General features: G+C 43.4%; 1 protein-coding gene and 1 long non-coding RNA gene across 3 annotated transcripts; one reads left to right on the top strand and one right to left on the bottom strand.

Annotated features, from left to right (window-relative positions):
• Window positions 1-34,715: 34,715 nt before the first annotated feature.
• FIB4 (Plastid-lipid associated protein PAP / fibrillin family protein) lies at window positions 34,716-36,171 on the bottom strand. The gene is made up of 4 exons (XM_048699104.2): window positions 35,773-36,171; window positions 35,438-35,677; window positions 35,209-35,335; window positions 34,716-35,128 (listed from the first exon to the last, which is right to left on the bottom strand). Exons 1-4 carry the CDS (start codon window positions 36,013-36,015, stop codon window positions 34,911-34,913), a joined length of 828 nt encoding a protein of 275 aa, XP_048555061.1. The 5' UTR covers window positions 36,016-36,171; the 3' UTR covers window positions 34,716-34,910.
• A 4,209-nt stretch (window positions 36,172-40,380) lies between these two features.
• LOC125541140 (uncharacterized) lies at window positions 40,381-51,397 on the top strand. 2 transcript variants are annotated; one of them, XR_015615850.1, is made up of 4 exons: window positions 40,381-40,784; window positions 42,101-42,175; window positions 48,566-48,727; window positions 51,102-51,397. It is a non-coding gene; the product is annotated as an uncharacterized LOC125541140 (long non-coding RNA). The 2 variants fall into 2 exon arrangements; XR_015615849.1 differs by lacking the exon at window positions 48,566-48,727 and having other exon boundaries at window positions 40,385-40,784.
• Window positions 51,398-72,089: the final 20,692 nt, after the last annotated feature.

The raw sequence follows: 72,089 nt of genomic DNA, 5'->3' as shown, positions 1-72,089 counted from the left end.
GTCTTCCGAACCCGTAGGGTCTACACACTTAAGGTTCGGTGACGCTAGGGTTGTAGGGATATGTATATGCAGTAACCCGAATATTGTTCGGAGTCCCGGATGAGATCCCGGACGCCACGAGGAGTTCCGGAATGGTCCGGAGGTAAAGAATTATATATGGGAAGTGCTATTTCGGCCATCGGGACAAGTTTCGGGGTCACCGGTATTGTACCGGGACCACCGAAAGGGTCCCGGGGGTCCACCGGGTGGGGCCACCTATCCCGGAGGGCCCCATGGGCTGAAGTGGGAAGGGATCCAGCCCAAAGTGGGCTGGGGCGCCACTTCCCCTAGGGCCCATGCGCCTAGGGTGGGGGAAACCCTAAAGGGGGCGCCCCCTTGCTTGGGGGGCAAGCCCCCCACCCCTTGGCCCCCGCCCCCCTAGGAGATTGCATCTCCTAGGGCCGGCGCCCCCCTAGGCCCCCTATGTATAGTGGGGGGAAGGGAGGGCCTCTCCCCTATGCCATTGGTGCCTCCCTCTCCCTCTCCAACACCTCCTCCTTCTCCATAGAGCTTGGCGAAGCCCTGCCGGAGTACTGCAGCTCCATCACCACCACGTCGTCGTGCTGCTGCTGGAGCCATCTTCCTCAACCTCTCCTTCCCCCTTGCTGGATCAAGAAGGAGGAGACGTTACGCTGACCGTACGTGTGTTGAACACGGAGGTGCCGTCCGTTCGGCGCTAGGATCTCCCGTGATTTGGATCACGTCGAGTACGACTCCCTCATCCCCGTTCTTTGAACGCTTCCGCTCGCGATCTACAAGGTACGTAGATGCATCCAACCACTCGTTGCTAGATGAACTCATCTTGGTGAAACCGTAGGAAATTTTTTTGTTTTCTGCAACGTTCCCCAACACCGTCTTACATTTGTGAAGAGAGACATTGTTTGTTACCTCGCGGCTGGATATAGTCTTCATAAATATCACCCACCGAGAATAGATGCTATTGGTAAGGTAGTACCATATTTTATACTTGTGTCCGTTGATGGTGTAGTAGCATCAGCATCACAAAGTCTCTTGGATAAAGGAGTTTGCTGAAGCACATTGATATCATTGTGAGAGCCAAACATGCCAAAGAAAACATGTCAAATTCACAAGTTCTTCAATGCCACTACTTTAAATATGACAATGTTCTTTTTGGTGTGACATTAATACTACTTGCGTAAATCTTATGATCAGTTCTTTCATTGTGAATGCACGCAATCGACTTGACAAAGCATATCGGGGATCCACTTGATGGTCTCTGGTACAAACACTTTCACCATGATGCATGCAAATTTCACCTTTGTCCACAGACATGCTGTCTCTCCCATCTGGATTTCAACATCGATGGCTTTTGCGGCTTTATCATAAGCGAGATCCTGAGAGCAGTTGTGCAATTTTGCAGATGAGAGAAGAAAAGTTATTCACAACAATCTTTCCTCAGCTTGAAGTAGTCATCAACCTCCTCCACGACATTCACTACGCGTACGACCAAACTCTGCTCATCCGGTAGCGACACCGAAAAAACCCTTCATCATGGTATGTTAGGTACCGTGTGAAGTTGTCCTTGTAGAGAAGCTTTGCACGAGTGATCCTATCTCAAGGAATAACTATCCTGCCGTTTATCGAACCCTTGACGTTCAGGACATTCTCCTATTGCTTCTCCAATTCATCATGGATGCTCATCATCATTCCAACATTTTTGTCGTCCGAATCTGACAAATCGATGAACCCTTTATATATAAATTATACAAGGTCCTTGTTCCTATACTCATCAGACGAATCCATTGTTTGCCTACAAATGAGCAAAATAAAAAAATTACTCAGACATTTCATCGACCACATAGAGTGCGAGGTGTATGCCGAGAGGAGTTGGACGTATCAGGGCAGCGTCTGGTGGTGAAATGGATGACGGTGTTGTCGGTTGGGGATGACGACGCAGCTAGGGTGGCGGCGGAGCTATGGTAGCGGTTGTGTGGACGAGGCAGAAAAGAAGAGAGGAATAGGGCAAGTTGGGCTAGGTTAGGGGTGACTTGAAGAGATTTGAGATAGATCCCTCCTGTCAATACAACGTGGCGGACACTCCTGAGCATCCCTGTATCCAATCCGCCACAGATATGGGTTCGAGGGGTGCCGGACAGCCCAAACTTATGTTGTCGGTTTAAGGCGTCCGATTGGGCAGCAATTTTGTCACCGGTAGTGAATAGGTCGTCTGCCAGGACGTATTAGGGAGGGGGGGTTTGAGGGGTATAGTTGTAGATGCTCTTGTGTATTAGGCGATGAGAGAAGTTGCGGGGCCTCCTTATATAGGATTAGTCATCAAAACCTTAATCACCACATCCCCTCTCTCCCACTTCACACCTTGGAACGTGAGTAATAGATGGTTCCTTGCCATCAAAGTTAAATCCATTTGTGAAAATTCCAAATTTTCCACATAGTCTTGCTTCCAAATTATCCACACAATGCATGCATAAACTTTTAACCGTAGTCCGTGCAAAAATAAGGCTGTGAAATTTAGGAGATACTCATATAATGCTAACATTGTTGATAGAAATTGCAATTGTAGGCATTAGCTTTTCAATGTGTTATGCTCCACACTTATACACGATGTGTGTGTGTATTCATTTTCAACGTTTTTAACTCTTTGTTTCAATATGTAAGAAACATACTCACATATATATTCTTTTGCAATTTCTACCAGCTGATATGATTTTTACCTCAAACATCATGAACTTATATGATTGTTGCCAGACTTTCTGTCGTGATGCAGTTCAGTAAACTTGCAGCTGAAGTGCTGCCTTAATTTTCATCAAATTACTTCCCTGGCTGCTAAGCCTTGCATTATTTGGATTATTATAATGGTGGACTCATTGATGCATTGGTGCCCTGTATTACTCTAGCATAGACCATGTGTATGTGCAAATCTATGAATCTGATACGCCCCGCTGGTTGGTTCAGCTTACTCTCTGCTCATGTGTATTGTTGGATGTGTGAAACCGTTGTTATATCCCACATGTAATTAAAGGTTATGATATTCCTTACAGAAGGAGGGAAATCACACATAAAAAATTGGTTCAAGCATAAAATGTATTCATACACAAAAAAATCATAGATGAAACATAAAATTTGCATAAATTCACATATTTGCATGAACTTGGGGTTCTCTAAATCATGCATAGGGTTGCCTTCACCTCCATTCTCCACAATCATGGTGTTCAAGATTACACAACATGTCATCAGCTGGCAAAGTGTTAGTTTTCACATTGTTGGAGTTACATGAAACAAGCTGACTTTGAAGCACTTAGAATACCCTTTCCACATTGTACCATCTTACATTTGTGAAGAGAGACATTGTTTGTTACCTTGCGGTTGGATAAAGTCTTCATAAATATCGCCCACCGAGAATAGATGCTATTGGTAAGGTAGTACCATATTTTATACTTGTGTCCGTTGATGGTGTAGTAGCATCACCATCACAAAGTCTCTTGAATAAAGGAGATTGCTGAAGCACATTGATATCATTGTTAGAGCCAAACATGCCAAAGAAAACATGTCAAATTCACAAGTTCTTCAATGCCACTACTTTAAGTATGACAATGTTCTTTTTGGTGTGACCTTAATACTACTTGCGTAAACCTTTCGATCAGTTCTTTCATTGTGAATGCACGCAATCGACTTGACAAAGCATACCGGGGATCCACTTGATGCTCTCTGGTACAAACACTTTCACCATGATGCATGCAAATTTCGCCTTCGTCCACAGACATGTTGTCTCTGCCATCTGGATTTCAACATCTATGGCATTTGCGGCTTTATCATAAGCGAGCATCCTGAGAGCAGTTGTGCAATTTTGCAGAGGAGAGAAGAAAATTTGTTCACAATAATCTTTCCTCAGCTTGAAGTAGTCATCAACCTCCTCCACGACATTCATTACGCGTACGAACAAACTCTGCTCATCCGGTAGCGACGCCGAAAAAACCCTTCATCATGGTATGTTAGGTCCGGTGTGAAGTTGTCCTTGTAGAGAATCTTTACACTAGTGATCCTATCTCAGGGAACAACTATCCTGCCGTTTATCGAACCCTTGAAGTTCAGGACATTCTCCTATTGCTTCTCCAATTCATTATGGATGCTCATCATCATTCCAACATTTTTGTCGTTCAAATCTGACAAATCGATGAACCCTTTATATATAAATTATACAAGGTCCTTGTTCCAATACTCATCAGACGAATCCATTGTTTGCCTACAAATGAGCAAAATAAAAAAATTACTCGGACATTTCATCGACCACATAGAGTGCGAGGTGTATGCCGGGAGGAGTTGGACGTATCAGGGCAGCGTCCAGTGGCGACATGGATGACGGTGTTGTCGGTTGGGGCTGACGACGGAGCTAGGGTGGCGGCGGAGCTATGGTAGCGGTTGTGTGGACGAGGCAGAAAATAAGAGAGGAATAGGGCAAGTTGGGCTAGGTTAGGGGTGACCTGAAGAGATTTGAGATAGATCCCTCCTGTGAGAACAACATGGCGGACACGCCCGAGCGTCCCTGTATCCAATCCACCACAGATATGGGTTGGAGGGGTGCCAGACAGCCCAAACTTATGTTGACGGTTTAAGGTGTCCGGTTGGGCGGCAATTTTGTCACCGGCAGTGAATAGGTCGTCTGCCAGGACGTATTAGGGAGGTGGGATTCTGAGGGGTATAGTTGTAGAAGCTCTTATGTATTAGGCGATGAGAGAAGTTGTGGGGCCTCCTTATATAGAATTAGTCATCAAAACCTTAATCACCACATCCCCTATCTCCCACTTCACACCTTGGAACGTGAGTAATAGATGGTTCCTTGCCTTCAAAGTTAAATCCATTTGTGAAAATTCCAAACTTTCCACATAGTCCTGCTTCCAAATTATCCACACAACACATGCATAAACTTTTAACCGTAGTCCATGCAAAAATGAGGCTGTGAAATTTAGGAGATACCCACATAATGCTAACATTGTTGAGAGAAATTGCAATTGAAGTCATTGGCTTTTCAATGTGTTATGCTCCACACTTATACACGACGTGTGTGCGTGTGTGTGTATTCATTTTCAACGTTTTTAACTCTTGGTTTCAATATGTAAGAAACATACTCACATATATATTCTTTTGCAATTTCTACCAGCTGATATGATTTTTACCTCAAACATCATGAACTTATATGATTGTTGCCAGACTTTCTGTCGTGATGCAGTTCAGTAAACTTGCAGCTGAAGTGTTGCCTTAATTTTCGTCAAATTACTTCCCTGGCTGCTAAGCCTTGCGTTATTTGGATTATTATAATGGTGGACTCATTGATGCATTGGTGCCCTGTATTACTCTAGCATAGACCATGTGTATGTGCAAATCTATGAATCTGATACGCCCCGCTGGTTGGTTCAGCTTACTCTCTGTTCATGTGTATTGTTGGATGTGTGAAACCGTTGTTATATCCCACATGTAATTAAAGGTTATGATATTCCTTACAGAAGGAGGGAAATCACACATAAAAAATTGGTTCAAGCATAAAATGTATTCATACACAAAAAAATCATAGATGAAACATAAAATTTGCATAAATTCACATATTTGCATGAACTTGGGGTTCTCTAAATCATGCATAGGGTTGCCTTCGCCTGCATTCTCCACAATCATGGTGTTCAAGATTACACAACATGTCATCAGCTGGCAAAGTGCTAGTTTTCACATTGTTGGAGTTACATGAAACAAGCTGACTTTGAAGCACTTAGAATACCCTTTCCACATCGTACCGTCTTACATTTGTGAAGAGAGACATTGTTTGTTACCTCGCGGCTGGATATAGTCTTCATAAATATCACCCACCGAGAATAGATGCTATTGGTAAGGTAGTACCATATTTTATACTTGTGTCTATTGATGGTGTAGTAGCATCACCATCACAAAGTCTCTTGGATAAAGGAGATTGCTGAAGCACATTCATATCATTGTGAGAGCCAAACGTGCCAAAGAAAACATGTCAAATTCACAAGTTCTTCAATGCCACTACTTTAAATATGACAATGTTCTTTTTGGTGTGACCTTAATACTACTTGCGTAAACCTTTCGATCAGTTCTTTCATTGTGAATGCACGCAATCGACTTGACAAAGCATATCGGGGATCCACTTGATGGTCTCGGGTACAAACACTTTCACCATGATGCATGCAAATTTCACCTTTGTCCGCAGACATGTTGTCTCTCCCATCTGGATTTCAACATCGATGGCTTTTGCGGCTTTATCATAAGCGAGCATCCTAAGAGCAGTTGTGCAATTTTGCAGATGAGAGAAGAAAAGTTGTTCACAACAATCTTTCCTCAGCTTGAAGTAGTCATCAACCTCCTCCACGACATTCACTACACGTACGAACAAACTCTGCTCATCCGGTAGCGACGCCGAAAAAACCCTTCATCATGGTATGTTAGGTCCGGTGTGAAGTTGTCCTTGTAGAGAATCTTTACACCAGTGATCCTATCTCAAGGAACAACTATCCTGCCGTTTATCGATCCCTTGAAGTTCAGGACATTCTCCTATTGCTTCTCCAATTCATCATGGATGCTCATCATCATTCCAACATTTTTGTCGTCTGAATCTGACAAATCGATGAACCTTTTATATATAAATTATACAAGGTCCTTGTTCCAATACTCATCAGACGAATCCATTGTTTGCCTATAAATGAGCAAAATAAAAAAATTACTCGGACATTTCATCGACAACATAGAGTGTGAGGTGTATGCCGGGAGGAGTTGGACCTATCAGGGCAGCGTCCGGTGGCGACATGGATGACGGTGTTGTTGGTTGGGGATGACGACGAAGCTAGGGTGGCGGCGGAGCTATGGTAGCGGTTGTGTGGATGATACGTCTCCAACGTATCTATAATTTTTGATTGCTCCATGCTATTATATTATCTATTTTGGATGTTTATGGGCTTTATTTTACACTTTTATATCATTTTTGGGACTAACCTACTAATCGGAGGCCCAGCCCAAATTGCTGTTTTTTGTGCCTATTTTAGGGTTTCGAAGAAAAGGAATATCAAACAGAGTCCAAATGGAATGAAACCTTCGGGAATGTGATTTTTTCGACAAACGTGATCCACGAGACTTGGAGTGGCCGTCAAGAAACAAGGGAGGAAGGCACGAGGCAGGGGGCGCGCCTACCCCCCTGGGCGCGCCCTCCACCCTCGTGGGCCCTCCGTTGCTCCACCGACGTACTTCTTCCTCCTATATATATATCCCCGTACCCTCCAAACATCCAGGAGCACCACGAAAACCTAATTCCACCGCCGCAACCTTCTGTACTCGAGAGATCCCATCTCGGGGCCTTTTCCGGAGCTCCATCGGAGGGGGCATTGATCACGGAGGGCCTCTACATCAACTCCATGGCCTCTCCGGTGATGTGTGAGTAGTTTACTTCAGACCTACGGGTCCATAGTTATTAGCTAGATGGCTTCTTCTCCCTCTTTGGATCTCAATACAAAGTTCTCCTCGATCTTCTTGGAGATCTATTCGATGTAATCTTCTTTTGCGGTGTGTTTGTCGAGATCCGATGAATTGTGGGTTTATGATCCAGATTATCTATGAACAATATATGATTCTCCTCTGAATTCTTTTATGTATGATTGGTTTATCTTTGCAAGTCTCTTCGAATTATCAGTTTGGTTTGGCCTACTAGATTGATCTTTCTTGCAATGGGAGAAGTGCTTAGCTTTGGGTTCAATCTTGCGGTGTTCGATCCCAGTGACAGAAAGGGAACCGATACGTATTGTATTGTTGCCATCGAGGATAAAAAGATGGGGTTTATATCATATTGCATGAGTTTATCCCTCTACATAATGTCATCTTCCTTAAAGCATTACTCTGTTCTCTTGAACTTAATACTCTAGATGCATGTTGGATAGCGGTCAATGTGTGGAGTAATAGTAGTAGATGCAGGCATGAGTCGGTCTACTTGTTTCGGACGTGATGCCTATATACATGATCATACCTAGATATTCTCATAACTATGCTCAATTCTATCAATTGCTCGATAGTAATTCGTTTACCCACCGTAATACTTATGCTCTTGAGAGAAGCCACTAGTGAAACCTATGCCCCCGGGTCTATCTTCCATCATATTAATCTTCCAATACTTAGTTATTTCCTTTGCCATTTATTTTACTTTGTATCTTTATTTCTCTTTATCATAAAAATACCAAAAATATTATCTTATCATATCTATCAGATCTCACTCTCGTAAGTGACCGAGAAGGGCTTGACAACCCCTTTATCGCGTCGGTTGCGAGGTTCTTATTTGTTTGTGTAGGTGCGTGGGACTTGAGCGTGATCTCCTACTGGATTGATACCTTGGTTCTCAAAAACTGAGGGAAATACTTACGCTACTTTACTGCATCGCCCTTTCCTCTTCAAGGGAAAACCAACGCAGTGCTCAAGAGGTAGCAAGAAGGATTTCTGGCGCCGTTGCCGGGGAGATTCGCGCTAAGTCAAGTCAAGATTTGACTCCCACAACGAGTCATTTCTGGCGCCATTACCAAGTCAAAATATACCAAGTACCCATAACAAACTCTTATCCCTCGCATTACATTATTTGCCATTTGCCTCTCGTTTTCCTCTCCCCCACTTCACCCTTGCCATTTTATTCGCCCTCTCTTCCTCTCTCCCTCTCTCTCTGTTCCCCTTCTCTTTTTATATTTGCCTCGTTTGCCCGTTCCTTGTTTTCTTCTGTGTTGGATTGCTTGCCTTGTCACTATGGCTCGTCCTTTATCTAGTCCTTTGTCTCCCGAGAATGAAGTTCTTAATTTTAAACAAATGGAGGGAGAAAATCTAAAAGATGCTTGGTACAGAATTTGCAATACTCAAAATAAATCTACTAGGAAGCAATCTACTTCCGTTCTTCTTCGCAATTTTTATGTAGGCATCACTCCTTGGAATATATTCTTGATACCATTACCGGAGGAAATTTTTTGGGTAGCCATACTTTTGATTCTTATAATGCTATGATAGACTTGTTTGGCCCACCACCTCTTTTGGTTAATGGAACTATGTTAACTTTGGAACATGTGATGCAAAGGCTTGAAATTATTGAGAATAAAGTTGCTACTGTAGAGTTGATTGAGAATTTGGATAAAAATATCCACAACCAAATTACCCAATATAGATCTAAAGTGGGAGTTACCTTGAATTTTTTTAAGGAAAAGGAACCCATAGTTAAAGAAAGAATAGATCAAGATTCTACTAGAATCAATAAACTTGAGGGAATTATCACCAACTTGGGATCCACCTTTTCTTCCGTTAGAAATACTCCGAATCCTCCTACTAAAATTTCCAAGCTTGTTTATGTTCCTAAAAATAAGGGTGAATCCTCTAGTAAGAAAACTGAGGATTTAAAATCAATAAGTGTTCATCCTAATCTTTTTGCTATCATTAAGGAACCGTTTGCTACAAATGATTTTCTTGATTTTGTGCCTAGGAGTTTGATAATTAATAAAAGGAAGAAACACATAAGAATTATAGGTGTCTCATTGAATAATTGCCTACCAAAGATGGCAATACCTAGATCTATCTTCACTTTTATGCCTAGCTAGGGGCGTTAAACGATAGCGCTTGTTGGGAGGCAACCCAATTTTATTTTTATTACTTGCTTTTTGCTCCTGTTTAGTAATAAATAATTTACATAGCCTCTGTTTTGGTTGTGTTTTTTGTGTTTAATTAGTATTTGTGCCAAGTAGAACCGTTGGGAAGACTTGGGGAAAGTCTTTTTGATCTTGCTGTAGAAAACTGAAACTTTAGTGCTCACGAGAATTGCTGCCATTTTTATTTGGAAGGTTATATTTAGTTAATTCTTTTTGTAGATGATTAATAGATAAATTCCTCACGTCCAGCAATTTATTTTAGAATTTTTGGGGTTCCAGAACTTGCGTTAGCTACAGATTACTACAGACTGTTCTGTTTTTGACAGATTCTGTTTTCCTTGTGTTGTTTGCTTATTTTGATGAATCTATGGCTAGTAAAAGAGTTTATAAACCATAGAGAAGTTGGAATACAGTAGGTTTAACACCAATATAAATAAAGAATGAGTTCATTACAGTACCTTGAAGTGGTGTTTTGTTTTCTTTCGCTAACGGAGCACACGAGATTTTCTATTTTGAGTTTTGTGTTGTGAAGTTTTCAAGTTTTGGGTAAAGATTTGATGGATTATGGAACAAAGAGTGGCAAGAGCCTAATCTTGGGGATTCCCATGGCACCCCAAGGTAAAATTCAAGGACACCAAAAAGCCTAAGCTTGGGGATGCCCCGGAAGGCATCCCCTCTTTCGTCTTCGTCTATCGGTAACTTTACTTGGAGCTATATTTTTATTCACCACATGATATGTGTTTTGCTTGGAGCGTCTTGTATGATTTGAGTCTTTGCTATTTAGTTTACCACAATCATCCTTTCTGTACACACCTTTTGAGAGAGACTCACATGAATTGAAATTTATTAGAATACTCTATGTGCTTCACTTATATCTTTTGAGCTATATAGTTTTTGATCTAGTGCTTCACTTATATGTTTTAGAGCATGGTGGTGGATTTGTTTTATAGAAACTATTGTTCTCTCATGCTTCACTTATATTATTTTGAGAGTCCTATAGAACAACATGGCAATAATAAAAACTTTCAGATAAGTGCATTGAATACTATGAGAAGTTTGATACTTGATAATTGTTTTGAGATATGGAGATGGTGATATTAGAGTCATGCTAGTTGAGTAGTTGTGAATTTGAGAAGTACTTGTGTTGAATCTTGTGATTCTCGTAGCATGCACGTATGGTGAACCGTTATGTGATGAAGTCAGAGCATGATTTATTTATTGATTGTCTTCCTTATGAGTGGCGGTCGGGGACGAGTGATGGTCTTTTCCTACCAATCTATCCCCCTAGGAGCATGCGCGTAATACTTTGCTTTGATAACTTGTAGATTTTTGCAATAAGTATGTGAGTTCTTTATGACTAATGTTGAGTCCATGGATTATACGCACTCTCACCCATCCACCATTGCTAGCCTCTCTAGTATCGCGCAACTTTCGCCTGTACCATAAACTCACCATATACCTTCCTCAAAACAGTCACCATACCTACCTATTATGGCATTTCCATAGCCATTCCGAGATATATTGCCATGCAACATTCCACATTTCCGTTATTATGACACGCTTCATCATTGTCATATTGCTTGCATGATCATGTAGTTGACATCGTATTTGTGGCAAAGCCACCGTTCATAATTCTTTCATACATGTCACTCATGCATCATTGCACATCCTGGTACACCGCCAGAGGCATACACATAGAGTCATATTTTGTTCTAAGTATTGAGTTGTAATTCTTGAGTTGTAAGTAAATAAAGTGTGATGATCATCATTATTAGAGCATTGTCCCAAGTGAGGAAAGGATGATGGGGACTATGATTCCCCCACAAGTCAGGATGAGACTCCGGACGAAAAATAAAAAGAATAAAAAAAAGAGAAAAGAGGCCAAAAAGAAAAAAAAGAGAAAGAAGGCCCAAATAAAAAAATGAGAGAAAAAGAGAGAAGGGACAATGTTACTATCCTTTTTCCACACTTGTGCTTCAAAGTAGCACCATGTTCTTCATATAGAGAGTCTCCTATGATATCACTTTCATATACTAGTGGGAATTTTTCATTATAGAACTTGGCTTGTATATTCCAATGACGGGCTTCCTCAAAATGCCCTAGGTCTTCATGAGCAAGCAAGTTGGATGCACACCCACTTAGTTTCTTTTGTTGAGCTTTCATACACTTATAGCTCTAGTGCATTCGTTGCATGGCAATCCCTACTCACTCACATTGATATCTATTAATGGGCATCTCCATAGCCCGTTGATACGCCTGGTCGATGTGAGACTATCTTCTCCTTTTTTGTCTCCTCCACAACCACCATTCTATTCCACCATAGTGCTATATCCATGGCTCATGCTCATATATTGCTTGAAGATTCAAAAAGTTTGAGAACATCAAAAGTATGAAACAATTGCTTGGCTTGTCATCGGGGTTGTGCATGATTTAAATATTTTGTGTGGTGAAGATAGAGCATAGCCATACTATATGATTTTGTAGGGATAACTTTCTTTGGCCATGTTATTTTGAGAAGACATAATTGCTTAGTTAGTATGCTTGAAGTATTATTATTTTTATGTCAATATTAAACTTTTATCTTGAATCTTATGGATCTGAACATTCATGCCACAATAAAGAAAAATTACATTGAGAAATATGTTAGAAAGAATTCCACATCAAAAATTCTTCTTTTATCATTTACCGACTCGAGGACGAGCAGGAATTAAGCTTGGGGATGCTTGATACGTCTCCAACGTATCTATAATTTTTGATTGCTCCATGCTATTATATTATCTATTTTGGATGTTAATGGGATTTATTTTACACTTTTATATCATTTTTGGGACTAACCTACTAGGCGGAGGCCCAGCCCAAATTGTTGTTTTTTTGCCTATTTTAGGGTTTCGAAGAAAAGGAATATCAAACGGAGTCCAAACGGAATGAAACCTTCGGGAATGTGATTTTCTCAACAAACGTGATCCAGGAGACTTGGAGTGGCCGTCAAGAAACAAGGGAGGAAGGCACGAGGCAGGGGGGCGTGCCTACCCCCCTGGGCGCGCCCTCCACGCTCATGGGCCCTCTGTTGCTCCACTGACGTACTTCTTCCTCCTATATATATATATATCCACGTACCCCCCAAACATTCAGGAGCACCACGAAAACCTAATTCCACCGCCGCAACCTTCTGTACTCGAGAGATCCCATCTCAGGGCCTTTTCCGGAGCTCCACCAGAGGGGGGCATTGATCACGGAGGGCCTCTACATCAACTCCATGGCCTCTCCGGTGATGTGTGAGTAGTTTACTTCAGATCTACGGGTCCATAGTTATTAGCTAGATGGCTTCTTCTCTCTCTTTGGATCTCAATACAAAGTTCTCCGCGATCTTCTTGGAGATCTATTCGGTGTAATCTTCTTTTGCTGTGTGTTTGTCGAGATCCAATGAATTGTGGGTTTATGATCCAGATTATCTATGAAAAATATTTGATTCTCCTCTGAATTCTTTTATGTATGATTGGTTTATCTTTGCAAGTCTCTTCGAATTATCAGTTTGGTTTGGCCTACTAGATTGATCTTTCTTGCAATGGGAGAAGTGCTTAGCTTTGGGTTCAATCTTGCGGTGTTCGATCCCAGTGGCAGAAAGGGAACCGATACGTATTGTATTGTTGCCATCGAGGATAAAAATATGGGGTTTATATCATATTGCATGAGTTTATCCCTCTACATCATGTCATCTTCCTTAAAGCATTACTCTGTTCTCTTGGACATAATACTCTACATGCATGCCGGATAGCGGTCGATGTGTGGAGTAATAGTAGTAGATGCACGCAGGAGTCGATCTACTTGTTTCGGACGTGATGCCTATATACATGATCATACCTAGATATTCTCATAACTATGCTCAATTCTATCAATTGCTCGACAGTAATTTGTTTACCCACCGTAATACTTATGCTCTTGAGAGAAGCCACTAGTGAAACCTATGGCCCCCGGGTCTATCTTCCATCATATTAATCTTCCAATACTTAGTTATTTCCTTTGCCGTTTATTTTACTTTGCATCTTTACTTCTCTTTATCATAAAAATACCAAAAATATTATCTTATCATATCTATCAGATCTCACTCTCATAAGTGACCGAGAAGGGCTTGACAACCCCTTTATCGCGTTGGTTGCAAGGTTCTTATTTGTTTGTGTAGGTGCGTGGGACTTGAGCATGATCTCCTACTGGATTGATACCTTGGTTCTCAAAAACTGAGGGAAATACTTACGCTACTTTACTGCATCACCCTTTCCTCTTCAAGGGAAAACCAACGCAGTGCTCAAGAGGTAGCAGTGGACGAGGCAGAAAAGAAGAGAGGAATAGGGCAAGTTGGGCTAGGTGAGGGGTGACTTGAAGAGATTTGAGATAGATCCCTCCTGTCAGTACAATGTGGCGGACACGCCCGAGCGTCCCTGTATCCAATCAGCCACAGATATGGGTTGGAGGGGTGCCGGATGATACGTCTCCAACGTATCTATAATTTTTGATTGTTCCATGCTATTACATTATCAACCTTGGATGTTTTATACGCATTTATATGATTTTTTGGGACTAACCTATTAACCAGAGCCCAGTGCCAGTTTTTTATACCTTGTTTTAGAGTATCGCAGAAAAGGAAAATCAAATGGAGTCCAATTGACCTAAAACTTTACGGAACTTATTTTTGGAAGGAAAGCAACCCGGGAGACTTGGAGTCCACGTCAAGAAAGCAACTAGGAAGCCACGAGGAAGGGGGCGTGCCCACCCCTGGGCGCGCCCTCCACCCTCGTGGCTCCCCTCACGTACTTCTTCCACCTATATATCTCCATATACCCTAAAACGATCGGCGAGCACAATAGATCGGGAGTTCCGCCGCCAGAAGCCTCCGTAGCCACTGAAAACCAATCTAGACCCGTTCCGGCACCCTGCCGGAGGGGGAAATCCCTCTCCGGTGGCCATCTTCATCATCCCGGCGCCCTCCATGACGAGGAGGGAGTAGTTCTCCCTCGGGGCTGAGGGTATGTACCAGTAGCTATGTGTTTAATCTCTCTCTCTCTCTCTCTCTCGTGTTCTTGAGCTGATACGATCTTGATGTATCGTGAGCTTTGCTATTATAGTTGGATCTTATGATGTTTTCTCCCCCCTCTACTCTCTTGTAATGGATTGAGTTTCCCCTTCGAAGTTATCTTATCGGATTGAGTCTTTAAAGATTTGAGAACACTTGATGTATGTCTTGCCATGCGTATCTGTGGTGACAATGGGATACCACGTGATTCACTTGATGTATGTTTTGGTGATCAACTTGCAGGTTCCGCCCATGAACCTATGCATCGGGGTTGGCACAAGTTTTCGTCGTGATTCTCCGGTAGAAACTTTGGGACACTCTTTGAGATTCTATGTGTTGGTTGAATAGATGAATCTGAGATTGTGTGATGCATATCGTATAATCATACCCACGGATACTTGAGGTGACATTGGAGTATCTAGGTGACATTAGGGTTTTGGTTGATTTGTATCTTAAGGTGTTATTCTAGTACGAACTCTATGTTTGATATGCAAAGCCACAAGCTTGGGGAAGCTATGTTTGATGAAGATGATATTTTTTGTCCCCCAAGTTTTGATGAGCAAATTTATTATGATGAAAGCATGCCTCCTATTTATGATGATTATATTGATGAAAGTGGATTTGGAGAGGTCATGACTTTATTTTGTGATGAATCCACTATTTCGGAAGAGGTTCCAATTGATTATGAGAACAAAGTTGCTATCTATGATGATTATTATGATGACATGTATGCTATAAAGAATAATGATATCCATGAAACTTGTCATCATGATTTTAGTTTTCAATTGGATTATGCCTTACATGATAATTATTTTGTTGAGTTTGCTCCCACTATTATTCATGAGAGGAATTTTGCTTGTGTGGAGAGTAATGAAATTTCTATGCTTGTAGATCATGAAAAGAATGCTTTTGGTGCTGGTTATATTGTTGAATTCATTCATGATGCTACTGAAAATTATTATGAGGGAGGAACATATGCTTGTAGGAATTGCAATAATATCAAGTTTCCTCTCTATGTGCTTAAAGTTTTGAAGTTATGCTTGTTTTGCTTTCCTATGCAAGTTGATTATTGTTCCCATAAGTTGTTTGCTCACAAAATCCCTATGCATAGGAAGTGGGTTAGACTTAAATGTGCTAGTCATATTCTTCATGATGCTCTCTTTATGTTTCAATTCTTATCCTTTATGTGAGCATCGTTGAAATCATCATGCCTAGCTAGAGGCATTAAACGATACGCTTGTTGGGAGGCAACCCAATTTTATTTTTGTTCCTTGCTTTTTGCTCCTGTTTAGTAATAAATAATTCATCTAGCCTCTGTTTAGATGTAGTTTTATGCTTTTAATTAGTGTTTGTGCCAAGTAGAACCGTTGGGAAGACTTGGGGAAAGTCTTTTTGATCTTGCTGTAAAAAACAGAAACTTTAGCGCTCACGAGAATTGGTGCCAGTTTTTATTGGAGAGTGCTATTGAGTTAATTCTTTTTGCATATGATTAATAGATAAATTCCTCACGTCCAGCAATTTATTTGAGAATTTTATGAGTTTCAAAAGTATACGTTTGATCCAGATTACTACAGACTGTTCTGTTTTTGACAAATTCTGTTTTCTATGTGTTGTTTACTTATTTTGATGAACCTATGAGTAGTACCGGAGGGTATGAACCATATAGAAGTTGGAATACAGTAGATATTACACCAATATGAATTTAGAATGAGTTCATTACAGTACCTTATGATGGTGATTTGCTTTCTTATACTAACGGGGCTTACGAGTTTTCTATTTTTGTGTTGTGAAGTTTTCAAGTTTTGGGTAAAGATTCGATGAACTATGGAATAAGGAGTGGAAAGAGCCTAAACTTGGGGATTACCAAGGAACCCCAAGGTAATATTCAAGGACAACCAAGAGCCTAAGCTTGGGTATGCTGAAAGGATTGAGAAGAGGTGTCTAGAGGGGGGGGGTGATTAGACACTAAGTACCAAAAGTTACAATTTTTAATTTCTTTAAGTTGAAGTGGAGTTTAGGAAAAAGTTTAACAAACACAATACATATCAAGCAAGCATGCAAAGAGTCTATGAGCAGCGGAAAGTAAAGCATGCAACTTGCAAGAATGTAAAGGGAAGGGTTTGGAGAATTCAAACGCAATTAGAGACACGGATGTTTTTGTCGTGGTTCCGATAGGTGGTGCTATCGTACATCCACGTTGATGGAGACTTCAACCCACAGAGGGTAATGGTTGCATGAGTCCACGGAGGGCTCCACCCACGAAGGGTCCACGAAGAAGCAACCTTGTCTATCCCATCATGGCCATCGCCCACGAAGGACTTGCCTCACTAGCGGTAGATCTTCACGAAGTAGGCGATCTCCTTGCCCTTACAAACTCCTTGGTTCAACTCCACAATCTTTGTCGGAGGCTCCCAAGTGACACCTAGCCAATCTAGGAGACACCACTCTCCAAGAAGTAACAAATGGTGTGTTGATGATGAACTCCTTGCTCTTGTGCTTCAAATGATAGTCTCCCCAACAATCAACTCTCTCTCACAGGATTTGGATTTGGTGGAAAGAAGATTTGAGTGGAAAGCAACTTGGGAAGGCTAGAGATCAAGATTCATATGGTAGGAATGGAATATCTTGACCTCAACACATGGGTGCGTGGTTCTTTCTCAGAAAATGTGTATTGGAAGTGTAGGTATGTTCTGATGGATCTCTCCATGAATGAAGAGTGGGTGGAGGGGTATATATAGCCTCCACACAAAATCTAACCGTTACACACAACTTGCCAATCTCGGTGGGACCGAATTGATAGACTCGGTCGGACCGATTCAGCAAATCTAGTGACCGTTAGGGTTTTCGGTGGGACTGACTGGATCAACTCGGTGGGACCGATGTGCTAGGGTTAGGGTAAATCCAAAACTCGGTTTGACTGATTACTCAAACTCGGTGGGACCGATTTGGGTTATAAGTGAAATAGAGAGTTGGCCAAGCAAACTCGGTGGGGCCGATTGCATATCTCGGTGGGACCAGAAATATTGCAATAGGTAACAGAGAGTTTGCAAGCCCATCTCGGTGAGACCGAGATCCCATCGGTGAGACCGAACTGATTAGGGTTTTTGGCAGTGGCTATGTCAACTGAACTCGGTGGCTCCGGATAGACAGAATCGGTGGGGCCGAGTTTGACTTTTGGTGTGGGACATATATGGATATTTGGTGTGGGACATATATGGAAGTGGGAAAGTGGTTGAGGGCTTTGTAGCATATCACTAAGCACTATGAAGCAAGAACCTCATCAAGCAACACCTCATCCCTCCTTGATAGTATTGGCTTTTCGTATAGACTCAATGTGATCTTGAATCACTAAAATAGAAAATGTAGAGTCTTGATCTTGAAGCTTGAGCTAATCCTTTGTCCTTAGCATCTTGAAGGGGTTCCACATCCTTTAGTCCATGCCACTTAATTTGTTGAACTTGTCTGAAACATACTAGGTAAAAGTATTAGTCCAACAAGAGATATGTTGTCATTAATTATCAAAATCACCCAGGGAGCACTTGTGTTTTCAATCTCCCCTTTTTGGTAATTGATGGCAACATACATCAAAGCTTTAGATAAAGATATAGAGAATAGCAAGTAAAGCTTTGGAAAGACATGTAACAAGCATAGGCTCCCCCTACATATATGCAATCGTGTGAATATGGAATATAGAGGCATGTGAGAGTATAACCATGACAGAGTGCAATGTGTTACATGTATCTTGGCTATATGCATCAGGGCAAAAGATATGAATATGGGAAATGTACCTTCATGCCCATGAGTCCTTCTTGCAAACAGTATGTACATCAGCAAGAATTTCTCATACACATGACTATGATGCATATACTTACCTTGTGGTCTTGAGTTGGCTAGGATGGAATGAGCTTGCGTAAACAAGGTTAGATAACACAGATGCACCCACTAGCTAGAGCAACCAAAAGAAAACACAAGAGTACCAAGACCGGGATGACATGTAGAGTGAGTACAGAGTACCACGATAGATATTGACATTTCCTCAAAGAGAAAGATATGCAATGAATTTAAGAATTTTCTTTCCCTTGGATGCCTTGCTCCCCCTGAATCTAGCATGGGATACTGGGAGAAGATAGGGAACAGAAAAACAAAGCTCAAAGAAACAAATGAACAGAGCTAATGCAAATAAGCACATATGAACATGTCTTTCCCCCAAGAAGACATGTGGCATCTCTCCTCTTGAACATCAAGCATCTGGGATCCTTGAAGATTACTCTTTCCTGGAGTATTCCCTCCCCCTAGAGATCTATCCCCCTAGAGATATGATTAAGCTTTGATGTGATCTCTCTCCCCCTTTGACATCAATGTCCAAGAAGGGTTTTCTGGAATTTGTTGTGAATGGGTTCGGTCCTTGAATCACAGTACAAAGCATTAAGGTAAATGTGATGCCTGCAGAGGACAAGATTCATTGAGTGGAGCTAGATCAAGAATAAAGCAGGAATAAATGGCAAAATGTTTTTCCTGTAGTGAAATTGGTGTCACCGAGTTGTATGCTTCGGTTGCGCCGAAAAAATTCGGTTAGACCGAAAACAAGAAACCGGTGTGACCGAGTTCATCACAGAGAAAACACTTGCCACCTCAGCTCACTAGACAAATAAGATCTCACAAAGATTTGCAATGAATTGGATGCAGAAAATGCAGAACAAAATGCAAAGAAAAGAAACTAAAAGATCTTCATCTAGAGATGGTCGGCGACAAAGTCACCTATGTTAGAGTACATTGACTTAGGAGTCAAGTGAGATCACTTGATCATAGGTCGTACTCATCGTTTTAAGCTCAAAATGGGGTTACCATTTTTCGTTAAGTATCTTGATGTATTCACATCTTGTCAAGTTGCTTTGACTCATGACTTGGAGTAAAGCTACTCTAAGATGGAATAACATACCTTGGGTGGCGGTGTTGATCTTGATCATGTAGTTGAACTTGTGTGGGTTGCTCAAGGTTGATGTAGCCCATCAAGAGTTAGGAGCACCCTTTGGATTTTGAGTTCATCTACCTACATGGGTTAGTTTTTGCAAGGAAGAGCACTTGTGTATCCAACATGACAATCATGAAACTCAACATAGAATTTGTCAAAGGATATGTTTGAGAGGTTTCGAGCTTCCTTGTCATCAACCACCATTGTGTAGAGAATTGGTGATGTAGAGATTGCTCAAGATGTGAGTGAGTTGCAATCTCATAGAATTTGATTCATCCAAGTACCTACAAGGGTTAGATAACATGCAAGATGCAAATTTTCAAGACATAAGATAATCATCATAGGAGAAATATTCAAGTGATTAGTCATAAGCTCAAGTCTTGCATGTATCCAATTGAGTTCCTACTCCAAGTTTGAAGCATCAATGATGTTCAATTCACCTCTTAACTTGCAAAACACTTTCTCATCAAGTGGTTTAGTGAAAATATTCGCTAATTGCTTATCGGTGCGAACATGCTTAAGGTTTATGTCACCCTTAGCAACGTGATCTCGAATGAAATGATGACGAACTTCAATATGCTTAGTTCGAGAGTGTTGCATGGGATTGTGAGCAATCTTGATAGCACTTTCATTGTCACAAAGTAATGGAACATGTTTCACATATATCCCATAATCTTTAAGAGTTTGGTGATACAAAGTAATTGAGCACAACATGAACCAGCAGCAATGTATTCTGCTTCGGTGGTGGATAAGGATACCGAGTTTTGTTTCTTGGAAGACCAAGACACAAGGGATCTACCAAGGAATTGACAAGTACCTGAAGTGGAATTTCTATCAACCTTGTCACCGGCATAGTCCGAGTCGGAGTAGCCAACAAGATCAAAGGAAGCCCTCTTTGGATACCAAATGCCAAAATTTGGTGTATGTATTAAGTATCTCACTATCCTTTTCATGGCCTTAAGATGACATTCCTTAGGAGCAGCTTGATATCGTGCACACATGCACACACTTAGCATGATATCAGGACGTGAAGCACATAGATATAACAATGAACCAATCATAGAGCGGTAAACTTTTTGATCAACCGGTTCACCATCTTTGGTCAAATCAAGATGTCCACTAGTAGGCATGGGTGTAGTCATACCTTTGCATTCTTTCATATTGAACTTCTTGAATAAGTCTTTGGTGTACTTCTTTTGAGAGACAAAGGTGCCTTCCTTAGTTTGCTTGATTTGCAAACCAAGAAAGAATTTTAGTTCACTCATCATAGACATCTCAAACTTCTCCGACATTAGCTTCCCAAACTTTTCACTAAAATGAGGGTTAGTTGATCCAAATATAATATCATCGAATAAATTTGGCATACAAATAGTTCTCCATTAACCCTTTTAGTAAAAAGAGTAGAATCTATTTTTCTAATTTCAAAGCCTTTTTCAATAAGGAACTTGGTCAAGCATTTATACCATGCTCTAGGAGCTTGTTTAAGACCATAAAGGGCTTTGTGAAGTTTGTATACATGATTAGGTTTCTTAGGATTGAAAAAACCGGGAGGTTGCTTAACATAAACTTCCTCCTCAATTTCACCATTTAGAAAAGCACTTTTAATGTCCATTTGGTACAAAGTGATATCATGGTGATTAGCATAAGCAAGTAAGATGCGAATGGACTCAAGTCTAGCAACGGGAGCATATGTCTCACCATAGTCCATACCTTCGACTTGTGTGTAGCCTTGGGCAACGAGACGTGCTTTGTTGTACCACTTGTCCATCTTCATCTTGCTTGTTGCGAAACACCCATTTGGTACTAATGATGTTGTGGTTTTTGTCGGGATTTTCAACCAATGTCCACACTTGATTTCTCTCAAAGTTGTGTAGCTCTTCATGCATAGCATTTATCCAATCTAGATCTTCTGATGCTTCTTCAACCTTCATGGGTTCAATGCGAGAGATGAATGAGTAATGTTCACAAAAGTTAGCCAAACGAGTTTTAGAGCGAGTGATTCTCCTGGTTTGGATATCATTGTATATTTGCTCCACGGGATGATCTTTAGCAATTCTTGCTCGAACTCGTGAAAGCTTTTGCTTGGGTATTGGTTGAACATCTTCTTCATCTTGTTCTTCTTCTTGGCTTTCTTCATTGTCAGCGTTGTCGTTCTCTTGTCGTGGTGGAGAAGGTTTTTGACGTTCTTGGTGCACTTCCTCGTTTTCTTCATCTTGGTGTGTCCCACTTGTGGATGCTTCCGTATCAACTCTTTGTTCACCTTGTCGTGAGGTAGAAGCTTCCACTTGGACGGACGAGGTACTCTCCTTTATCTCCATTGGACGAATCTTGCCAATAGACAAGTCTTGGATTGCTTCCAAGGGATCTTTGTCTCCTACATCAATTGGCAATTGCTCTACTTGCGAGCCGTTAGATTCATCAAACTTCACATCTACCGTTTCTTCAACCTTTCGGGTGAAATTGTTGTAGACACGGTATGTGTGAGAGTTTGAGCCATAACCAAGTAGGAAACCTTCATGAGACTTAGGTGCAAATTTAGAACAATGATGCTTATCAAGAATGTAACACTTTGAGCTAAATACTCGAAAGTATCCAACTTGGGGTTTGTTACCGGTGAGGAGCTCGTATGCCGTTTTGCCGAGTAGCTTGTGAAGATACAAGCGATTTGTTGCATGACAAGCTGTTTCAACCGCTTCCGCCCAAAAGTGTTTTGGCGTCTTGTACTCATCAAGCATCGTTCTTGCCATCTCGATAAGAGTCCGGTTCTTCCTCTCAACGACTCCATTTTGTTGAGGTGTGTGCGTAGCCGAGAACTCATGTGTAATCCCTTCTTCGTCAAGAAAGGTGTCCACATTTGCGTTCTTGAACTCCGTTCCGTTGTCGCTCCGAACTTTCTTGATATTCACATCAAATTGATTTTGGTCCTTCCTAGGTTTTTGAAGATCTTTTGGACCCGCGATTTGTCATCAAGAAAGAACACCCATGTAAATCTTGAAAAATCATCAACTATGACTAGACCAAATGAGTTACCACCGAGACTCTTGTAGGCATTTAGACCAAAGAGATCCATGTGAAGTAGCTCGAGTGGTATTCTTGTGGTCATGATGTTCTTAGCGCGATGACTTCCTCCAACTTGTTTCCCTGCTTGACAAGCACTACAAAGTCTATCCTTGTCAAATATGACATCGTTAACGCCAAGGATATGATTTCCTTTAATGAGTTTGTCAAGGTTTCGCATGCCCACATGGCCTAGCCTTCTATGCCACAACCAGCCTTTAGAAGATTTAGCAATTAAGCAAGTTTTAGGTTGAGCCTTTTTAGTGAAATCAACAATGTAAAGATCTCCTCTACGTATACCGGTAAAGACCATTTTATGATTATCTCTATGAAACACTTGGCAGTCTACTTCAGTAAATAGGACATTGAAACCGAAATCAGCAAGTCTAGATACTGAAAGTAAGTTGTAGCCAAGAGATTAAACGAGCATGCCATTTTGTATGGAGCTATCATGTGAGATGGCCACCTTACAAAGGCCAACCACCTTACCCTTTGAATTATCACCAAAAGTGACATACTTTCGAGGGCCGTCATTTTTAGCAAGCTCACGGAACATGTCTTTATCTCCGGTCATATGATCAGTACATCCACTATCAAGGACCCATTCCTTTCCTCCAGCCATGTAGCCGCAAAGATTTGCCATAAGACCAAAGTGTCTCGTCGCATCATCGAGATCATAGTCACTATCATCATCCTCATCATAGTATTCATGTTCAACATCATTTTGTGATTGATCAATTCCTAGAGAGGGTAATTCATTAGACAAATGATCATTTCTATAGTTATCTTTATGAATTCTAATAGCTCTAGAAATGATATTGCTAATGATTCCAACATCTCCTTTGGCACTCGTAAGATTAGTAAGCTCAAATAAGCAGTCACCAAATTTGGGATCATTGGAATTCATCTTAATCAAGGCAATAGACTTATGGAGGATTTCATCTAGATCTTTCAAGGAATTATTTGGAAAGATTTCCTCAAGAAATTTCCATATGGTGTAGGCACACTTAAGAGTAGGCAAACATCCAATCAAGTTTCTAGGCAAGCCTCTAGTGATAAGATTAACAGTTCTAAGATTGCGAATCATGTCAATTGACTCATCAAGGGTAGGATGCATGGGATCAACATGAGGTGCACAAGGGCTAGCAATATACTTGTTCAAGTGATATTCATTGAAAATCTCAAGCATTTCATTTTTCCACTCATGAAAATATTCTCCATCAAGAATAGGCACTCTATGTCTAAGATTCCCTAAAGTAGACACATCCATCTTCCTCCAAAGGTGTTTAAACCAAGGTAATGGAGACCAATGCTCTGATACCAATTAAAAGGATCGATAAGAGGTGTCTAGAGGGGGGGTGATTAGACACTAAGTACCAAAAGTTGCAGTTTTTAATTTCTTTAAGTTGAAGTGGAGTTTAGGCAAAAGTTTAACAAACACAATACATATCAAGCAAGCATGCAAAGAGTCTATGAGCAGCGGAAAGTAAAGCATGCAACTTGCAAGAATGTAAATGGAAGGGTTTGGAGAATTCAAACGCAATTGGAGACACGGATGTTTTTGTCATAGATCCGATAGGTGGTGCTATCATACATCCACGTTGATGGAGACTTCAACCCACGGAGGGTAATGGTTGCGCGAGTCCACGGAGGGCTCCACCCACGAAGGGTCCACGAAGAAGCAACCTTGTCTATCCCATCATGGCCATCGCCCACGAAGGACTTGCCTCACTAGCGGTAGATCTTCACGAAGTAGGCGATCTCCTTGCCCTTACAAACTCCTTGGTTCAACTCCACAATATTTTTCGGAGGCTCCCAAGTGACACCTAGCCAATCTAGGAGACACCACTCTCCAAGAAGTAACAAATGGTGTGTTGATGATGAACTCCTTGCTCTTGTGCTTCAAATGATAGTCTCCTCAACACTCAACTCTCTCTCACAGGATTTGGATTTGGTGGAAAGAAGATTTGAGTGGAAAGCAACTTGGGAAGGCTAGAGATCAAGATTCATATGGTAGGAATGGAATATTTTGACCTCAACACATGAGTGCGTGGTTCTTTCTCAGAAAATGTGTATTGGAAGTGTAGGTATGTTCTGATGGATCTCTCCATGAATGAAGAGTGGGTGGAGGGGTATATATAGCCTCCACACAAAATCTAACCGTTACACACAACTTGCCAATCTCGGTGGGACCGAATTGATAGACTCGGTCGGACCGATTCAGCAAATCTAGTGACCGTTAGGGTTTTCGGTGGGACTGACTGGATCAACTCGGTGGGACCGATGTGCTAGGGTTAGGGTAAATCCAAAACTCGGTTTGACCGATTACTCAAACTCGGTGGGACCGATTTGGGTTATAAGTGAAATAGAGAGTTGGCCAAGCAAACTCGGTGGGGCCGATTGCATATCTCGGTGGGACTAGAAATATTGCAATAGGTAACAGAGAGTTTGCAAGCCCATCTCGGTGAGACCGAGATCCCATTGGTGAGACCGAACTGATTAGGGTTTTTGGCAGTGGCTATGTCAAATGAACTCAGTGGCTCCGGATAGACAGAATCAGTGGGGCCGAGTTTGACTTTTGGTGTGGGACATATATGGATATTTGGTGTGGGACATATATGGAAGTGGGAAAGTGGTTGAGGGCTTTGAAGCATATCACTAAGAACTATGAAGCAAGAACCTCATCAAGCAACACCTCATCCCTCCTTGACAGTATTGGCTTTTCCTATAGACTCAATGTGATCTTGAATCACTAAAATAGAAAATGTAGAGTCTTGATCTTGAAGCTTGAGCTAATCCTTTGTCCTTAGCATCTTGAAGGGGTTCCACATCCTTTAGTCCATGCCACTTAATTTGTTGAACTTGTCTGAAACATACTAGGTAGAAGTATTAGTCCAACAAGAGATATGTTGTCATTAATTATCAAAATCACCCAGGGAGCACTTGTGCTTTCAGATGCCCCGGAAGGCATCCCCTCTTTCGTCTTCGTTCATCGGTAACTTTACTTGGAGCTATATTTTTATTCACCACATGATATGTGTTTTGCTTGGAGCATCATTTTATTTTCTTTTGTTTTGCTTGCTATTTGAATAAAATACCAAGATCTGAAATTCTTAAATGTTAGAGAGTCTTCACATAGTTGCATAATTATTCGACTACTCATTGATCTTCACTTATATCTTTCGGAGTAGTTTGTCATTTGCTCTAGTGCTTCACTTATATCTTTTTGGAGCACGGTGGTGGTTTTATTTTATAGAAATAGATGAACTCTCATGCTTCACTTATATTATTTTGAGAGTCCTAAACAACATGGTAATTTTCTTTGGTTATGAAACTAGTCCTAATATGATGGGCATCCAAGAGGGATATAATAAAGACTTTCATATAGAGTGCATTGAATACTAAGAGAAGTTTGATACTTGATGATTGTTTTGAGATATGGAGGTAATAATATCAAAGTTGTGCTAGTTGAGTAGTTGTGAATTTGAGGAATACTTGTATTTAAGTTTGCAAGTCCTGTAGCATGCACGTATGATGAACGTTGTGTAACAAATTTGAAACATGAGGTGTTATTTGATTGTCTTCCTTATGAGTGGCGGTCGGGGACGAGCGATGGTCTTTTCCTACCAATCTATCCCCCTAGGAGCATGCGCGTAGTGCCGAGGTTTTTGCTGACTTGTAGATTTTTGCAATAAGTATATGAGTTCTTTATGACTAATGTTGAGTCCATGGATTATACGCACTCTTACCCCTCCATCATTGCTAGCCTCTTCGGTACCGTGCATTACCCTTTCTCACATTGAGAGTTGGTGCAAACTTCGCCGGTGCATCCAAACCCCATGATACGATACGCTCTGTCACACATAAAACTCCTTATATCTTCCTCAAAACAGCCACCATACCTACCTATTATGGCATTTCCATAGCCATTCCGAGATATATTGCCATGCAACTTTCCACCATTCCGTTTATCATGACACATTCATCATTGTCATATTGCTTAGCATGATCATGTAGTTGACATAGTATTTGTGGCAAAGCCACCATTTATAATTATTTCATACATGTCACTCTTGGTTCATCGCAATCCCGGTACACCGCCGGAGGCATTCATATAGAGTCGTATCTTGTTCTAGTATCGAGTTGTAATCATTGATTTGTAAATAACTAGAAGTGTGATGATCATAATTTTTTAGAGCATTGTCCCAAGTGAGGAATAAAAAAAATAGAAGGCCCCAAAAAAAGAAAAAAGAGAAAGGCCATAAAAAAGAGAAGGCCCCAAAAAACGAGAGAAAAAGAGAGAAGGGACAATGCTACTATCCTTTGCCACACTTGTGCTTCAAAGTAGCACCATAATCCTCATGGTAGAGAGTCTCTTGTTTTGTCACTTTCATTTACTAGTGGGAATTTTTCATTATAGAACTTGGCTTGTATATTCCAACAATGGGCCTCCTCAAGTGCCCTAGGTCTTCGTGATCAAGCAAGTTGGATGCACACCCACTTAGTTTCTTTTGTTGAGCTTTCATACATTTATAGCTCTAGTGCATCTGTTGCATGGCAATCCCTACTCCTTGCATTAACATCAATCGATGGGCATCTCCCTAGCCCATTGATTAGCCGCGTCGATGTGAGCATTTCTCCTTTTTTTTCTCCACACAACCCCCTCATTATATTCTATTCCACCCATACTGCTATGTCCATGGCTCGCGCTCATATATTGCGTGAAAGTTTGTAGGTTTGAGATTACTAAAGTATGAAACAATTGCTTGGCTTGTCATCGGGGTTGTGCATGATGAGAGCATTCTTGAGTGACGAAAATGGAGCATGACTAAACTATATGATTTTGTAGGGATGAACTTTCTTTGGCCATGTTATTTTGAGAAGACATGATTGCTTAGTTAGTATGCTTGAAGTATTATTATTTTCATGTCAATATTAAACCTTTCTTGAATCTTATGGATCTGAATATTCTTGCTACAATAAAGATAAATACATGATGAATATGTTAGTTAGAATTCCACATCAAAAATTCTGTTTTTATCATTTACCTACTCGAGGATGAGCAGGAATTAAGCTTGGGGATGCTGATACGTCTCCAACGTGTCTATAATTTTTGATTGTTCCATGCTATTATATTATCAACCTTGGATGTTTTATATGCATTTATATGCTATTTTATATGATTTTGGGACTAACCTATTAACCCAGAGCCCAGTGCCAGTTTCTGTTTTTACCTTGTTTTAGAGTATTGCAGAAAAGGAAAATCAAACGGAGTCCAATTGACCTGAAACTTCACGGAACTTATTTTTGGAAGGAAAGAAACCCGGGAGACTTGGAGTCCACGTCAAGAAAGCAACGAGGAAGCCATGAGGCAGGGGGGTGCGCCCACCCCCCTGGGCGCGCCCTCCACCCTCGTGGGCCCCTCGTGGCTCCCCTGACGTACTTCTTCCGTCTATATATCTCCATATACCCTAAAACAATCGGGGAGCACAATAGATCGGGAGTTCCGCCGCCAGAAGCCTCCTAGCCACCGAAAACCAATCTAGACCCGTTCCGGCACCCTGCCGGAGGGGGCAGTCCCTCTCCGGTGGCCATCTTCATCATCCTGACGCCCTCCATGATGAGGATGGAGTAGTTCTCCCTCGGGGCTGAGGGTATGTACCAGTAGCTATGTGTTTGATCTCTCTCTCTCTCTCTCTCTCGTGTTCTTGAGGTGATACGATTTGATGTATCGCGAGCTTTGCTATTATAGTTGGATCTTATGATGTTTTCTCCCCCCTCTACTCTCTTGTAACGGATTGAGTTTCCCCTTCGAAGTTATCTTATCGGATTGAGTCTTTAAAGATTTGAGAACACTTGATGTATGTCTTGCCGTGCGTATCTGTGGTGACAATGGGATACCACGTGATTCACTTGATGTATGTTTTGGTGATCAACTTGCGGGTTCCGCCCATGAACCTATGCATAGGGGTTGGCACACGTTTTCGTCGTGATTCTCCGGTAGAAACTTTGGGGCACTCTTTGAGGTTCTATGTGTTGGTTGAATAGATGAATCTGAGATTGTGTGATGTATATCGTATAATCATACCCACAGATACTTGAGGTGACATTGGAGTATCTAGGTGACATTAGGGTTTTGGTTGATTTGTATCTTAAGGTGTTATTCTAGTACGAACTCTAGGGCTGTTTGTGGCACTTATATGAATAGCCTAACGGATTGATTGAAAAGAATAACTTTGAGGTGGTTTCGTACCCTACCATAATCTGTTCGTTCATTCTCCGCTATTAGTGACTTTGGAGTGACTCTTTGTTGCATGTTGTGGGATACTTATATGATCCAATTATGTTATTATTGTTGAGGGAACTTGCACTAGTGAAAGAATGAACCCTAGGCCTTGTTTCAACACATTGCAATACCGTTTACGCTCACTTTTATCATTATTTACCTTGCTGTTTTTATATTTTCAGATTACAAAAACCTATATCTACTATCCATATTGCACTTGTATCACCATCTCTTCGCAGAACTAGTGCACCTATACAATTTACCATTGTATTGGGTGTGTTGGGGACACAAGAGACTCTTTTTTATTTGGTTGCAGGGTTGCTTGAGAGAGACCATCTTCATCCTACGCCTCCTACGGATTGATAAACCTTAGGTCATCCACTTGAGGGAAATTTGCTACTGTCTTACAAACCTCTGCACTTGGGGGCCCAACAACGTCTACAAGAAGAAGGTTGTATAGTAGACATCACCAGACAACCCAAACTTATGTTGCCGGTTTAAGACGTCCGGTTGGGCGGCAATTTTGTCACCGACAGTGAATAGGTCGTCTGCTAGGACGTATTAGGGAGGGGGATTTTGAGGGGTATAGTTGTAGATGCTCTTATGTATTAGGCGATGAGAGAAGTTGCGGGGCCTCCTTATATAGCATTAGTCATCAAAACCTTAATCAGCACATCCCCTCTCTCCCACTTCACACCTTGGAACGAGAGTAATAGATGGTTCCTTGCCTTCAAAGTTAAATCCATTTGTGAAAATTCTAAATTTTCCACATAGTCTTGCTTCCAAATTATCCACACAACACATGCATAAACTTTTAACCGTAGTCCGTGCAAAAATAAGGCTGTGAAATTTAGGAGATACCCACATAATGCTAACATTGTTGAGAGAAATTGCAATTGAAGGCATTAGCTTTTCAATGTGTTATGCTCCACACTTATACACGATGTGTGTGTGTGTGTATTCATTTTCAACGTTTTTAACTCTTTGTTTCAATATGTAAGAAACATACTCACATATATATTCTTTTGCAATTTCTACCACCTGATATGATTTTTACCTCAAACATCATGAACTTATATGATTGTTGCCAGACTTTCTATCGTGATGCAGTTCAGTAAACTTGTAGCTGAAGTGCTGCCTTAATTTTTCTCAAATTACTTCTCTGGCTGCTAAGCCTTGCGTTATTTTTATTATTATAATGGTGGATTCACTGATGCATTGGTGCCATGTTTTACTCTAGCGTAGACCATGTGCATGTGCAAATCTATGAATCTGATACGCTCCGCTGGTTGGTTCAACTTACTCTCTGTTCATGTGTATTGTTGGATGTGTGAAACAGTTGGTATATCCCACATATAATTACAAGTTACGATATTCCTTACAGAAGGAGGGAAATTGCACATAAAAATGTGGTTCAAGCATAAAATGTATTCATACACAAAAAAATCATAGTTGAAACATAAAATTTGCATAAATTCACATACTTGCATGAACTTGGAGTTCTCTGAATCATGCATAGGGTTGCCTTTGCCTCCATTCTCCACAATCATGGTGTTCAAGATTACACAACATGTCATCAGCTGGCAAAGTGTTAGTTTTCACATTGTTGGAATTACACGAAACAAGCTGACTTTGAAGAACTTAGAATACCCTTTCCACATTGTACCGTCTTACATTTGTGAAGAGAGACATTGTTTGTTACCTTGCGGTTGGATAAAGTCTTCATAAATATCGCCCACCGAGAATAGATGCTATTGGTAAGGTAGTACCATATTTTATACTTGTGTCCGTTGATGGTGTAGTAGCATCACCATCACAAAGTCTCTTGAATAAAGGAGATTGCTGAAGCACATTGATATCATTGTTAGAGCCAAACATGCCAAAGAAAACATGTCAAATTCACAAGTTCTTCAATGCCACTACTTTAAGTATGACAATGTTCTTTTTGGTGTGACCTTAATACTACTTGCGTAAACCTTTCGATTAGTTCTTTCATTGTGAATGCACGCAATTGACTTGACAAAGCATACCGGGGATCCACTTGATGCTCTCTAGTACAAACACTTTCACCATGATGCATGCAAATTTCACCTTTGTCCACAGACATGCTGTCTCTCCCATCTGGATTTCAACATCGATGGCTTTTGCGGCTTTATCATAAGCGAGATCCTGAGAGCAGTTGTGCAATTTTGCAGATGAGAGAAGAAAAGTTATTCACAACAATCTTTCCTCAGCTTGAAGTAGTCATCAACCTCCTCCACGACATTCACTACGCGTACGACCAAACTCTGCTCATCCGGTAGCGACACCGAAAAAACCCTTCATCATGGTATGTTAGGTACGGTGTGAAGTTGTCCTTGTAGAGAAGCTTTGCACGAGTGATCCTATCTCAAGGAATAACTATCCTGCCGTTTATCGAACCCTTGACGTTCAGGACATTCTCCTATTGCTTCTCCAATTCATCATGGATGCTCATCATCATTCCAACATTTTTGTCGTCCGAATCTGACAAATCGATGAACCCTTTATATATAAATTATACAACACTACTAGGAAAAGGCCTACTAATGGCGGGTCACTATGGCTTAATCTCGGGTCAATATGCTTAATCTCAGGTCAAATCGCACTCTGTGGTCAAACTTCCCGGAAGGTCACCCATCCTCACACTACTCCAGCCCGAGCATGCTTAACTTCGTAGTTCTATCCAACCCCAGCACCACCTCACTTCACAGGCACTTGTTGATATATCTATCATATCAATCCTATTAAACCTTGCTGATGTCTAGGACTTTGTTCATGTTCATGAGTATGATGAAATTTTGAAAAAATATTTCAAACTTCCCGGTCATATTATGTATCATATTTTGAAAAATAATTCAAATTTTTTTTCGAAACCATTTTTTCTGTTACTAGTGGCGCACCTAGCATACGGTGCGCCACTAGTAAGTTTGAATTTTTTTGAATTTTTTTGCCTCCGGATCTTAAAAGCCCCGTAACTTTTTTTTGTTAGGTTTTTGGGGATTTTGAAAATGTTTAACGGGGTACCCCCGTTAAATTCGGATGTAACTTTCGAGTAGATGATTTTTCATATAGAAAACTTTTTAATCCGAGTCCGTATGCAAAAGTTATGCCCATTTTACAAATTTCAGAGAGATTTTGCAAATAAAGTCGAAATTCATATTTTTTTAATTTTCCCAACAACTAGACCACATATCACATGGGAAACTTTTTTTTTTTGACATTTCCAGCATTTTCTTTTATTTTTTTAACTGAAAAGGCGGTCCAAGGGGGTGGGGGTGGGGGATGCATTCGGTGGAAGTTTTGAGCCAAGTTAGTAATGGCGCACCATGGGAGTGGTGCGCCATTACTAGTTAAACTAGTAATGGCGCACCACACCCACGGTGCGCCATTACTAGTTTTGAAAAAAATAAAACAAATTCTGAATTTTTTTTTGAAAAAACTTAGTAATGGCGCACCAGTTGATAGTGCGCCATTACTAGTTTTAACTAGTAATGACGCACTGTCCACTGGTGCGCCATTACTAGTTTTGAAAAAATAAATAAAAAAATTAAAAAAAAACTGAAAATAATTTACTAGTGGCGCATCGTGGATGTGGTGCGCCATTACTAGTTTAACTAGTAATGGCGCACTATCCACTGGTGCGCCATTACTAGTTTTGAAAAAAATGAATTTTTTTTGTTACTAATGACGCACCATGGATGTGGTGCGCCATTAGTATATACTAATGGCGTGCGGTGCGCCATTAGTATTTGGACACTAATGTCGCACCAACACATGGTGCGCCATTAGTATATACTAATGGCGCACCACATGTCTGGTGTGCCATTAATGGCCATATGATCTATAGCCCTTTTCCTAGTAGTGCAAGGTCCTTGTTCCAATACTCATCAGACGAATCCATTGTTTGCCTACAAATGAGCAAAATAAAAAAATTACTTGGACATTTCATCGATCACATAGAGTGCGAGGTGTATGCCGGGAGGAGTTGGACGTATCAGGGCAGCGTCCGGTGGCGACATGGATGACGGTGTTGTCGGTTGGGGATGACGACGGAGCTAGGGTGGCGGCGGAGCTATGGTAGCGGTTGTGTGGACGAGGCAGAAAAGAAAAGAGGAATAGGGCAAGTTGGGCTAGGTTAGGGGTGACTTGAAGAGATTTGAGATAGATCCCTCCTGTTAGTACAACGTGGCGGACACGCCCGAGCGTCCCTGTATCCAATCCGCCACAGATATGGGTTGGAGGGGTGCAGGACAACCCAAACTTATGTTGCCGGTTTAAGGCATTCGGTTGGGCGGCAATTTTTTCATTGGTAGTGAATAGGTTATCTGCCAGGACGTATTGGGGATGGAGGATTTTAAGAGGTATAGTTGTAGATGCTCTTATGTATTAGGCGATGAGAGAAGTTGTGGGGCCTCCTTATATAGCATTAGTCATGAAAACCTTAATCACCACATCCCCTCTCTCTCACTTCACACCTTGGAACGTGATTAATAGATGGTTTCTTGCCTTCAAAGTTAAATCCATTTGTGAAAATTCCAAATTTTCCACATAGTCTTGCTTCCAAATTATCCACACAACGCATGCATAAACTTTTAACCGTAGTCCGTGCAAAAATAAGGCTGTGAAATTTAGGAGATACCCACATAATGCTAACATTATTGAGAGAAATTGCAATTGAAGGCATTAGCTTTTCAATGTGTTATGCTCCACACTTATATACGGCGTGTGTGTATTCATTTTCAACGTTTTTAACTCTTTGTTTCAAATATGTAAGAAACATACTCACATAAATATTCTTTTTTGGCTGATTAGGATGTGAGAACAATCCTAAGTAGGGAGAATAACAACAGAGTTTTTGTTACTTTAGCGACCATAGGTTGGGCTAGAAGACCAACAAGAAACAACTTCCTAGATTTGAACCGTCTTGGTGCGTCTGAGGCTTTGGGTGTTGCTATGAGACCCACTTGTAAGGGTGTATGTTTCTGGTTGAGGGTAACACAAACCGGATGAGGATCCCCTCACGTGAGCAATTATACCATTGGGTCACTGACATGTGGGTCCCGCCAAGCGTGGGTCCCACCTGTCAGCGTCGGGAAGGCAGGGTAAGGCAGTGATAGCCACGTCAGAGGATCCATGTCCAACACAAACCTAGCCGTAATGGACTGGCCGAATTTTCTGGTTTTGAGAAGGCACTGCCTAATTTTTTTTGCTATTTTTATATTTTAATGGTTTAAATAATTTATTATTGTTATTATTACTATGTTTTTGGATATTTATTAAAATTCATAAACATTTTTAAAAGCATGATCATTTTCTAAAATACACACACATCTTTAAATTCAAGATTTTTTTAAATCCACAAAAATATATATTAAATTTACGAACATTTTTATAAATTCATTTTTTAATTCGCCACATTTTGTAAAATCCAAGATTTTTAAAATTTGCTTTATATAACTTTTTCAAATAAAAACACGATAGCAGATTTTCTAAGCTAGAAGTGGAGCAAGCATAATAAAACCTAAGCGAGCAAGAACTTCATTGTTTTCCCCGTTTGAGCATCATAGCAGCAAGTTTTAACATGAAAAAAACTTCGCTAGCACATAATTAAAACTTAAGCCAACATAATAAAACCAAAACGAAATAACCGGACGTAATAATCTGCTAGAGAGAAAAAGTTAATCCCATAGGTGAAGAACGCACGTTAGCCTATATCACAATACTACGCCGGCAAAAAAAGACATAGAACTAGTACAAGACTTCTGTTTAGGGGCAAAAAAAGTGAAGCAGTACAGAGAGACAGAGATCTCAGCAAAGATCAGCTCATGCGATGACGAACACCCTGAGCTCCCCCCTGTCCCCTCGGGTGATGCGGGTGTCGTCGTCGAGGTAGGTCACGTCGAACTCGCCGCTCCCGGTGTTGGACGCCGGCGGCCGGAGGCTATCCGGGATGCGGGGCACCTCCAGCAGAGGCAGCTGGGACAGGTTCCCATTCGTCTTCACCGTCGTCTTGTCAAAATTGATCTTGATACTCGCGATCCCTGGCCGTGGCAGCCATCATGATTCAGGAAACACCCATCAATCAAGCAAAAAAGGCGTGCAGAATCGAGAATTGCCTCACCGGTGATCTCAAACTTGTGTGCCAGCGTGGCCGTGGCCTCCACCGGCGGCAGCGGCCACGGCGCGCCGAGCTCGAGCTCCACGATGTTGTCGAAGTCCTGGCTCACCACGTCGATCCTCTGGAACACCTGACGAGCACACGCACGATTGGGAATGGAGTTCAGCGTCACATTTCTGAAACCATTTTCGGTGCGGTTGAGCTGGGCTCAGGATTGGTGTCGGGTCCTGACCTGGCCGAGGGTGATGGGGAGCAGGCGGCCGGTGGGCGGGCCGGGGCGGCTACCGCCGAGCGTCCGCGACGAGAAGGCGCTGCTGTAGACCAGCCTCCACCGGCCCTGCAGCTTGTCGAGGTCCTTGGCGAGGTTCACGGGGGCCGGCGCCGCCGCCTCGAGCTGCCTCGCCGCCGCGTCCGCCCGGTCCAGGTCCTCCTGGCTCGCCGCGAGGCCCCGGTTCAGCCCGGCCACCGCGCTCTGCGTCCACGAATCATGCGAGCATCCGTCATCAAGCGAGCGAGCGGCTACGAAATGTCGGGTCAGATGCTGGAATATTCTTATCGGCCACTCACCAGCAGCTTGATTTTCAGCGAGGGGACGTCGGCGGCGCCGGCGCCGGTGTCCGAGTAGTCCACCGCCGACGAAGGCGCGGCCACCGCGCGGATGGACAGCTGCTGCTGCCTCTTCCCTCCGCTGGCGCTCCTCCTGCCGCTGCTTGCCCGCCATGGGTTCCCGCCCTTGCTGCTCGCGGGAGGGCTAGGCAGAGGACGGGTGGAGGTGGAGGCGCAGCAAGATGACCACGACGGCGATGCCATGGCCACGGGCACCGTCCGGTGAAGCAGTCAATCGATCGAGGAGAGCAACGAGAAAAGAAATTTTCAGTTGGGTGCCGACCGGCCAGAGGTCAGAGACGAGCACGAGAAGCTGCTCTTGTGTTCTCAAAGAAAAGAAAAGGGCAGCTTCCCTACGGGCTACGGCGGGGAATTTTTGTGGTGGGTGACCGAGATGACAATTTGGCCGCGGAGAGGAGTGGCGCAGGTTGGGACGCGTAGGGGGGTGACGACTTGGCAGCCTACGGTTACGCTTTTGTCAGGCCGGTGGCACCTCCGGAGCCGAGTGGCCGTTCTAGGTGGCCGAGGTCGTCGGGGCGCCAACGTTTCGTGCTTTCCTTCGGTTTTTTTTTTTTTTTTACAACGAGCTAGAGAGCTTTATTGATTAACTAGAATCCGGATGAAATCCGCCCGAAGGCAACTAACAAGAAACTAAGGGCTTTGATCCAGCCAACAATCCGTCCCGTCTGGTGTACTAAGGCCAACTCCACCGCATGACCCCAAACGGACGTCCGTTTTGTCCGTATTTCGTTCGTTTGGAGGGGGATTTGGGGTCGTGTCCGGACGTGTCCTGGGATGCGGTGGCCGTGCGCCCAGCGCGCAGCCACATTCATTTGCCTCATTCTATTCGTGTCTATTTAAAAAACCAAAAAAAACGTTTCAAATGCTAAGCCCTAGTTCAGGCCAGCGGCCTACACGTCCATCGTCGCCATCAGCCAGCGGCCAGCAACACAGCGAGCCTCCAAAATAAACAATTGTCCTCGCCGGCAACGCAGCCAGCGGCCGGCAACACAGCCGGCCACCAAAATGAATGTTTTCTCGCCAGCACACAGCCAGCGGTCCAGCAGGCGGGCGACACCCATACCAGCCTCCAAAAAGAACGGCCACGGCCGATCGGACGACCTAGTTCAGGCCTTTGGCTTCGAGCATCTCCTCCTGCTTGGCCTTAAACCAGGCCCTCGTCTTATCGCTCATCTTCGACAAGTCCACGCTCATGATCGCAAGGGCCACCTCCTTCGCTCTGGTGGCGGCGTTCGTGGCCTCGATATCGAGCTGCCTCTGCCTGACCTTGACGTTGTCGGCCTCGATGTCGAGCTGCCTTTGCCGGGCCGCCTTCTTCATGTCGATCTTCCTTCTCTTGGCCGCCTCCTCCATCTCAAGTTTCTTTCTTTGAAGGTCTAGGTATTGCTTCATTTGCTCCTCCTTGCTTTGCCGCTTCTTCTCGTCCCTCACATCCTTTTGGGACATCATGCCATGCAAAGCGTCATGCAATGCCATGGATGAAGCATCACGTATGTCATCAACCTTGGAGTTGGTCTTGCCCCTCGGCCTCTTCAAGGCCTCGCCATCTCCACCTCCGGCGTACTTGGCCGTCTTTAGTCCTCTCTTCCTTTGTAGTTCACGGTATTGGTCCTTGAACTTAGGGCAATTGTTGATGATCGTCCAACAATGCGTAAGAGTGAATGGCTTGTCATTGTCCCGGACCTTGAATGCCTCCAAATATTGAAATGCCTAAATCACATGATCAACAACAAGTGAACATGCAAACATATACACAACCGAAGTGTCATGGCCGTAGCAAGGAAAGGGCTAGGAAGACGAGAGCATACCATGTCCCCAACGCCGAGACCACTCACGGGCCGTGCTTCAACGCTCTCAAATGCGGCGCAATACTTGTTGCACTCTTGTTGGATGAACAACCATCTCTTTTGAATCGAGCCGATGCCACGGTTGCTTGTAAATTGGTAGGGCTCAAACATCTTCCTTTCATGGAATGTTTTGTGAACTCTCGTTCAAAAAACAATGCCCTTTTGTTGCGTGCCGGTCCTCGGATCTTGGCTAATCTCCATCCAAGCTTGGCAAATCAACTTGTCCTCATCTTGTGTGTATGAACCCGTGCGAATGCTCTTCCTCTTCTTTTGTGCTTCCGCTCTTTGGGTGAGCTCGTCGATGAACAATGGCTCGCCACTAATATCAACGTCATTGCCTTCTTCTTCATCACCGTCACCTTCGACATAGATGTCATCGTCTTCATGCCACGAGTCACCATGGTCGTAGTCAGCACGACCGTCGGCCTCTTCATCGGGCACGTATTGGGCGCGGCCATCCTGACTTTGGGTCTCCTCGGGGTCGTAGGCACGACCATGCCCATCCTCGAAGATCACGTCCTCCATGTACTGGTTGTAGAAGGGGTCGTCGACCGTTGGCGTTGGTGTTGGCATTCCGTCAAACAAGACGCGGGGGGCCGGCATGGTGCCTATGAACGGTGCCCGTGCTTGCTTTCTTTGCATCTCGACGGACGCCCGGCCGCCGCTGCTGGAACCAGGCGTGACGTTGAGGTCGATGACGGCCGCGGGACGCGGTGTGGACGGCGCGAACAAGCCCACATCCGGCGACCCCAAGAAACGGGTCTGGCCGTCGTGCCTTGGCAGAGGAAAGCCGGACAACATCGGCGCAGTCCGCGACGTCAGCGACTGGCAGTGCGGAGGCTGGGTGACCGACGAGCCTGTGCTCGCGGGGCCGGCGGCCGCTGCAAGGAACCCGGCCGGACGGCCCATGCAAAGCATGAGGATGGCGTGCGCTTTGTTGAGGAGGTCCTCCTTCTCGTCGGCAGAGGCCTTGCGCCGTGCAGCCTCCAGCTCCTCGCGCTGGGGGCAAACTTGGCCGCGGCGGCATTGACCTTGACGGCCGCTCTCCGTTCCCTCCTCTTCGCCAATTTCGTGTCCAACTTGGCGATCTCCTCCGACATGCATTCCGACCGCGGCTTCCTTGGCACCTTGGCCGCCTTCCTCTTCACCATTGTGGGCGGGTCGACGGCCAGGCCGCCGGAATTCGGTGGGGCGTCGGCCATGGACGGGGGAGAGAGAGGGTGGGCGGGAGGGAGGAACGTGGGAGGGTTTGTGGAAAATGGCGCCAAATGGGCGTGGGGGGGGGTTGGTTTCTCCCACCGACAGGCGGGCCAGGGGAGGACAAGCGCGCGTGTCCTGCTCGTCCGCGCGCTGTCCGTTTCACCCCAAAACCGGCGCAAACTTGGGCCACAGATGGGTCGAAAGCGGACACAAAGCGGAAAAATGTCCATTTGCGGTCGCGCGCTGGACCGTCTGGTTTGTCCATTTTACCCCAAACGGACGAGGCGGACAAGATAGAGTCGCGCGGTAGAGTTGGCCTAACACGCTGAGCACACATATGGGCGGGAAGGTTCAAATTCCTTCCGACATGAGTAACCCAAAAATGAATAAAACTATGGACAACAGCTTCTAATTCTTTCAAGATAGGCGCGAAAATAGAGCCAGAGTTGCTACACAAGTTCCATAGGTTCACCAATTTCATGGAGTCAACCTCCAAGTTCACATGTTGGGCAAAGATCACCCCCTCCCGGAAGGCCAGGAGCTCGGCCGTAAAAGGAACAGACACCCCTAGAAGGAAGCTAGGAAGCAACTCATGTTGTATGCACGTTGGAATAGCCTGAATGATAGATTTCAAAAGCACTTTCCTAGCCGCGCACGCTAGAGTCCTCTCAAACCATCCCTGCATTTTGCTTTTGCTTCTCTCGTTAATATGCATGAAAGTACCACTTGTAATTCTGCCAATAGCCGCTGGGAGACCCAAATAACATTCAGCGAACGCTTCCACTAAAATACCAAGAGTTTGCTTCAAGGACTCACGAAGGGACTGCAATACTAAAATAATTGAGCTCTTCTCTCGGTTCACTTCTTGACCAGAACAATCAGTATAGATCAATATCATTGAGTCTCTTTGCACTTGCAGTTTTAGCACTGAGTAAGATCAAACTATCTTTAGCAAGAAGGGTGTAACACCCTCAGTGTCATGCTACAGTAATCTCTGTTAATGGTGCCATGTCATCATGTTACTGTTGCTAATCTTCACTTGATCCAAATCACAATTCAAATTCAAATCCAATCTAAAGTCAAAAATTCATATTTGTCAGACGTGAAAACTAAAATGTTCATCATGTGCCAAATATTCCATAACCAATTATGGTGGCGACCCAACAATTTTTGTAAGGTTTTTAAATGCCCTAAACTAATTAAAAGGGTTCTAGAACAACATAGTTAAATGCCTTCCATTTATGAAAAATTCAAAAAAACTCGAAAGCCTCCCAAACTTTTTGTGGCTGTGCTAGTTAATGCATGGTTTTTATGTGGCCAAGTCCCTTTTTTTTCAAAATACATTTGCTAGCTAAAATAAAATGCAAAATAGAAAAGACAAAGGGAAAATAGAAAAGGCCCATTGCCCCCCTCCCCCTGGGCCTTAGCCTACCCAGCCGGCCCAACGTCCCAGCCAGCCCACTTCCCCCTCGCGGTCGTCTTCTCCCTGTTCAACCGACCGCTCGGTCGCGGTCGCCACCCGACCAGCTCGTCGGCGTCGTTGGCGAGGGGATACGATCCCCCGACGCCTCGGGTTCCCCTCGTCCCCTCCCACTTTCCCTTGCGCTCCCCCTCATCCTCTCTCTCCCTTTTGCTACACTCCCCTCCTCCAGATCCAGCCGCACCTGTCACCGTCATCGCCATGGTTGCCCTCGCCGGCGTGGCTACGCTCCTCCCCGGCGCCTGACGACATGTCCCTCTGCCCCGCCGTGGTCTGCTTCGTCGCCTGGACCCACAAGACCAAGACGGAGAGCCTCACATCGTGGGGATCGAGCTCTCTTTCCTCCTTCGGACGTCGCTGTTCGTCCCCGACTTCGGCGCCATCGATCCTCCCCAAGCCCACCTTTGCACCACTACGGGATCCCGGTGAGCCGCTCGTCCAATCCCTCTGTCCCTTCTCGTCGTATGGACGCCGTAGGTCGCCCCCACCATCACGCCCGAGCTCCCGAGGAGCTCACGGTCGCCACGCGCCGTTGACGCGTTCCCCTGCCCCTCCTCTCCTTGTGCCGCGCCCGCGCGCCTCGCTGCATCGCCGTCTCCACCCACTGCTGCAGCTGGAGCTACTACTGCCGCCATTGCCTGCACCCGCCGCGACCGCAACCTCCCATGCCGCACACCTGCCGCCAGCGCTCACCGCAATCGCTGCCGCTCGCGTGCCTGCACAGCCTCGCCGTCCGCCGCTGCCCCGCCTGCCGCTCGCGCCGTTACTCATCGCCGCCTCGCACTGCAGCCCGTTCTGGTCGACCCGCCTCCCCGCAGATGCCCCTGCATGTGCCTCGCTCGCCGCCGCATCGCTCGCTGCCGATGCCCTGCTACAACCCCCTCCCCACTGCGCTCGCCGCCCCGACCACCATCCGCGACTACGGCGCTCCCCCGCCTCTCCTGGCCACCACCGCCGCCGCACAGCTCCGGCCGGTCGCCCCCCACTTCCCCGACCTCCCGTGCGGCCTACTGGCCCTGGCCGCCGGCGCCTCGTCGGGTCACGGCCTCGCCCCCACGCCCAGGCGGGAGGCGCTGCGCCGGGTCCGCCCCGACGGGCTCCCGCGCCCATTAACCCGCTCCGCTGGGATGGCCTTATAACACTGCCAGCGGGCCCCACGCGCCCTGGCTTTAAAAAAGGATTTTTTTTGAAATAAAATAATTAATTAGTTGGGTGATTAATTAACTTAATTAATCTTGCTTAATTAGCCTAATGAACTAGATTAGTCTAATTAAACCTACTCAATTAGTTGAGTCTATGACAGATGGGCCCCACTGCCCTGTTTGACCAGTCAACGGTCTGTGTTGACCACTGACGTCATGGTGATGTCATGCTGGTGCAATAACTAAGTTTTAGTTTTATTAATAATTTCAGAAATTGTTTAAATATTTAAAAAATCATAGAAAAATATCCGTAACTCGGATGAAAATGTTTTCTACATGAAAGTTGCTCAGAAAAATCCCACGAATCTGAATGCGCGGTCCATTCACCTGTCACCTGCCCCTAACTACCTGAACATGCAACTTTTCTCCTCCGTTTCATCTGTCCGAAAATGCTAAACCCGGGGAAACATTCCCGGATGTTATCCCCCTTCGCCGGTAACGTGTAGCACCGCGTTAGAACACGTCTAGCTCTGCCTGCTGTCCTGTTATGCTCTTGCTTGCTATGTATTTACTGTTTCTCCCCCTCTTCTCTTCGGTAGACCCCGAGACTGCCGCTGATGCCGTTGTGTTCAAGTACGTCGACGACGAACCCTTCTTCTTGTCTGAGCAACCAGGCAAGCCCCCCGTTTGATCATCGCGATATCGCCCATTCCATTCTCTCATGCTTGCATTAGATTTTGCTACTGTTATTGTTTGCTCCTATTCTGATGCATAGCCTGCTTTTGTATCTGCTGTTGTACCTTACCTGCTTATCCTAAACTTCTTAGTATAGGTTGGTTAGTGATCCATCAGTGACCCCACCTCGTCCTTGTTGCCCCTGCTTCATCATTGAAGACCCGATCAACGGGATCGAAGACCAGGCCCCGGCACCGCACATCACTTTCCCCTTAGTTGCTCGACACTACTGGGTTACTATCGAGTGTCGAGGGTGAGACCTCTACAACACTTCTGATGTTAACCCTGTAGTGTAGCTATTCGGTCGTGGTCATCGAGGGTGATTCCGCCTTAACCACTTTCGATAGGACTCTGTCGTGCAACCCCTCAAGTGTGAACCTCGGGGGTGGTTCCTCTTACGTTCACCTTGATGATTACATCGAGTGGAATACACCGGGGGTGATTCCTCGGGTTTTCCCCTTGATGTTTGGACGCACGGTTACTATGGTTACTATGACTTTACACTAAACCATGTTACTAAAGACGGGTCGGCCCTGAGGGGTACCCGTGCGAGCTTAATTGCGAGTGATGTGGAGTCGGGTTGACCTGGAGGGTGCCCGCGAGATTATTACGAGGCGTGGCCGGGCATTCTTAGCCCTTGTCGCAAGTACTCGAGACGGGGCAACGGGGTCACATCTTTCGTGAGTCTCTGCTTGTTACCGCCCGTTCCTAATCCATTACGATTTGGATATTTGATCCGAGGGGCCTCTGGCCTAATAGCACTAACCATCACGTGGGCATTGTATGGGCGTTCTGCGTCGTATGCATCAGCCGAAGCTTAATAGACGTCAGCGACGGAGCGGCGCGTGCCGGGTTGGACTGGTAAGCTCCTGCCTTGTTGAAGGAGGTGATAACCCACAAGTATAGGGGATCACAACAGTTTTCGATAAGTAAGAGTGTCGAACCCAACGAGGAGCTAAAGTTAGAACAAATATTCCCTCAAGTTCTATCGACCACCGATACAACTCTACGCACGCTTGACGTTCGCTTTACCTAGAACAAGTATGAAACTAGAAGTACTTTGTATGTGTTGTTGGATAGGTTTGCAAGATAATAAAGAGTGCGTAAATAAAAACTAGGGGCTGTTTAGATAAAGAAACAATAAAGTAAATATAGCGAGTGTGGAAAAGCGGTGGTAGGAGTTGCGAAATTGTCCCTAAGCAATTGACTACTTTACTAGACCGATAGCAAGTATTACGTGGGAGAGGCCACTGCTAGCATGTCATCCCTGATTTGGAATTCTATGCACTTATGATTGGAACTATTAGCAAGCATCCGCAACTAGTAATGTTCATTAAGGTAAAACCCAAGCATAGCATTAAGATATATTGGCCCCCCTTCAATCCCGTATGCATCAATTTCTATGCTAGGTTGAAGCTTCTGTCACTCTTGCCCTCCAATACATAGTCCTATTAACATACAACTAACCCTATGGTGTGATCCACGCGCGCTCTCATATGATGGGCACCAAAGGACAACAACATAACCACAAGCTAATTAAATCAATCATAGCAATTCATCAACCACCGATAGGACAACGAAAATCTACTCAGACATCATAGGATGGCAACACATCATTGGATAATAATATGAAGCATAAAGCACCATGTTCAAGTAGATGGTACAGCGGGTTGCGGGAGAGTGGACCGCTGTAGATAGAGGGGGGAAGGTGATGGAGATGTTGGTGAAGATGACAGAGGTGTTGGTGTAGATCGCGGTGATGATGATGGCCCCCGGTGGCACTTCGGTGCCACCGGGAGCGAGGGGGAGAGAGCCCCCCCTCCTTCTTCTTCCTTGACCTCCTCCCTAGATGGGAGAAGGGTTTCCCCTCTGGTCCATGGCCTACATGGCACGGGAGGGGCGAGAGCCCATCCGAGATTGGATCTGTCTCTCTCTGTTTCTGCGTTCTCAGGTTCTACCCCTTCACTGTTTCTTATATTCCCGGAGATCCATAACTCTGATTGGGCTGAAACTTTAACACGATCTCTATCCGGATATTAGCTTTCTTGCGGCGAAAGAAGGGCACCAACCGCCTTACGGGGTGGTCACGAGGGTCAGGGGCGCGCTTGACACCCTGGGGCGCACCCCCTACCTCGTGGGCCCCTCGAGCATCGTCTCGCGTGGATTTTTCTTCCCCAAAATCATATATATTCCAACAAAAATCTCCGTCAGTTTTTATCCCGTTTGGACTCCGTTTGATATGGATATTCTACGAAACAAAAAACATGCAACAAACAGGAACTGGCACTAGGCACTGGATCAATATGTTAATCTCAAAAATAGTATAAAAAGTTGCCAAAAGTATATGAAAGTTGTAGAATATTGGCATGGAACAATCAAAAATTATAGATACGACGGAGACGTATCAGCATCCCCAAGCTTAATTCCTGCTCGTCCTCGAGTAGGTAAATGATAAAAAATAATTTTTGATGTGTAATGCTACCTAGCATAATCTTGATCATATGTCTAATCATGGCATGAATATTAAGACACGAGTGATTCAAAGAAATAATCTATCCTTTAACATAAAAATAATAATACTTCAAGCATACCAACCAAGCAATTATGTCTTATTGAAATAACATAGCCAAAGAAAGCTCATCCCTACAAAATCATATAGTCTAGATATGCTCCATCTTCACCACACAAAATATTCACATCATGCACAACCCCGATGACAAGCCAAGCAATTGTTTCATACTTTTGACGTTCTCAAACCTTTTCAACTTTCACGCAATACATGAGCATGAGCCATGGACATAGCACTATAGGTGGAATAGAATAATGATGGGGGTTATGTGGAGAAGACAAAAAAGGAGAAAGTCTCACATCAACGAGGCTAATCAATGGGCTATGGAGATGCTCATCGATTGATGTTAATGCAAGGAGTAGGGATTGCCATGCAACGGATGCACTAGAGCTATAAATGTATGAAAGCTCAACAAAAGAAACTAGTGGGTGTGCATCCAACTTGCTTGCTCATGAAGACCTAGGGCACTTGAGGAGGCCCATTGTTGGAATATGCAAGCCAAGTTCTATAATGAAAATTCCCACTAGTATATGAAAGTGATAACTCAAGAGACTCTCTATATGAAGAACATGGTGCTACTTTGAAGCACAAGTGTGGAAAAAAGGAATAGTAGCATTGCGCCCTTTTTTATTTAGCCTTTCTCTTTTTTTGGCCTTTTTTTATTTGGCCTTTCTCTTTTTTTTGCCTTTCTCTTTTTTGGGGACAATGCTCTATTAATGATGATCATCACACTTCTATTTATTTACAACTCAATGATTACAACTCGATACTAGAACAAAGATATGACTCTATATGAATGCCTCCGGCGGTGTACCGGGATGTGTAATGATCTAGCGCAGCAATGGCATCAAAAAATGGACAAGCCATGAAAACATCATGCTAGCTATCTTACGATCATGCAAAGAAATATGACAATGAATGCTCAAGTCATGTATATGATGATGATGGAAGTTGCATGGCAATATATCTCGGAATGGCTATGGAAATGCCACGATAGCTAGGTATGGTGGCTGTTTTGAGGAAGATATAAGGAGGTTTATGTGTGATAGAGCGTATCGTATCACGGGGTTTGGATGCACCGGCGAAGTTTGCGCCAACTCTCGAGGTGAGAAAGGGCAATGCACGGTATCGAAGAGGCTAGCAATGATGGAAGGGTGAGAGTGCGTATAATCCATGGACTCAACATTAGTCATAAAGAACTCACATACTTATTGCAAAAATCTATTAGTCATCGAAACAAAGTACTACGCGCATGCTCCTAGGGGGATAGATTGGTAGGAAAAGACCATCGCTCGTCCCCGACCGCCACTCATAAGGAAGATAATCAATAAACTCCTCATGCTCCGACTTCGTTACATAACGGTTCACCATACGTGCATGTTACGGGACTTGCAAACCTCAACAAAATTATTTCTCAATTTCACAATTACTCAACTAGCACGACTCTAATATCACCATCTTTATATCGCAAAACTATTGCAAGGAATCAAACATATCATATTCAACGATCTACAAGTTTTATGTAGGATTTTATGACTAACCATGTGAATGACCCGTTCCTGTCATCTCTCTAAATAGATATAAGTGAAGCAAGAGAGTTTAATTCTTTCTACAAAAGATGTGCCCGTGCTCTAACAAATATAAGTGGAGCAAAAGGGCATTCTACAAATGGCGGTTTTCTATGTAAAGAGAAACAGGCAATCCAAACTTCAAATGATATAAGTGAAGCACATGAAGCATTCTATAAAGCCATACTCAAAAGATATAAGTGAAGTGCAATGAGCATTCTATAAATCAACCAAGGACTATCTCATACCAGCATGGTGCATAAAAGGAAAATGAAAACTAAACGCAAAAGACGCTTCAATATTGCACATATCGCATGAACGAAACGAATCCGAAAACATACCGATACTTGTTGAAGAATGAGGGGATGCCTTCGCAGCATCCCCAAGCTTAGACGCTTGAGTCTCCTTGAATACTTACTTGGGGTGCCTCGGGCATCCCCAAGCTTTAGCTCTTGCCTCTCTTCCTTCTTCTCACATCAAGACCTTCTCAATCATCGAACACTTCATCCACACAAAACTTCAACAGAAAACTTGGTAAGATCCGTTAGTATAATAAAGCAAATCACTACTCTAAGTACTGTTGCAAACCAATTCATATTTTGTTTTTGCATTGTGTCTACCGTATTATAACTTTTTCATGGTTTAATCCACTAATATAAATTGATAGTTTCATCAAAACAAGCAAACTATGCATCAAAAACAGAATCTGTCTAAAACAGAACAGTCTGTAACAATCTGAACATTCACCATACTTCTGATACTTGAAAAATTCTGCCACAATTAGGAAAAATAAACAATTTTTATATAGGAAGACAGTGCAAAAAGAATCAGAACCATTTGACGTTCCAGCTAAAAATGTAAAATCTCACACTACAGCCAAAGTTTCTGTCCTGCACCGTACAAACCATCAAGCAAATGTAAACATCCTAAAGGCAAACCTTGGCACATTATTTTTATTTCTAAACTTTATAAAAGCACACAACAGAAATAAATTACTATCTAAAACTTCCGGGTTGTCTCCCAGGCAGCGCTTTCTTTAAAGCCATTAAGCTAGGCATAACGTGCTCAAGTAGTGAATCGACCCGGATCCCAAGGTATATCAAAGCCAATTTGAATCAACAATGATTTGTAATTTAGTGGTGAGCACAAGTTAACATATATCATGTAATGACGAAGTCTAACTCTCTTCCTATGCATCGGCATGTCATAAAAGAACAATTCATGCACACAAAGTAAAGGCCAATGCATAGTATAAACAATTTCTTGCAATTTTATCGTGTTGGAGACATAGAGAGGTGGAGATATAGTTCCTCTCTCATAATAATTCCAAGTAGGAGCAGCAAGCACATGCATATTATATCTATCAAAATCATCATGTGCAACGGTAAAAGGCAACCCATCAATGTAATCGTTAATAAGTGCAAACTTCTCCGATATAGTGTAGTCGGGAGAATTCAAAAAGATAATAGGACTATCATGTGTGGGTGCAATAGCAACAAATTCATGTTTAACATAAGGAACTATAGCAAGTTCATCTCCATAAGCATAATTCATATTGACATCTTGGCCACAAGCATAGAAAGCATCATCAAAAAGGGATATTTCAAAAGAATCAATGGGAGCATAACAATCATCCTCCGGTAAGCACGAAGGGAAATTAAACAATGTATGACTTGAAGAGTTACTCTCATTAGAAGGTGGGCACGGGTAGCTAATCCGCTCTTCCTCCTTTTGTTCTTCGCTCTCCTCCTCATCTTTTTCATCCAATGAGCTCACAGTTTCATCAATTTCTTCTTCCATAGACTCCTGCAAAATATTAGTCTCTTCTTGTACAGCGGAGTAGTTCTCAATATATAGTTTAACATAAGCATTAGAAACATAATTATCATAGCAATATTTAAATATGGCAAAATTTTCAGATTTGTAAAGAGTAGCATCATACTTTTCAATCAAAGAAGCAATTTCAAAAGAACCCTTAAAAGCAATAAATTCTTCAATTTGTTGAACATCATAGTAATTATAAACACCCTTAGCATATGAAGATAAGATTCCATTATCAATAAACTCACATTGGTAGGGAAGGTGTTTCTTAGGGTTTTCAGAGCAACAAGTAAAATCATAAATTTCACATAAATTCCAAGCATAGCATTGCAAACGATGAATTTGATCCAGTAAAGTTTTCCCTTTTTCAGATATTCGGTGTTGCACATAACAAGCATGCTCATCTAAGGATTTGCCCTCAACTAAGCTAGTTGGGGTTTCAGCACGAGCACAAAGAGATCGAAGATGATCCAAGTAATAAGCTTCAGCAGTGTGATAGATTTTGAGTGGTTCTTCAACCATTGGTTCAGTAGGTACAACTAATTTTTTTGGTATTTTGCGTTTCCTACCCATGACTAAAGATAGAAAACAACTAAGAGAAGTAAATAAAAATTACTTAGTGATAAAGCAAACAAGCACACACGAGAATATTCACCCCACGCTATTGCTCCCCGGCAACGGCGCCAGAAAAAGGTCTTGATAACCCCAAGTATAGGGGATCGCAACGGTTTTCGATAAGTAAGAGTGTCGAACCCAACGAGGAGCTAAAGGTAGAACAAACATTCCCTCAAGTTCTATCAACCACCGATACAACTCTACGCATGCTTGACGTTCGCTTTACCTAGAACAAGTATGAAACTAGAAGTACTTTGTAGGTGTTGTTGGATAGGTTTGCAAGATAATAAAGAGTACGTAAATAAAAACTAGGGGCTGTTTAGATAAAGAAACAATAAAGTAAATATAGCGATTGTGGAAAAGCGGTGGTAGGAGTTGCGAAATTGTCCGTAAGCAATTGACTACTTTACTAGGCCGATAGCAAGTATTACGTGGGAGAGGCCACTGCTAGCATGTCATCCCTGACTTGCAATTCTATGCACTTATGATTGGAACTATTAGCAAGCATCCGCAACTACTAATGTTCTTTAAGGTAAAACCCAACCATAGCATTAAGATATATTGGTCCCCCTTCAATCCCGTATGCATCAATTTCTATGCTAGGTTGAAGCTTCTGTCACTCTTGCCCTCCAATACATAGTCCTATCAACATACAACTAACCCTATGGTGTGATCCACGCGCGCTCTCATATTATGGGCACCAAAGGACAGCAACATAACCACAAGAAAATTAAATCAATCATAGCAATTCATTACCCACCGATAGGACAACGAAAATCTACTTAGACATCATAGGATGGCAACACATCATTGGATAATAATATGAAGCATAAAGCACCATGTTCAAGTAGAGGGTACAGCGGGTTGCGGGAGAGTGGACCGCTGTAGATAGATGGGGGAAGGTGATGGAGATGTTGGTGAAGATGGCGGAGGTGTTGGTGTAGATCGCGGTGATGATGATGGCCCCCGGTGGCACTCCGGTGCCACCGGAAGCGAGGGGGAGAGAGCCCCCCTCCTTCTTCTTTTTCCTTGACCTCCTCCCTAGATGGGAGAAGGGTTTCCCCTCGGGTCCATGGCCTCCATGGCACGGGAGGGGCAAGAGCCCCTCCGAGATTGGATCTGTCTCTCTGTCTCTCTCTGTTTCTGCATTCTCAGATTCTACCCCTTCACCGTTTCTTATATTCCCGGAGATCCGTAACTACGATTGGTCTGAAATTTTAACACGATCTCTATCCGGATATTATCTTTCTTGCGGCGAAAGAAGGGCATCAACCGCCTTACGGGGTGGCCACGAGGGTCAGGGGCGCTCCTGACACCATGGGGCGCGCCCCCCTACCTCGTGGGCCCCTCGAGCATCGTCTCGCGTGGATTCTTCTTCCCAAAAATCATATATATTCCAAAAAAAATCTCCGTCAGTTTTTATCCCGTTTGGACTCCATTTGATATGGATATTCTGCAAAACAAAAAACATGCAACAAACATGAACTGGCACTGGGCACTGTATCAATATGTTAGTCCCAAAAATAGTATAAAAAGTTGCCAAAAGTATATGAAAGTTGTAGAATATTAGCATGGAACAATCAAAAATTATAGATACAACAGAGACGTATCAGGAGGTAGCTAGGTCTGCTCACCGGCCGCCCCCGCAACGTGCAGGAGTTCTTGGGGAGATGGCCCATGACCCCTGGGGCATAGGTTTAGTCCGGCGTGCTGACCTCTCTATTAAGCCTAGGTCGGGTTGCGGCGTATTGTTTGGCCGAGGCCGGGCATGACCCATGAAAGTGTGTCCGGCCGGAGTTAATCGAGCGTGGTGGGTAAGTTGGTGCACCCCTGCAGGGAAGAAAACATCTATCGATAGCATGTCCTATGGTAACGGACACTTGGAGTTGTATACCGATCGATACAACTAGAACTGGATACTTGAGATGAGACATGGATATGAGAATTGGATTATGATTGGAACTGGATAGTATGGCTCTGGGATTGCTTTCTCGCAGGGAGTCTAGAAAGGATCTCTGGCCGAGGTTGATAACACTTCTACTACTTTGCTTTATGCTACTCTACTCCCTCCTGTTGCTGCAAGTTGGTGGTTTCCAGAAGATGCTAGTCTTCGATAGGACTAGGCCTTCTCTCTATTCTGGCATTTCTGCATCCCAGTTCACATATACAACCTTCCTTTGATAATGTTGCATATGTAGTGTAGATCCTTGCTTGCGAGTACTTTGGATGAGTACTCACGGTTGCTTTTCTCCCCCCCTTTCCCCCTTTCTTCTTTTCGGTTGATGCAACCAGATGTCGGAGCCCAGGAACCAGATGCCACCGTTGATGCCTACTACTACTACGTGAAGACCGCCGACGACCAGGAGTAGTTAGGAGGCTCCCAGGCAGGAGGCCTTGCCTTTTTGATCGATGTTGCTTTTGTGCTAGCCTTCTTAAGGAAAACTTGTTTAACTCATGTCTGTACCCAGATAATGTTGCTTCCGCTGACTCTTGTGTATTCGAGCTTATGTATTCGAGCCCTCGAGGCCCCTGGCTTGTAATATAAAGCTTTTATTATTTTAATTTGTGTCTAGAGTTTTGTTATGATATCTTCTCGTGAGTCCTTGATCTTGATCGTACATATTTACGTGTATGATTAGTGTACGACTGAATCGAGGGCGTCACAAAGGAGATGACTAACCCAAGGTGCATGAATAATACCTGGATGCCTCTATCAATTTGTGCACCACGGTAATTATTTAGCAAAGAAGTGAGGCCCTGGGCACACAAGAGGAACAAACATGGTGACATCGATCGGATCCCCTTGTTGGAGACCTCTGATGGAGTAAAGTACAATAGAAGATCACCATTAACTTTTATCGTGAACCTTACAGAGGTTACACACTTCTTCACCAGACGGATGAAACAATCATTGAAGTCTAATCTTATTACTGGCATAGTGATCGTGCGTGATTTAATTGAACTTGTATTAGATTAGCTATATACAACAATCAATAAACTTGCAACAATGCGATGAACTCAAACACACACACAATAGTGTACTTGTATGACTACACGGTCTGCCGTGGTATTAGTATTACTAGCAAACGTGTACATGTGTTGCAATGGAAGAAACAAACCCTCACATGCCTTTGTGACCAAAAATACATTGCAGCTCATGATCTCATTAACCTTCATTGTCCAATGCCCCACTTGTACATGCTATTGTCTCTATTGCAGATGAATGAATCTCTCCATAGATATCGCCCATCATCTCTCTTTTTCATCCATGATCAATGGTCGATCTAATGATCATGCAAACAATGAGTTACCATGCATGTAGTACAAGCTAGATCGATCACGGAACAGGGTGATTAACTACCCATTAATCAGCTTGGTTTTGCTTCCAATTACAAAGCTAGGCTCATGTTTTGACAAGATTTTTTTGGAAGCTTGTGTTATGAAGAACAACTGAGATACATGCGTGAGCTTGTAGAAAGGAGCGGAGCTGAGGGATGGGTAAACTGGAGTCGAGAGAAACTTACTTGGGTGTGCGCAGCTTCTCGAAGGTGGTGACGAAGCTATTTTGGCTTGGCAACCTCTTCAGCCTCCTACCTGCGTTCGTTGTTGTCGTCGCTGCCCTGCCTCCTCTACCACCGCGGTGGCCACCATGACCACGTCGGCCCGATCCTCATATACAAAATTCAACTCCCGTGGGTATGTTTTGGAGATTTCAATGAGATCTTGTTCAACCATGAGAAGCAAGGAGGTGTCCCTCGAGCCCATAGATATATGTAGAATTTTCGTGATGCTCTTGATTATTGTAATTTGCATGACCTCAGTTTCGAGGGAGATGTTTTCACATTGAGGAATAAAAACTACCGTGTTCAGGGCTATATTCGTGATTGTTTAGATCGTGTTGTTGCAACTCCGGAGTGGTGTGCTCGTTTTCCAGCGTACAAAATAATGAATGGGGATCCCTGTCACTCTGATCACCGTCCTGTGACGCTACTGCGGGATGGGAGCCCTCGTGTGCAGCGTCCAGTTGGGGGTGCACGTCTTCTTCGCTTTGTGGCAAATTGGCTGTTAGAGGATGGTTGTGATGGCATAGTCCAGGAGGCCTGGGATGAAGCGACCGGCCCTACTATTTGGCAAAGGTTGGGTGCTGTTGTTAAAGCTCTGAATTCTTGGAGTAGAGAGGTGCTGGGAGATTTGAGGAAGATAATTAAAAAATTAAAGGTGGAGCTGGAGAAAGTCAGGAGGGAACCAATCTCAGATAGTCAAGTTCGAAAGGAACAAATAATTACTTTTAAGATTGAGAGGCTAGAAGAACAGGAAGACCTTGTTTGGAGGCAGCGAGCTCATGTTAATTGGCTGACGAAGGATGGTCGTAATACACGTTTCTTCCAAGCTTATGCCTCGAAGAGAAAGAAACGAAATACCATTCAGAAATTAAGAAGGGAGGATGGAGTGGTAGTGGAGGATGAAGAGGGCATAAAAAATCTTATTACTAACTACTTTACCTCTCTGTTTACCCCTGTGGCTGGTGCTGATGCTAGTAATATCCAAAATCGTATTTCTCCTAAGGTTGCGCCGCAAATGAATGATTTCCTCGGTGCGGAGTTCACCCATGAGGAGGTCAAATCTGCTCTAGATGGCATTGGTGATCTTAAGGCGCCGGGGATGGATGGGCTACTGGCTGTCTTCTATAAGCATTATTGGCACTTGGTTGGTGATGATGTGGTACGGGAGGTGTTACATGTGTTGCGTGGTGGCAGTATACCGGAGGGATGGAACGATACTCTTGTAGTACTAATCCAAAAGGTTTAGAACCCCAAGACTCTGAAAGACTTACGCCCTATTAGCCTATGCAATGTGGTGTACAAACTCGTGTCCAAGGTCCTCGCTAACAGACTCAAGTGCATTTTAGGGGAGATTATATCATCGAATCAAAGCGCTTTTGTGCTGGGAAGGCTCATTTCTGACAACACTATCCTGGATTATGAGATGACACATTTCTTGAAGAGGAAGAGGTCCGGAAGTGCTAATTATGCTGCGTTAAAACTGGACATGAGTAAGGCCTATGACCGGGTGGAGTGGGATTTTTTGGAGAAAGTGATGAGGCAACTGGGCTTTGCACCAAGGTTTGTGAGTCTAATAAGCAAATGCATTAGGACTGTACGTTTTCAGTTCAAGGTGAATGGTTCATGTACTGACCAAGTTATTCCCGGGAGGGGTCTTCGTCAAGGCGACCCAATTTTGCCGTATCTTTTCCTACTGTGTGCGGAGGGGCTTTCCGCACTTTTGCAATATGCTAAAAACAGTGGACAACTCAAAGGCATTCAGGTGGCGCCAGGCGCACCGACGATCAGTCATCTGCCTTTTGCGGACGATTCATTATTGTTGTTTGAGGCCAACCCTGCTAGCATTGATGTGGTGAACCAGATCCTGCAGGTTTACGAGTGGGGATCGGGGCAGGTTATTAACCGGGATAAATCAGCAGTGTTATTCAGCCGAAACACCAAAATTCAGAAAAAGCAGCAGTTGCTACTATTACTTGGGTTACACATGGAAAGCCTGCAGGGCAAGTACCTTGGTTTACCGAGCTATGTTGGACAGTCCCGTCAAAAGTGTTTTGAATATCTAAGAGACCGGATTTGGGAGATTATTCAGGGCTGGAAGATAAAGCTTCTTTCCAAGGCGGCAAAGGAGATATTGATCAAAGCAGTGCTACAAGCGGTACCCACTTATGCTATGGCCTGTTTCGATCTCACAAAGTCCTTGTGCGAGAGTATCAGTCAAATGGTTTGCAAGTTCTGGTGGGCTAATCAGGAAGAGGAGGATAAACACCACTGGGTGAGCTGGGAAAAAATGTCATTACCAAAGGAACAGGGGGGATATCATCCAAGTTCCGGATTCACTTTGTGCACGTGTCTTACAAGCCAAATATTTTCCAGAGGGTGATGTCCTAAAGGCTACAAGCCAGCCCGACATGAGTTATGTATGGAGAAGTCTGCTTCAAGGAGTAGAGGTTGTCAGGGCAGGCATGATATGGAGGGTGGGCTCGGGTGAGCATATCAATATTTGGTCGGACCCTTGCTGCCTTCCAATGACACATGACTGCCTAGGACATTGCAAGGTGTCAATATTCTAACAAGGGTGTCTGAGCTTCTAGATCCTATTACAAATACATGGGATGACCAGCTTGTTCGTCAGACTTTCTGTTCGGTGGATGCATCAACCATTTTAAGTATCCCAATTTTTGAACACTATGATGATTTTGTGGCCTGGTACTTTGACCCAAAGGGGTTGTTTTCTGTACGATCTGCTTACCGGCTGTACGTGGATATGCATTCAAGACAACGTGTGCAACAAAGGGGGGCTAGCTCATCGGGCTCTGAAGAAGTGGTGAGTTTCTGGAAGAGTTTATGGGCGATTCGGTGTCCTGGTAGAGTTCATCATTTTTTGTGGCGTCTTGCACATAACAGTCATCCCTAGCTGCGGAATGTGGAGCGTATTGGTGTCGATTTGGATACTAAGTGTGTGATCTGCCAACGCCTACCAGAAGATGGTGCTCATTTGTTTCTGCGGTGCAAGGAGGTTAAAAAAGTATGGAGAGGTGGAGGTTTGGAGCAGATCCGCCAACAACTTCTCATATGTCAATCTCCAATGGAAATGCTTCAGGCCATCTTTAAGCTCCCGGAAGGAAAGAAGGTGCGGGTCTTGTGCACCTTGTGGTCGTGGTGGTTGGAGAGGAACAAAATGAATCATAAGAAAAAGAGACTATCAGGTGTTGCTTTCTAGGCGCATGTTGGTCTTGCAGTTGCTGAATGGCAAGAGTTCTTGGGTACGAAACCGACAAATCAATCAAAGCCCAATCCTAGATGGTGCTATCGTTCTTGCCGCTGCTGGGAAGCTCCTTAACCAAAGTTCAGCCTTACAAGCTGAATCTGAAGCTCTTCTACAGGCTATCAGGTTAGCTAAATTGTACGGAATGGGGCGGGTGATGTTTGAGATGGATTTCTTGTCCTTGCAATAGGCTGTATCATCTGCGGGCCAGGATCACGGACCTCTCGGTGTATTATTTCGTGAAGCAAAGCATCTGCTACAAATAGGTTTTATAGATCATCAAGTCATGTACTGCCCCCGATTATGTAATGTCCCAGCACATGTGTTGGCGGCTTGTGGGTCGAGGAGAGCTCCAGACAACCTACATGTGTGGCAGTCGGACTTCCCGGACGATGTAACCCGTGCTGTGACCGCTGATATGGTCGGTCCCTCGTAATTGGAATGCTAGGTGTTCCAGATCAAAGAAAACATAAATGTTTGTCTTATGTTGTCTTTTTATGCCGAATTAGCACGAGACATGTGGTTTCATGAAAATTACAAACTATATTGCCCGACTACATATGATAATTAGCTACACTGGTTTACAAAAGTACTACTCTTCATAGATAAAATGCTTTAATGATGAAAAAATGCACACATATATGAATGATATACGCTTTGTTATTGATTGAATGATGTTGAGGATGTGAGCTAATGTGGTGATGTTTCTATGAATCTGCTGCTACCGTAAAATCCTCTATGTCATCCTGAACAGACCCCACATGTTGACACTCTGGTGAATATCTGTCGGGGACTGCAAATATAACGGCTATCCTTTTTTCGTGGAAACAATCTTTCCTTAAAATCTTTATCTGGCAAGCCATGAGAGATGCGGCTATCCTTTTAAAGTCAAAATCTTTATGTGCCAAGCCATGAGAGATGCAGCTATCCTTTTAAAGTCAAAATCTTTATGTGGCAAGCCATGAGAGATGCAGCTATCCTTTTAAAGTCAAAATCTTTATGTGGCAAGCCATGAGAGATGCGGCTAACCAAATTTCAAAAAAGGAATGGTCCAGGCTCTGATCTTTGTGCTCTTTGTGGTCACATTGAGGACACGGAGCATGTTATCTTAAAATGTGACCTACGATCATGTTTTGGTGCTGCATCCGATCGGTGATGGGGGTTCAGTGGACCCCTAGTTCGCTTATGACTTAGAAACTTGGCCGACAACCTCTCTAGTCAAATTAGACACATCTTTTGGTTTGGTTTATTGGCTGTTTGTTGGGTGCTTCGGACTACTAGGACGAAATTTACTATTGAGCATGTCTTCCTAACAAACCTGCTAATCCTTTGTTCAAACTTGTCTCCTTGTTATAGCCGTGGAAATCACTGACTAAGGATTATGGCGTGGAGGCCACCGAGTTGCTAATCACCTGTGTGAGGGCTTTGGCTATATCTATTTGCCACACGGATTAAGCTATGGTGCCCCAGGGACGCGTCGGTGCTCTCCCGATTCATGCTTTAGGTTCTTTTGCTCGTAGGTAGTGGATTGTGTGTTGTTCCGAACCGTATTGCTACCATGGCAGCCTTAAACTGTGTGGGTTATGTTCTTTGGCAATGTGGTTGTTTGATTTTGGTTGTGACTCTGGTTCAAGTGCCTTTTCCCTTTATCTATAAACTCGAGCATCTGCCTTTTGTTTACAAAGAATAATTTATCATGGAACCATGTTACGGGAAGGTCAAATGTCAATGTTACATGCTTCAACTTGAAGTTGTAGGCATAATTAGAGAACATTTGGGAAAACTCATAGGTCTCATCTCCGGTTAAGGGTAGATGACTATCATTAGTAATCAAATGAACAAGATCGTGGCAATGTAGATGTTGAATTGACTGGTAGTTCATACTATGCTCCTTTTAGTGGAGATGTCAACGAATATGGTGTTGGTCCATCTTCTACAACAACCAATTACTACTAGGCATTTGAATACATCAAATGGATTGTAGCGACCCGACCTCAAACGGTCAAGCCTCTGTGTATCCGTGCCATCCCTGGATCGGTATGCTGGCACACATAGTACATCAATGTATATATCAAAGTGCAATCACATGTATAAATAACATAAAACTGGTATATACCTCATAAGTCTCAACGGAAACAACATAAGGGTGTGGAGTCCATCAACGCCAACGGCAAATTGAGTGTAGATCGTAACCCTACAACGTAACTCTTACTCGTCGTAGAAATTCCTGCAACATAAGACGTTGTAGCCCTGTAGGTCAGTACATTGAATGTACTGGCAAGTCACATCATAAGAATAATGAACCTATTTGTACATGCAATTTGGCTGGTGGAAAGCTCTAAGTTTAGTTTTTGCATAAAGCTAGTTTTTCCCTAAAATAAAAGATATTATTCTACCACTACAGTGTAGCATAGGATGAGTTGGCAAACCCAACTCAATCTATTCCCAAAGTTTCATTTAAAACCCAACTGCTTAAATTAAGTGTGATGAGATCTACCAGCATTTCCACTACTAGATGCTCAAGTTGTCCGTAACCGGGGACGCGGCTAATCGATTAGGTTTTAACACTCTGTAGAGGTTTGCGCACTTTTCCCCACAAGACTCGATCGCCTCCCTTGAAGTTCTCGCACTGCCTAGCGTTTGAGAACAGGATGACCGAGACATAGTCTTTCGAAAATGTTCCCCCTTAACCCTCGGATAGGCCAGTACACCTACATCATTCTACATTTGTTAGCCCATCCCGGAAGGGGTCACACTAACTACTCAACTAAGCCAGAGCCCATATTGGCTTGTGGCTGCACACGTAAGCTTCTAGACATGAGAATACGATTGATCTCTTTGAGCCTGGGCGGATGGACCACTAGTGGTGCACCACCATGGATTTCCCATGCATGCTCCCACTTTACTTCGCCACCATTCAAACCAAACCTCCGCCCGGGTAGTTCATTAAGTTATCTTGGTCCTACTTACTACTTTGTCACTCATCTCTCACAATGAACACCTCCCAATCCACGTCTACATTGGCGAGGCCAAATTAAACTTACGCGGTGGTGACAAAGGTATATGGTTCAAACCTACCTCAATGAACTACTAGGTAACGACATAACCATCTGGCAACAATAAATCCTACCATGCAATCCTACCACAAAAGGACTAAGTGCATAATATAAACATAGGTAATTGGAAGAATGGTCAAATGTGAACTTGTCTGGTAATAGTTGATGAAGATTATATCGCTCTCAGAAATTTACTTAATAGAACTATTCGTCACTCTCCGATGAAAATCTATAAAGTCAAACATTGCATTCACATAAGCAATCATTTCGGAGAACCAAATAACATGCAACATGGAAAGACTAGGAAAATCGAAATGAACACACAACACACTTAACTATCAAAAGAAAATACTAAGTGCAAAACAACATAGGGCATGGGTGCCAAAAATTGTGACGTGGACCACAGTGCATACTAGGCATATGAGTAAAACTACTATGGACAGATCCTAATGTGTGAAAAATATCGTGAGATAGGTCCAAGTGATAGGGTTTGGCAACGGTGACACGGTGCAAAAAGAATCACATCAATTGGAGCTACGGTTTAGGAGATATGGCCAGTTGAAGTTTGAATTCAAACCTGAATAAATTCAAATTTGAAATTGGCCAAAAGTTTTCAAAGCTAGTTCTCTGGATAAGCTATTCGATATGAACATTTTGCCGTTGGTTTCGTCGAATTTGGAGTTACGGTTAAAAAGATACAACCATTCGAAGTTTAGGGGCTAAACTAAAAACTCAAGGACTTGACTGTGAAAGTTTTATTCGCGACCAGGTCCCTGGCCACGTCGCGGATCCTGGCTGGCTGGTAGTGTTCGCGGCTTTGGCTAAACGGCAAACGGCCACTAAATAACTAAAACGGCTACTGCGGCTAAAAAAATAACTAAAAAAACCAAGATCGGTTTAACTAAACCGATCGTTTACTAAACCGCAGTTAACCGATCTAATAGAAAAAAAAGAACGGGGAAGCAAGCGGTCGTCTTACAGAGGCGAGGGGCGGCGACGCTGGCGTTGGCCGGTGATGGGGCGGCGACGCCGGCGCTCCTCGGCGACGGGGAAGGAGGCGGCGGGGTCCGGCGCGGCATGGGTGATCCGCTGGTGGGGTCGGCAGGCAGCGGGGTCGTCGGGGTTGTGCTGCGCGGGGCGGGCGTCTCTATGCTCTGGCAAGGACGCAGGTGGTCGGGCCGGCGCCTCCGGCGAGACCTGGGGGGCAAAAACATGTCAAAATGACGCGGGATGGCGAAGCAAGTTGATTGACATGGAATACTAGGGTTCGGATGTGCTACCGGCGACGAAAACGACGACGAGTAGCTCCGACTCCGGCGAGATCCAACACGGCAGTGCGGCGGTTGCGCAGGAGCTAGGGACGACGTGGAGTGGCAGAATGGAGAGAGGGGGTCCAGGGCTTCTTATAGGCGCAGAAAGAGGGCTCGGGAGCTAGGGATATGCTCTATCCCTAGAGCTTCGGCCGGCGGGTTCGGCGTGTGCATGTGCATGCTCATCTAGCAGGGTCTGCGGGAGGTTAGGGACGACCTGGGGAGTGGGCCCCGCGGGTCAGTGATAGGGGAGAGAGCGAGCGAGGGAAGAGAGAGGGCGGGCGAATGAGGCGGAGGCCTACGGGCGCTGGGGTCTCGCTCGGGCACGGGATTGGGCTAAATGGCCGGCTGGTTCGCCCCTGGGCCGAACACTGTTTCGGTCCAGGCGGCGCTTCTTTTTTTTCCAGAAAGAAAACTCCAACCGAGAGAAAATAAATAAAAAAAATCTTCATAGGCACATTATATACCAAAATGTTCAGAAAAATAGCAGCAATAAGATGAACTATTTTTCAAGTTCAACTAAATTCCATAAAAATTCATAAAAGTCAAAGAGTGCTACTGTTGCATTTAAAATCAATAAAATCATTTTTAAAAATAGCAAAATGATTTCAAATTTATTTTCTCCCAATTTTCCATTAAAGGGAATCATTTTACCCTTATTTCCATTTATTTATTTTTAGGAGAAAAATATTTTGAATAGAAATTCAAATAACTTCCAATTGGATTTGAATTTGGAATTTGAAACAACTTCAATTGGAAAATGAGTTCCAAATAACTTCAAAGTGACTTCCAAATTATTTATTTGAAACTCCCAACTCTCTTTCTTCAATTTTGGAGAAGTCATTTTATCTTCCCTCATGAACTCATTGAGTTGCTTAAAGTTTCTAAGTTTGAAATATTTCAAAATGGAATTCAAATCATTTTCAAACCCCTTTTCATTTCTTTAAATGGAAGAAGTCATATCATCTTCACTCTAGGGTTTTGTGATGAAATGAATTTGAATCCATGGAGATAAAAAAATGCAAGATGAAAGTTTTGGGAAAGTCCTTTTATTCCCTCTCATTCAACTTTCAAAAAGTTTCAATTTCCATTCAATTTCACACAATCAATCACACACACAATCAAACAAACAAACAAAATTATTTATTTAATATAACATTCCAAAATTTAGAATTTTGGGATGCTACAAAACTACCACCCTTAAAATGGATCTCGTCCTCGAGATTCGGAGAGGCTAGAAAGAAAAGGTTGGGGTTTGGGGGTCTTCTTGAAAATCCATTGATCATCACAACGTCTGGGGTGCTACCACCCTTAGAAGCATGGTCACGGTTCCAACAAAACTCATGTACTCCATCCTTCGCGTTGACGGTGTCGGTCTTCTCATATTCTCAGAGATAACTCCTTCACTTTTGCTCTTCTGGTAAGGGCATAGCCTTTTCCTCAAAATCAGGAGTCCTTGCATCAAAATGGGATCCTTATGAGACTTGACATGTCTGGCACCAATGCTAAACAACTATCGAAAACATCATGGTGGTCGACAAATTTTGGTTTCTCCTGCGGGAAATGGGTCTGGGTTGAACCTCACCGCATAACCTACGATTGGCAATAGGTGCATGTACAGGGTTTCCATCGTCCTGCCATTCTAAGGTTTTTGGCTTATCGTGTCGACACTCTTCTAGGGTTTTTAAGTCTCTCTGATTTTTTATCAACATATGATAGCTCCTGATAGAAGTCTCCGGTATGGGGGCCAATCCATCCCGTACTTGAATCATTACTACATACGCAGATAGTGAATCACGTTTTCTAACACTTGGGCATCATCACAAGCATTGCAGAACTTCTCCTCTCCACGAACTGGGTTCGGGTAAATCCATTGGTTCTGCAAGCCACACAAAATATCTACCGTTTCTTCACAACTCTCAGGTTTTACGTAACCTCCTATGAAACGTATGCTGATGAAATCATAGCTTCTTTCAGAATTATTTTCTTCAACAAGAATGTGCTTGTTTCCTTATCAAATCCTGGGTCCTGTGGGTTATGGCCCACTTCAACACTTGTATATCTTTAAATCATCCTTGGAGTTACTATTGTTCCATATTCCAACATTACATCTCCTTTAAATCCAATAGTACTTCATTCCTTCATACTCTTGGGGTAACCATCATAACTAAAACCAAACTCCAACTCATTTGTGCAAACTTCACTCTATGGAATACATTTTCTTTTCCATTGGTCAAGTGTTCACACAAACAAGTATCGCCAAAAAATGCACTGGTTTATCCATAATTCATATTCTCTTCATATCAAATCCTTTATTATATCCTTAACCACTACTCAAAACTCAAATTTCAAAAGTACCCTATTACAAAAGCTTCCATCCACATAGTTTGGTATGGTCAAGCATTACTTCCATCTTTATTCATTTGCCCTTCTTGAAGATGCTTCAGTCCCACTAGAATTGTGTGATGTGATCCTTCAATTCATCGATGTTTTGCTTCATTGTGGTGGCCATGAGCTTCATCTCCATCATCTCTGCATGGACCTCCCTCAGGTATTCCTGAGTGTGACGGAGTCTTGCTTCTAGTATTTCTCCAATATGACGTATGGCTTCCATGGCAGCTTCACAAACAGAGTCAAAGAATGTTGCTCGTGGTACTCAAGAAATGAAAAAGTATTGATCCATAGTCTTTGGACAAACTCCCTTCACACGGTGGAGGTGTACCTCCACATACCAAAGTTCAACTCCCTTCTCCATGAAAGGATAACCCTTGTAAACTGCATCTCCTTCAAGATGAATATTCTTCATCATGTCCTTCAGGATCTTCAGGTAATCCTGATCACTAGTTAGGGTCATGATCATTTACGGGCCCTTGATAAAAGACTCGTAAAGGGTTGTCATCTGCAGGTATAAGATAGAAGGGGTACTCAGGATATTGTATGTATTTCCTTGGGTGAAATGTGGTTATTTTTGGGGGAAAGGTTTCGGGTCAGCTTGTCCATGGGTTCAAGGTTTAAGTCTGGGTGACATAGTGAGATAGGCACTCACAATCAACAAACAACCCATAACATTTCACATGAGATTCCAAACACCTCAACTTTTATTGCTTCATGAGCTATTACAATTTCCATTTCACAACTCAACTCAACAGCCCCAACGAAAATAAAAGTGTGTTCCAACTTTATTACATGCTTTATTCCAATATCAAGATCTCAACTACTCTGCTCAAGCTCTCCTCGGGTCTGAACATTCTCTGGCAAAATGTCCTACTCGTTTGCAGCACAAACAAATGACTTCAGACAAATCCAGGGCTTCCTGGTGGTTATCTTAGGTTCTTGGCTTCCTTGCTGGGCATTTGCTAGCGTAATGACCTAAATCCTTGCACCTGTAACAAGTGATTTGACTCAGGTCCTTTTCTGCAAAAATTGGGTTGTTCTGGGGATACATGCTCTTTCTCTTCCTCGACTTCTTCGTTTCGATCAATTCCTCTATCTCTTGTCGATCAAACTCCACTTCTATTGTCGTGAAGTTTCCCAGATACTCTTGGCTTTCCTTCGTGCAATACTGTGAAAAATGTCCTTCTTCTCCACATGAATAGCAAGCATTGGAGTAAAATCTGTTTAGGCTTTCTCCATCAGGGTCGTCAACATCTTCTTTCATCACCAGTTTTCTTAAACTTTCCCCGAGGGCTTCTTTCACTGCTTCCTTCTGCTGCTTGGTAATTTCTTGTACCTTGGGATAAATATGACACTGGACAGGGTAGTGCATAGTTCCTTCACACAAGAAACAAGTAACCTTCATGGTTGGACATTCTTCAGCTTGGTGATTTCCTTCACAATGAGGGCATCCATCCTTGTGTTCTTCATGGGTATGTCCTATCTCACCACAAATCTTGCATGCACAAGGTTTCTTCATTTTATTGCCATAGGGCTTCTGAATAAGACGAGACCTCAGTAGAGTCATCTTGAATTCCTCCCAAGTTTTTGCTCCGTTACATCCTCGTATGGCCTGATGCATTTTCCACCAGGTTGCAGCACTTTTTGTAAAGTACTGAAGAGCGTATTGAACCTCAAACTTCCTTGCAACCAAATTGCTCCTGAAGCGATTCTCCATGTTTTGAATCCATAGCTCTGCCTCCAACTGAGTGATCATTTCAGAGAATACAAGTCCATCTTCATTCATCATCTATTGGGTCCAAGGGTTTTGGGATGAGATAAGAGGGGTAGAGAGATACACACAATACACACAATATAGTTTTGAAAATAAGTTTTATTTGTGGCTGTCAGGATAAACATCAAACAATGACAGCTCACAAACATCGCATCTAACATGAGTATACAACAGGGGTTTGGTCCTCTAAAGTTCATATAAATCTTGGAATATGTCAGTGTCTTCAAATTCTTCAATTCTTCAGAGGATTCGTCAGTAGTAGCTTCAGTTCTTCTAGTGTATGGTGAAGTCTGATATCTTGTCGTCCTCGGAGTGGCTTTAGTTAATCCTCCGTGTGGTCCAAAGGGAACGGGGTATTGTCTAACTATTTGAGGTAAAAGGAAAGATTTGATAAAGCTCACAAAAGAAGAGAGGTAAAGGACCTTTTTGAAAATAAAGTTTAAGAGAAATCATTTCCTAAGGGCTTTCCAGTTTCTAGGGTCACGTCCTACAGTCAACATGTGCTCTGATATCATCTCTATAGCGACCCGACCTCAAACGGTCAAGCCTCTGTGTATCTGTGCCATCCCTGGATCGGTATGCTGGCACACATAGTACATCAATGTATATATCAAAGTGCAATCACATGTATAAATAACGTAAAACTGATATATACCTCATAAGTCTCAACGAAAACAACATAAGGGTGTGGAGTCCATCAACGCTAACGGCAAGTTGAGTGTAGACCGTAACCCTACAACGTAACTCTTACTCATGGTAGAAATTCCTGCAACATAAGACGTTGCAGCCCTGTAGGTCAGTACATTGAATGTACTGGCAAGTCACATCATAAGAATAATGAACCTATTTGTACATGTAATTTGGCTAGTGGAAAGCTCTAAGTTTAGTTTTTGCATAAAGCTAGTTTTTCCCTAGAATAAAAGATATTATTCTACCACTACAGTATAGCATAGGATGAGTTGGCAAACCCAACTCAATCCATTCCCAAAGTTTCATTTAAAACCCAACTGCTTAAATTAAGTGTGATGAGATCTACCAGCATTTCCACTACTAGATGCTCAAGTTGTCCGTAACTGGGGACACGGCTAATCGATTAGGTTTTAACACTCTGTAGAGGTTTGCGCACTTTTCCCCACAAGACTCGATCACCTCCCTTGAAGTTCTCGCACTGCCTGGCGTTTGAGAACAGGATGACCGAGACATAGTCTTTGGAAAACGTTCCCCCTTAACTCACGGATAGGTCGGTACACCTACATCATTCTACATTTGTTAGCCCATCCCGGAAGGGGTCACACTAACTACTCAACTAAGCCAGAGCCCATATTGGCTTGTGGTTGCACACGTAAGCTTCTAGACATGAGAATACGATTGATCTCTTTGAGCCTAGGCGGACGGACCACTAGTGGTGCAGCACCATGGATTTCCCATGCATGCTCCCACTGTACTTCGCCACCATTCAAACCAAACCTCCGCCTAGGTAGTTCATTAAGTTATCTTGGTCCTACTTACTACTTTGTCACTCATCTCTCACAATGAACACCTCCCAATCCACGTCTACATTCGCGAGGCCAAATTAAACTTACGCGGCGGTGACGAAGATATATGGTTCAAACCTACCTCAATGAACTACTAGGTAACAACATAGCCATCTGGCAACAATAAATCCTACCATGCAATCCTACCACAAAAGGACTAAGTGCATAATATAAACATAGGTAATTGGAAGAATGGTCAAATGTGAACTTACCTGGTAATAGTTGATGAAGATTATATCGTTCTCAGAAATTTACTTAATAGAACTATTCGTCACTCTCCGATGAAAATCTATAAAGTCAAACATTGCATTCACATAAGCAATCATTTCGGAGAACCAAATAACATGCAACATGAAAAGACTCGGAAAATCCAAATGAACACACAACACACTTATAACTATCAAAAGAAAATACTAAGTGCAAAATAACATAGGGCATGGGTGCCAAAAATTGTGACGTGGACCACAGTGCATACTAGGCATACGAGTAAAACTACTATGGAAAGATCCTAATGTGTGAAAAATATCGTGAGATAGGTCCAAGTGATAGGGTTTGGCAACGGTGACACGGTGCCAAAAGAATCACATCAATCTGAGCTACGGTTTAGGAGATATGGCCAGTTGAAGTTTGAATTAAAACCTGAATAAATTCAAATTTGAAATTGGCCCAAAGTTTTCAAAGCTGGTTCTCTGGATAAAGCTATTCGATATGAACATTTTGCCACTGGTTTCGTCGAATTTGGAGTTACGTTTAAAAAGATACAACCATTCGAAGTTTAGGGGCTAAACTGAAAACTCAGGGACTTGACTATGAAAGTTTTATTCGCGACCAGGTCCCTGGCCACGTGGTAGATCCTGGTTGGCTGGTAGTGTTCGCGGCTTTGGCTAAACGGCGGACGGCCACTAAATAACTAAAACAGCTACTGCGGCTAAAAAAACTAAAAATAAACCAAGATCGGTTTACTAAACCATAGTTAACCGATCTAATATGAAAAAAAAGAACGGGGAAGCGAGCGGTCGTCTTACAGAGGCGACGGCGACGTACAGGGGCGGCGGCGCTGGCGTTGGCCGGTGATGGGGTGGCGACTCCGGCGCTCCTCGGCGACGGGGAAGGAGGCGGTGGGGTCTGGCGCGGCACGGGTGATCCGCTGGTGGGGTCGGCGGGCAGCAGGGTGGTCGGGGTCGTGCTGCGCGGGGCGGGCGTCTGTGTGCTCCGGCAAGGACGTGGGTCGTCGGGACGGCGCCTTCGGCGAGACCTGGGTGGCAAAAACATGTCAAAATGACACGGAATGGCGAGGCAAGTTGATTGACAGGGAATACTAGGGTTCGGATGTGCTACCGGCGACGAAAAAGACGACGAGTAGCTCCGACTCCGGCGAGATACACGGCAGTGCGGCAGTTGCAAGGAGCTAGGGACGACGTGGAGTGGCAGAATGGAGAGAGGGGGTCCAGGGCTTCTTATAGGCGCGGAGAGAGGGCTCGGGAGCTAGGGATAAGCTCTATCCCTAGAGCTTCGGCCGGCGGGTTCGGCGTGTGCGTGTGCGTGCTCATCCAGCGGGGTCTGCGGGAGGTTAGGGACAACCTGGGGAGTGGGCCCCGCGGGAGCGATAGGGGAGAGAGCGAGCGATGGAAGAGAGAGGACGGGCGAACGAGGCGGAGGCCTACGGGCGCTAGGGTCTCGCTCGGGCACATGATTGGGCCAAATGGCCGGCTGGTTCGCCCCTGGGCCGAACACTGTTTCGGTCCTGGCGGCGCTTCTTTTTTTTCTCGAAGAAAACTCCAACCGAGGGAAAACAAATAAATAAAATCTTCATAGGCACATTATATACCAAAATTTTCAGAAAAATGGCAACAATAAGATGGACTATTTTTCAAGTTCAACTAAATTCCATAAAAATTCATAAAAGTCAAACAGTGCTACTGTTGCATTTGAAATCAATAAAATCATTTTTAAAAATAGCAAAATGATATCAAATTTATTTTCTCCCAATTTTCCATTGAAGGGAATCATTTTACCCTTATTTCCATTTATTTATTTTTAGGAGAAAAATATTTTGAATAGAAACTCAAATAACTCCCAATTGGATTTGAATTTGGAATTTGAAACAACTTCAATTGGAAAATGAGTTCCAAATAACTTCAAAGTGACTTCCAAATTATTTATTTGAAACTCCCAACTCTCTTTCTTCAATTTTGAAGAAGTCATTTTATCTTCCCTCGTGAACTCATTGAGTTGCTTAAAGTTTCTAAGTTTGAAATATTTCAAAATGGAATTCAAATCATTTTCAAACCCCTTTTCATTTCTTTAAATGGAAGAAGTCGTATCATCTTCACTCTAGGGTTTTGTGATGAAATGAATTTGAATCCATGGAGATAAAAAAAATGCAAGATGAAAGTTTTGGGAAAGTCCTTTTATTCCCTCTCATTCAACTTTCAAGAAGTTTCAATTTCCATTCAATTTCACATAATCAATCACACACACAATCAAACAAACAAACACAATTATTTATTTAATATAACATTCCAAAATTTAGAATTTTGGGATGTCACATGGATGGTCTTTTTTTGGGTTATGTAATGATATTTTGCACAATTTACTCTAGTTCATATTTTACATCATATTCTGTTGGTGCCCGATATAGCATTTTGGAAAATTCTAGGACTAAGGTTCTTATTTCATACTATGTTAGGCTTTCTGGACAATGTTTGTCGTCTTTCAAAGTTCAAATCAGTAGCAATTCTATTTTTAGATGTTGCTATATTATGCGGTTATGCCTCTCAATTATGTGACTCGCGTGTGAAACCTATAATAGATATGAGTCTTGTCGTATCCCATCATTCGCGTGTTGCTCCCGAGCGACTCGGGGGCGCCCCCAAATACAACGACACTCCGCCCCACCTTCTTCATCCTCCCCTCGCCGCCGCCCTTGGGCGCTGCCAGGCAAAGCATGCAGGGGGCCGGCGGCAACATGGATTCCTTCCCTTGCACATCAGGTGGATGTGAGTGTGGCTACAGGTGGTCGTTTGGTGCTGCTGCAGCTAGCTCCTTCCCCGGTGAGACGACGGTTGGGATGTTGGGCGAGTTGCGTGGGGCTGGCGTGGAGGTGTGTACTGCTGCAGTGGCCGCATCAGAGTTGCATTAGGCGCATGCCTACGAATGGTCGCGGACATGCAGACGCCATCAGCTTGCATCCCTACGCGTGACAGCTACGCACAGGGGGTTAGGAAGACCGGCGGCATGAAGTGTGAGCTTGTCGTGATCAGTGCAGTGATGTCTACTACACAACCTTCTTCTTGTAGACGTTGTTGGGCCTCCAAGTGCATAGGTTTGTAGGACAGTAGCAAATTTCCCTCAAGTGGATGACCTAAGGTTTATCAATCCGTGGGAGGCGTAGGATGAAGATGGTCTCTCTCAAGCAACCCTGCAACCAAATAACAAAGAGTCTCTTGTGTCCCCAACACACCCAATACAATGGTAAATTGTATAGGTGCACTAGTTTGGCGAATAGATGGTGATACAAGTGGAATATGGATGGTAGATATAGGTTTTTGTAATCTAAAATATAAAAACAGCAAGGTAACTAATGATAAAAGTGAGAACAAACGGTATTGCAATGTGTTGAAACAAGGCCTGGGGTTCATACTTTCACTAGTGCAAGTTCTCTCAACAATAATAACATAATTGGATCATATAACTGTCCCTCAACATGCAACAAAGAGTCACTCCAAAGTCACTAATGGCGGAGAACAAACGAAGAGATTATTGTAGGGTATGAAACCACCTCAAAGTTATCCTTTCTTATCGATCTATTCAAGAGTCCGTAGTAAAATAACATGAAGCTATTCTTTCGGTTCAATCTATCCTAGAGTTTGTACTAGAATAACACCTTAAGACACAAATCAACCAAAACCCTAATGTCACCTAGATACTCCAATGTCACCTCAAGTATCCGCGGGTATGATTATATGATATGCATCACACAATCTCAGATTCGTCTATTCAACCAACACAAAGAACTTCAAAGAGTTCCCCAAAGTTTCTACCCGAGAGTCAAGACGAAAATGTGTGCCAACCCCTATGCATAAGTTCACGAGGTCACGAAACTCGCAAGTTGATCACCAAAACATGCATCAAGTGGATCACGTGATATCCCATTGTCACCGCAGATAAGCACATGCAAGACATATATCAAGTGTTCTCAAATCCTTAAAGACTCAATCCGATAAGATAACTTCAAAGGGAAAGCTCAATCCATTACAAGAGAGTAGAGGGGGAGAAACATCGTAAGATCCAACTATAATAGCAAAGCTCACGATACATCAAGATCGTGCCAAATCAAGAACACGAGAGAGAGAGAGAGATCAAACACATAGCTACTGGTACATACGCTCAGCCCCGAGGGTGAACTACTCCCTCCTCATCATGGAGAGCACCAGGATGATGAAGATGGCCACCGGAGAGGGATTCCTCCCTCCGACAGGGTGCCCGAACGGGTCTAGAATGGTTTTCGGTGGCTACAGAGGATTGCGGGGGCGGAACTCCCGATCTAGGTTATTTTCTGAAGGTTTCTGTATATATAAGAGGTGTTGGCGTCGGGGACAAGTCAGGAGGGTCTCCGAGGCGGCCACGAGGCAGGGAGCGCGCCCAGGGAGGTAGGGCGCGCCCCCACCCTCGTGGTGGCCTCGGGACTCTTCTGGCCCATCTCGTGTACCCCGTGGGCTTCTTCTGGTCCAAAAATGATCTCCGTGAAATTTCAGGTCAATTGGACTCCGTTTGATTTTCCTTTTCTGCGATACTCAAAAACAAGGGAAAAACAAAAATTGGCACTGGGCTCTAGGTTAATAGGTTAGTCCCAAAAATCATATAAAATAGCATATAAATGCATATAAAACATCCAAGGTTGATAATATAATATCATGGAACAATCAAAAATTATAGATACGTTGGAGACGTATCAAGCATCCCAAAGCTTAATTCCTACTCGTCCTCGAGTAGGTAAATGATAAAAACAGAATTTTTGATGTGGAATGCTACCTAACATATTTATCAATGTAATCTTCTTTACTGTGGCATGAATATTTAGATCCATAAGATTCAAGACAAAAGTTTAATATTCACATAAAAATAATAATATTTCAAGCATACTAACAAAGTAATCATGTCTTCTCAAAATAACATGGCCAAAGAAAGCTATCCCTACAAAATCATATAGTCTGCCTATGATCTATCTTCATCACACAAAATATTTAAATCATGCACAACCCCGATGACAAGCCAAACAATTGTTTCATACTTTTTATGTTCTCAAACCTTTTCAATCTTCACGCAATACATGAGCGTGAATCCATGGACATAGCACTATAAGTGGAATAGAATGGTGGTTGTGGAGAAGACAAAAAGGAGAAGATAGTCTCACATCAACTAGGCGTATCAACGGGCTATGGAGATGCCCATCAATAGATATCAATGTGAGTGAGTAGGGATTGCCATGCAACGGATGCACTAGAGCTATAAGTGTATGAAAGCTCAAAAATAAACTAAGTGGGTGTGCATCCAACTCGCTTGCTCACAAAGACCTAGGGCATTTTGAGGAAGCCCATCATTGGAATATACAAGCCAAGTTCTATAATAAAAGATTCTCACTAGTATATGAAAGTGACAACATAGGCGACTCTCTATCATGAAGATCATGGTGCTACTTTGAAGCACAAGTGTGGTAAAAGGATAGTAGCATTGCCCCTTCTCTCTTTTTCTCTCATTTTTTGTTTTTTGGGGCCTTCTCTTTTTATGGCCTCTTTTTCTCTTCTTTTTTTCGTTCGGAGTCTCATCCCGACTTTTGGGGGGAATCATAGTCTCCATCATCCTTTCCTCACATGGAACAATGCTCTAATAATGATGACCATCACACTTTTATTTTCTTACAACTCAAGAATTACAAGTCTTAGAACAAAATATGACTCTATATGAATGCCTCTGGCGGTGTACCGAGATGTGCAATGACTCATGCGTGACATGTATGAAATAATTATGAACGGTGGCTTTGCCACAAATACGATGTCAACTACATGATCATGCATAGCAATATGATAATGATGGAGCGTGTCATAATAAACAGAATGGTGGAAAGTTGCATGACAATATATCTTGGAATGGCTATGGAAATGCCATAATAGGTAGGTATGGTGACTGTTTTGAGGAAGGTAAATGGTGGGTTTATGGTACCGGCGAAAGTTGCGCGGCACTAGAGAGGCTAGCAATGGTGGAAGGATGAGAGTGCGTATAATCCATGGACTCAACATTAGTCATAAAGAACTCATATACTTATTGCAAAAAATCTATTAGTCATCGAAAAGAAGTACGACGTGCATGCTCCTAGAGGGATA

The sequence above is a fragment of the Triticum urartu genome, chromosome 2A, assembly GCF_056163025.1.
Source record: "Triticum urartu cultivar PI428250 chromosome 2A, HENAU_Tu73, whole genome shotgun sequence".
In the NCBI taxonomy this organism is placed as follows: Eukaryota; Viridiplantae; Streptophyta; class Magnoliopsida; order Poales; family Poaceae; genus Triticum; species Triticum urartu.
Note: the sequence above shows the minus strand (reverse complement) of the source record. Positions and strands in the feature narration are given on the sequence as shown.

What these genes read in the sequence shown, in the direction of transcription:
- FIB4 (XM_048699104.2), bottom strand. Translation starts at nt 36,015, where the DNA reads ATGGCATCGCCGTCGTGGTCATCTTGCTGCGCCTCCACCTCCACCCGT. An exon ending in TCCCCATCACCCTCGGCCAG is followed by an intron (nt 35,336 to 35,437) that starts GTCAGGACCCGA and finishes TGTGCTCGTCAG; the next exon opens with GTGTTCCAGAGGATCGACGT. An exon ending in ACACAAGTTTGAGATCACCG is followed by an intron (nt 35,129 to 35,208) that starts GTGAGGCAATTC and finishes TGCCACGGCCAG; the next exon opens with GGATCGCGAGTATCAAGATC.